This window comes from Crotalus tigris, unplaced genomic scaffold (genome assembly GCF_016545835.1).
Source record: "Crotalus tigris isolate CLP2741 ecotype Arizona unplaced genomic scaffold, ASM1654583v1 scf7180000017638.2057652, whole genome shotgun sequence".
Lineage (NCBI taxonomy): Eukaryota > Metazoa > Chordata > Lepidosauria > Squamata > Viperidae > Crotalus > Crotalus tigris.
In genome coordinates, this window is record NW_024096531.1 from 595,238 (window position 1) to 667,326 (window position 72,089).

The following is a 72,089-nucleotide window of genomic DNA, read 5'->3' on the forward strand; positions in this document are numbered from 1 at the left end:
TATTGCTGCCTGGTCTGGGCCAGAGTTTTAATTATTATTCTAATCAAGCTGAAGAAACATCTCAATATTTTTGACTGTGGGAACAGAGAAGCTTTTGCAACTCACTAAGCAAGGTTGTGAGCAGTCTAGTTTGACAGCTCATAGTTTCTATGTTGTAATAGCCTGAGGCTAAAGTTCACTTGCCAATTCAGACTTGGTGTATATTTAAAACTTTCTCATCCTATTGCCCAGGGCATCTAATCACTCTAAGTGTGACAGAGAAATGTTTGTAATGGACATTGGCGCTCTGACCAAAGTAGGACTGATGGTGGCCTATTTGTGTTTTCAGGCTGAACCAATTCTTTCTAGATTCTACCCTTCTCTCAAGCCAGGAAACCATCACGCAGCAGTTTCTGAAGTCTAGTACCCCAACGGCTTTCTAATGTCTCCTCCATATTCCTCACATGCCTCAACATGCAAGTTAAATAGAAGCATGGGATTTTCATTTAATTTTTTTACTTAATGAATTTGAACCCTGGTTTTCTATCTATATAAACATGTGTGGCAAACAAATGGAAAAGCCCAGAATATAACCCATAACAATAAAAATAATACAATTAAATTCAGTGAGCGAGTTTGGAGTAGTGGTCAAGCACAAGTAGAGGTTAAAAACCAGGAGAGCACGAGTTTTAATCCTTTATTAGGCACAACACCAACTGGGTCACATTGGGCCAGTCAGTCTCTTTCCGACCCCAGGAAGGTGGCAAGGGTAAGCCACTTCGGAAAATGTGGCCAAGAAATATTCTGCAGGCAATTGCCAGGAGTCAAAAATTTACCCAAAGGCATACATAAATACATAAACAAACTAATAAAAGAAAAGAAAAACACAGATTTAATAATGACATCATTACATTAATTCATCACAAAAAGCTGGGTGAAAGAGGAGAATTTTGTCATTTTCCAAAATAGATAGTGGAGGCCAAACATATATATCAATTTGTTTGTTTGCTTATTAGATTTATATTCCACGTTTTGTGCAGAAACTGTCCTGGAGGTCTTCAAGGGCTGCCCCAAGAAGGTAGAAGGCATTTCTTATTCTAGGGAAGGTCACAATTGACACAATTGGTTGGTCATGGCTAATTCTCTAATGGACAAGTCTCTGCCTATTTTTTTTTCCAGAAAGACTTGAAAAGTACTGTTGTCCTTGAAGAGCACTGCCATATGAAGATTCACTGAGTTTCTGAATGAATCTGAGTCTGAACATGTTTCTCCCTAATAGCTTCAAGACATGAGGTTAATACTTCTACTGTTTTTCTCATTCAGCTCAAAATAGAAAGATAAAGATGAATATCATCAGCCTATTGATTGTTTGGTGAGATGACTTCTGTAAGTGGCTTTAGATAGTTATTAAACAATGCAAATTCCTAACTCTTTATCTATTTGTATCCATTTTTATAATTCTATTTCTTATTGATAAATCAATACCGATAAACTATACATAGAGTCCTATAGATTATTCCCAAAAACTTACTTTTATTAGCTATACTTAAGAACTAAATTTATGCTTATTGGTGACTATTCTTATCAATCCTTTGGGACTGGGCGGCATATAAATATTTGTAAATAAATAAATAAATTAGTTCCTTATTTTCTATTCCTTTTTCCAGTGTATCTTTGCATTGCCCTTTGCTGAAACCCTCTAAATTTTAGACATAAGGAGTAACCGAGTTAAAAGGGCATTTTCTGACTATTTTAACTGCTGGATTTACTCTTGTCATTCACTTCAACCACAACTTCCATGCCAACTTTTTCATTGGTAGCAGCTGTGCTCTTAATAGACCCAAGTATCTACTTTACAAAATGCCTTCCTTCCTTCCTTCCACATTAACCCCACACATAAAATGATTTTGCAGTAGATAAGACAAGATGTAACTAAGGAAGAAATAATTATTGGCTCAGGAAATATTGTTCATTTGTTCTTTGCTACTATCACCACCTCTGAATACAACATTACTTTGAGGAGCATTCTTAAATTGAAAAGGTGTGATGGGTCTGGGAGAGTAGAAACTTTGTTCATTCAACTGTTTCCTTACCATCAGCATTTAATTTCAGCTTCTTCTCCCTCATAATCCCATGAATGAGATTAAGCAGTATTCAAGAGCACAATATCTTCCTTGGGATTAGATGGTAAGGAGTGGTAGAGATGGATGTCATCAGTATACACTGTATATCTAAACCTCCAAATCTCCCCCAGGAGTTTCATCAAATTTGAAACCACATAGGAGACATCACAAGTCAACAATATAGGAGTTGAACAGTGTCCACCAACACTACATTCTAAGTGTGTTCTCACAGAAAGGACTGAAACCATTATGTAATAGCAGGGCTTTTTTTTCTCATAGAACACCCAGAACGGAGTTCCGGCACCTTTTTTGGATGGAACCTTATAGGGTAAGCAAGGCGGGTTGTATGACGTGTGTGAGTTCTGGCACCTTTTTTTTTTTTTTTTAACAAAAAAAGCATTGTGTAGTAGTATCAACAACAGAGTGTCAATGGAATTTCTGATCAATGAGATGAATTTTTTATAGACTAATGCTACAAGACACTGGGAGATATTTGCCACTGTTACAAGTTTTTTGTTTTTTTTCCTGGCCTCTTCAGACCTAAAAGACAAATCAAGTTAAATCTACCATAGGTATGTGCTAAAAATTGTAATATGTGAAAAATTTGTCTCACTTCAGTGGATTGGATTCAGACTTACTTATTCTTCACGAACCAAGAAGAGACCTTAAAATAGTCCTGTTTAACCTATCTCATTGATTTCAGTTGGTTTCACTAACTCTTAGTGCCAATTTATTAAACAGATTTGTTTTTAGAATACTACTATGCTTATTTATTTTAAACTAATTGAGAAACAATCTAATCAGGGAGCTAGCTTGGTGTAGTGGTTAAGATGCCAGGAGACTGTGAGTACTAGACCTGCCCTGGCTACAAATCCAACTAGGTGACTTTGAGCCAGTCATTCTCTCTCATCCCAAGGAAGAGGCAAGAGCAAACCACTTCTGAAATCTTGCCAAGAAAACTGCAGGGACTTGTCCAGGCAGTCATTATGAGTCAGCACTGACTTGAAGGCACACCCATAGATACACCCAAAAGCAGTTATACTAATTCCAGCCTTAGTCTTAGATTCTGTTACCTGGTGGGCAGAACTGGAGGAGGTTGACTCTCCCGTTTTCTTAGCCAGCTCTCCATTATATATGCCAGGACAGCACTTTACATTCTGGATTAGTAGCAACTTATCTGACAAAAAACAAAAGCCAGATCTTTAGATTATAGCTAAGCTATCATCTATGTTTCTTTGATTAAACTGCAACTGAAAGAAAAAAAGACCAGCCACTATTGTGTCATCTCTTCACAGCACCCCCAATTTGATCATGTTTCTAAACTGCACATTAATATGGAAAATGGGACAATTTGTAGCTTGACTACCCCTTTCTGCATGTTTGATGAAACAAGATTACTGGTGGGTCAATATTGAAAGAAGGATACTCTGCCTTCTTTAGAAGAATGGGTATTTAAGGTTTCTAATTTAGCAGAAATGGCTAAAATTTCTGTTTATTTAAAGGACCATTCACAAGAGAGATATTTTAATGTATGGAGAAGATGGACAGAATATGTTCAGAAGAAATATGGAACTACAAAGTTTCACTTATTCTATGAGTAATGATTTTGTTTATAAACTTATGATGTTAAAGTTTGAAGAGAGTTAAGGGTTTTTATGATTTTGTTTATTGTATAATTAGTAAACTTAAATAGATTATATTTAATATGTTTGCATAATCCTGTATTTTGCTCTGGGAAGTCGGGGGGAGGGGGTGGGGGGAGGGGTGGGGGGTACATGGGTCAAAGTTTAAGTAGTTCAGATAAAGTAGAAATAGTCTTATTGTATATAATATTAATGTTTTAATTTTGAGAGAGGAACTGCTCGGGCATTTCCCCTGGACCGCATCAAGAGGGAGGAGAAGAAGGTGAGAAGTAAGTAGGAAGGTTGAGGTGAAGGAGGAGAGGGGGTGAGTGAAGAAAAAGAGGGAAAGAAGTAAGTTGGTTTGAGGTGGGATGCGGTTTGGGGGGAAATGGGCGGGCAAGACCGAATGTGATGTGTATCAATTTGTTTTATTTTTTATCTGAAGTATTTGTAAGATTGTTATGTATTGTAAAGTTGAAAATAAAAATTTTTACAAAAAAAAAAAAAGAAACATGTGTTGAGCATAAAACCTTCTCCTTACATTCTTGAATGAGGTAAAAAAGTGGAGCTTGCTTTGTGACATCATAATACACTTTTTAATATTGATTCAGAGGTTAAATATAGGCATTTACCACAATAATTTGCTGAATCAGATCAGTCCAAGATTCTTTTCTTACATTGACCACCCAGCTGTTTGTAAATATGCAAAACCACTGTCCTACTTATGTCCCCAGAAACTTGCCCCACAAGATACATTGCTTCTTTTGGCTGGCACTTAAGTCACTTGGTGAGCTAACTGAATACAGTTTCTTTCCATACAGGCAGTGGTGGGATTCAAATATGTGAACAACCAGTTATCTATGTGGATGCCACTTCTGGAAGTCCATTCTGGGCCTGGGCAGCAAAAAATTAGCTACCAGTTCTGCCGAAGTGGTGCGACCTGGCTGAATCCCACCACTGCCTACAGGCCAGGCAACAAAATCATTTCTACTTAAAAGGGCAGAATGGACAATTGATTCACCAAGTTTATTTTTGGAAATAAATATTTGATGACCCAATGCACCTTTTCACTTGAGTCTTCTCATGGTTAAGAAATGGAAGGAAATTGATTAGTATCAGGCCTTGTTATGGAGTTTGTTAGTTCTCCTAACTGGCCATATTTCAATCATTTCTCCATTTCCGCTACTTGTACCTGGCCTCTTTTTCCATGAACTCAAAACAGCATAAACAGAACTTTTTCCTGATGCATTTCCTCACAACAACCCATGTCTAAGGAGATTGGGCTGAAAATGTAACTGGCCCAAAATCACCCAGCAAACATGGAAAAGGAGCATAATGATTTTGTGATCAGTAGCCACAAAGATGATTGTATTCTGAGGTGATACTGTAGAAGAATAAAGTTTAAGGCTTATTTCAAATATATAAATATTTGTTCCTTTTTCAAAAGTCCTTCTCTCATTCCCCATTTGCCTTCATAACAGCTGTGCACTGAATTTTGTCCTGCTAGATTTTTTTGTGGTTTCTTAAGTCTGGATGAGGCAACAAGGCTTTTCACTCCAATTGTACAGCAAAGGACTTTGGCAATCCTGCTTTTGGACAATAACCTTGCCCAACCCGCTATTGCTATCCTGTTATTCTTTGGCTCTTTAAAGGTCTATTTACCCATTTGTGCATTTGTTTTCTAAATTACTTAACTGCACATCTGTTTCTGTTACTTGGATTGCATAGAAGAATTATAGTCTATAGCTCACTTATTTTTTGTGAAAGAAAGCTCAAGTAATTAAAACATCTAGAAGTAGCTATAGACTTCACAATTTACATTTATCTGCAATGAAATACATTTTGCTATACATTTTAGCTTCAATTGACTGGCGTTAAGACTTCAGGTGAGGCGATAGGTGTTTGAGTGTTTTCCCAGGTGATGCAGAAGGAATTGGTGCATGGCCCAAATTACATGTGGAAGATGGAGGATTCACTTTTACATATAGATAGTGCCAGTTCATTTTCAATCAAGGAAAAGCAATTGGATATCACTGGATATTGGCATGCCACTGCTATAAAGAATAAATAATAAATAAAGAAAGAAATGAGTCATCCCTGAGCCTTCTATATTAGGTGAGAAAATGATTGTCCCGAGAAATGATCCATTCCCATTCCAATGGAGTTGATGGGGCAGGTTGGACAAGGCTTAGGAGGACAGTATTCACATTTAGCAACACAATAATGTCATTGCCTTAAAAAGGTTAAAAAACCCAACAAACTATTTCAGGCCCAGTATTAGAAGAGATACTGAAATTTACAGAAATATTGGGCAAGGCTACCTACAAATAAAAATGGGGCCTCTGGTATTTATTTTGAGAAAATTTGTCCAGTATGATTAGTATTTTTCAGTCTGATTCTTATCATAAAGTTGTTGTTAGTCTACTATAAGGGAGAAGCCTTGAGCTCCTTCTGATAGAATTGTGAAACTAATGAAATTATTTGACCAACTAATAATTTTATTCCATGCTATAATTCCAAAGCTTTTCCCCAAAAGTAGGGAATGTATAATTATCTAGATTTCTTTGAATTCTATATCAACTTCAAAGAGGCCAGCCAGTTATTAGAGAGGCGGGAACTTGGAGTTAAACAATAACTGTAGAATCCACAGATGTTTTCCCCTTATTCTAAATATATCAATACACAAAAATGAAGAGTGTGAAGTCTATATGTGGAGCCTCACCCCCTCACCAACCAATATTTTCCTAGTTTTCACATGTGAATTCATTTGCTTGAATTTGTCTACAGGTGAACATGACTTCTGTGGGTCAAAATTTCCAAAAGTATGAATTCAATTTCTTTTACTTGGGTCAAGGTTTCCCTGATGATTTGGGGAAGAAAGAAATGGCGGTAGCTTGATTATTATAAAGATAAAGGGGGCTGGCACATACCTCTTAAGTTAAAAATCTTTACGTCCTCAAAGTCCCAAACATGCTGGAATCATTTGCCATAATTATGAAGCATACAACCAACCACTTCCACACTGCCAAGAAAATTACATGGCTGTGTCCAAAGTTCAAATTTGACTTGAAAAAAACTTTAAATTATCCATCTATTTAAGTTGATACTCAAAGTATATTACAAATTGATTGTTTACTCAAAGTTTTTTATGAGGGAGAACTTCCTTTTTTTAATGTGAGGGTGTATTTTCACATGTGGAAAGAACAAAGGGTATTAAAGTTAGAACCATATGTGTAAACTAAAACTAATCAGCAGCACTGATCAAATTGTGGCTTGCATCATGCAAAGTTCCTAATTGTAATAGAGAATATGTAGCTCAGAGCTGAACTTTGGAGTCCTTGGTGATCTCTGAGCTCAGTTGTTTTGCTTGCACTGATTATGTTACTTGGTTGTCTGCAAGCAAACAACCAAGCTCAGAGAGCACTAAAAATTCCCTAATATCAACAATGAAGTTTTAAAAAAAAAAAGTTGAAATCCGGAATTGCATGGAAGATTTTCAAAGCACAGGGAAGAAGTTCAAAATCTCAGATTCTTGCTAAAGTACTTGCTTATGATTACCATATAAGATATCACATCATCTTTCAGAAAGCTCACGTCTGCATATGCAATACCTTGTACCTGCTCAAGTGGCTTTTGACAACAGCCCCTATGACATTGCAAAAGCCTTTTGAATTATAAACTTTAAAAAGGTTTTTTTTCTTTTTAATCCAGATCTGGAGATGGCACACAATGAGAGAGCAGAAAGAAACCCAGTCTTGGATTGTCACTTACAGAGCCACATTCAATTGACAAAATTCAATTTTACTTGGCTTAAAATATGTATATACAAATCTAATTCCAAGTTATTGCAGTTGAGAAGAGAAGGATATGATTATCATCACGAAGTTTCAGGCTTCATTTTCAAAATATATCTAGAGCTGAAAAGTCATACGATCCCTTGAAATGCACAAAAGAGGCAATTGGCATCCTCTACCACAGTCAATGGCAAAACTGTTATCAAATGTGTGTAAGACAAGTAAGATGAAACGGCTGAGTTGTGTATCATCATGTCATAATGCATGGTCTGTCATTTTCCCCTCTTGCCTCCCCTCCCCTCTCCAGGCACCTAGGAGAAAGGTCAAATTGTAGGGATGTGTGGATTGTGAGCCTCAAATCAGAAATAGAGATAGATTTCTTAAATCCAGAGTTTATTCTACAGTATTTTTTTTTAAAAAAGAGTGCAATTTTAAAAAGAGCATTACAATTCAAAGATTCCTAATATGTAAAGAAAAACTAATGATTCTGCCAGTATACAGTATATGTACATGAATGGCTCTCTGATTCTATCCAAACATATTCCTTGACAAAACTATATAGAAGCAAAATCCTATTGTTAGAACCTTACAAAAAATTGACCATTCATCCCATTGGACTTGAGAACATAAAAATAGTTTAGGCTTTTGAGCTCTAGCTATTGTTTTAGAAATGAATATGAAAGTATAGTTTAAGGGTTTGCAAGACAGAATATAGAAAAACAAAATGGAAGCCAACCTGAGGATTATTTAGATTAAGAGTGCTCAATGTCTTCATTTTCTGCAGCTAAAGTCCAAATAAATCATAGAACCCACTGAAAAAAATAATTTATGGAAGAAACTATTCACTGGAACAGAGCAGGGTTATATACATAAGATGTAAGGCACTGACACTAGCTAAGAAGTTCCATCAGAAGATGCAGGAAAGCTGTTCCTTTGAGAATGAGGACAATTTTTGTCCAGTGAAGTAGAAGGCATTGGGCAAAACAGTTTAATGGGTGAGCTTAGCATATGACACCCAGTTCTCTTCTTGATAGCACCTACAAATACTAGAGGATTGGGGGTTTTTTTGCTTAAGCTCATCTGACCTAAATAATTTTGGAATAGATGTTCCCTAAATTATCAGCTACTATTCAGGACAAAGTAACCTTATTAAGTGATGGGTGTATCTGGCTGTGTCTGGCAATATGGCTTTTCTTTTCTTTTCTTTTTATTTTACTTCAAAAAGAAGATAACCTCTGTATTAAGATAAATTCCACCTACATGATGGTGTTTGGTTCTGTTTAAATTTAGGCTTTGCTTTCCACACTAAAAATCAACAGAATCCTTGATTGTGCTTGACCTGTAGATTTGCTGTCACTTTACTGTTTCATCCTGGCTAACAATCTGGAATACACAGGAGCTGAAAAAGAAAAAAAGAAAATAAACAGAACCAGCTTTAAAACACAAGTCATGTTATTTGATCTGTGCACAGAAATTTGCACTAAAATTAAAATCAGTATTCAGGTATTGCCTCTTTTTCAGCCAAATTGATACTCCAGATACAATAGACCAGAACTCCCATAATTCTCTAACCATAGACTATGTTGTTAAGAGCATGTAATGGGCTATGAGGATAACTTTGAGGGAGAGAAGAGGAATTGCCCTAAGCCTAGACAACAGCCTGATAAACAAAATCTGAGTGAAAAGGGAAGGCTGCTGTCCAATCCATTTTCTGTGTCCTTGCAGGCAGGGGGAAGACATTGTGTGTGTGCGTGTTTGTGTAAGAGAGAGAGAGAGAGAGAGAGAGGGGGGGGGAGGGAGGGAGGGAGGGAGGGAGGGAGAGAGGGAGGGAGAGAGAGAGAGAGAGAAAGGCAGAGAGTGTTTTAAGAAGAGCACTATATTAGCTTAGCTAATATCATTTTATGGTTGTATTGTGTTTTCTGATTTAACAGAATTTTGAGGAGACTGAAGACTGCTAAACTCTTCCAAATAATAGTTTAAGAAAGGTGTCAAATAGCCATAATCTGAAGAAACATAATCCATTTTGCCATTGAACAATTCTACCCTTTCGTTCAGGAGCATCACTAAATCAAGTTTACTCTTAGGTTCTGGCAGACAAAAGAAACAAATTTGATAAGAGTGTGGATAGGGAGAATCTCATCACTGAATGACAATGAAGATTAAGACTAATGATTCATATAGGCAATTAATTTATAGATATGATATTCTGCCTGAGGCAGTCATTTTCATTCTTTCACTGAAGATCATGGATTCAAATTTTACTGGGAATCCTTTTATTCTTTCATCAGATGCTGTCTAACTAATCACAGCAGGATTTTGGAAATAGCAATGGATGAAAACCTGTCAGGTGATGCAACGTTGAGCTAATCGGTGGAGGTGAGAGAGAGAAAATAATACTTAAACCCATAAACAAGTCTATTTTTATAAATTATGTCAACTATTTTGAAACTTGGGTAATACACTCTACTGCATATCTGCTGGCTTGGCACACTACAATCATTTGCAAGTTGGCTCAGATATTCATGCCAGTGTGATGTAATCATGACAGATCTTTGCCTCATCTTCCCATGACCATATTTGCCAAATTGTATTTGACAAAAAAGAGAATTAATAGTATATTGGCTCCTTAAAGCAAAACTACATAACACAAGCTCATGTAGAGAGTCTTAACAATTTCACTTCTTGCTGACTGCACCAAAGGATATGTGTGTATCCTTTGTGTGCAAAGATTATGCAAGACTATAAAGAAGATCCATGTTGAACCAGACTGAAGGTGTATTTAGCTCAGCTTCTATCTTCACAATGGACAGGTGAATGCCTCTGGCAAGATCATAAGTTGGGTAAAATAGTACCCTCTTACTTATGTTTCCTAGCACATGAATTTGAGACCATTTAGCTCTGATAGAGTTATTATTTTGCTTAGGCACCATTCATTATCTTATTTTCCATCAACTTATAAACTGAAATATAAAGTCGTATCAATCAGTGGCCCTTCCTTCCTATATACACTTTATAAATACAGCTGAACTTTGGGCTACAATTTACCAATATGTCTTAGAAATTATTGTGTATCTCAATCTAATGAGGGTTCAGTGAGTGCCCTGATGATGTACAAAAGGATTTATGCTGTTGCAGAGATAGCAACCTAACATGGTGTTTCTCAGAGGCTTGTGAGCTAAGACCCATTCCACTCATTTTTTAGAAACATTCTGGCTTAATGATAGTTAGAATGCCTATAAGTATAGGTGATTGTACAAATTACTTTAGTACAAACTGTGATTATTTTAAAAAATGATAAAATGTGTGTTGACCCCCATTATATCCATATGTTTTTGTTTTATTTTATTTTTTCACTTCAAAAACATAGCGAGGGTTTTTTTTTCCATTCGCCTTCCTCTGGGGATACCTGTGCTTGTATTTCCAAGTAGAAAGTCCATAATCTTATCTCATATTATAAAGGTACATTTAAAGAAGCCAGAATATGTCACGTACCAAGCCGAGCATCCCTTAGCGAAATCTGTCAGGAACAAAAGAGAAAAACATCAGTGAGAAAAAAGTGATCCAAACCCACAGAATGTCAGGTGGAATCTGGGTGCCTTTCAAAGACATCATTTCTTCCTTTACCCTTCACTCAACTCCAAAGCAATTTTAGACTGTTAGCTCTGAGCTACACAGAGGTTCCAATGGAAAAGAAGCCTTGCAGAAGAACAGAGCATCCAGGGGGATATTTTGGATCATAGGCTCCGTAGCCCTTGAAAGTAGGGTTGGAAAATATTTAATTGAAATTTTAGCCTGCTATAATCCAGCAATTCTCAGAAGTGTACTAACATAAAACCTCCATGGCACAGTTCGTAATCAGTATATAATAAAGCAATTAAAAGCATTACAGGCTATCTCTAAAACCAGTTCCTGTAATATTCTTCAAGTAACAAAGCTCTCTGGAAGAATTTGGCTTATCTGGCTCCTGGAGGGCAGAAAGTGGCCCGGTCAATCTGATTGCCCAAGGAAGAGTTGGGCACTACAAAAGCTTGACTCGGCAGAAATCCTTCCTCTCTGCCTCAGCCCTCCAATGTTGCCGCGGGGGGGGGGGGGAAATAGAAGCTATCTCTCTCAGCCCAACTCACATCTCAGGTTTGTCATGGGGAAGACAGGAGGAGAAAGCGTTATGTAGCCTGTGAAAAGCGAGATATAAATCTAGCAAAAGAGACGAATGGGCTGGATGGTTACCTCAACAGCTAAAGTAACATTCTGATCTAAGGAAGCAGTTCACTTACAAGTGTGAGATTGTAGATAAAGACTAAAACAGATAGGTACCAGGCTATATCTTAAGCATGAAAGATGATTGGATGACTTAAGGCCAATCACTTCCTCTCAGCTCAGCCTACTTTACAGGGTTGTTGTGGTGGGGAAAACAAAAGGAGGCAGGAGCATTTAGATACTGTATGTTGAAGAAAAATAATAAGGGGGGGGGGAATAAATAAATAAATAAATAATCTTGTTGTGATTATAAATGTTGAGCCTGTTCAGGCAATCCTTTCCGGCCTAATTTTCTGTGTGCAGAAAGATTAAAACTTTATCTGGATTTTGCATAACTGTCTCTGATTCCTTCAAAATGCATATGTTTGTGTGGGTATGTGGATGAGTGAATGTGTGAACACACAGATGAGGGAATTGCATTTATTGGTTTTATTGAAAAAATATGCGTTGATCAATTAACCATAAATCAAATGACAATTTTATAAAAATGGCTATATGATGATTTAAGCATTATATGTACCTTGGATAACGCAGAAGCGTGCTTGAAGATTTCCAGAGAAGGATCTTCAGGTTGATCACTTCTTTCATTATGCCTAGAAGCTGAAGAGATAAGATTCAAATATATTTAGTGAAGAAAAACTATTCTCTAATTCACAGATCAAAACTCTGTTTTATTTTATTTTAACATTTTATTTGGAATTTGTGCAATGTGCAATGTGGACCTATACATATTTTTACAATAAAATTAATGGAATCCAGGCACAAAATTTTCAACAGTGCGGCTGGATCAGGGTAAGCAAACGCCCAAATTGTCCATAATAGATTACAGATTACATAATAGCTGCGCCCTGATGTCCGCCTTTTAATAGTATTTCTGAGTCAGTCACTAATCCACTCAGCAAGGCCTACCATAATAACAACTTGTTCCCAGGGTTTCAGCTGGAAGTCTTATCCAGATGTATCCTGCTGATTTGGGACAGATAGAAAAGGCAGATAACTATTTCCTAACCTGATGCCTATCCTTCAGAGGAAGCTACAATTCCTTTAGTGTCAGCCTGCTGGCTGCAGAAAGTTGTAATCCTAATATCATAGAGTTGATTTTCATTAGTGAACATAAATATGATCGCTCTGTTCAAGAATCTGGATTTTTTAGTCTACCTTTTCAACAAAATGAAAGGTTTGCAGCTGTACTCTCCAGCTTGAAAGAGTTTCAAAAGGTGCTGGCAGTTTTGAGAGCAGGAAAAGGGATTGTCACAAAGTTTGAATAGCAAATGATATTATTTAGAAGTTAAGCCCTGATCTTTTTGTTGCCCCTCTCCTCCATCAAACATGTACAGGACCCACAAATCAGCAGAGGTACATAACTAAAGCAATATTAGATCCAAATAGAATAAGCTACAAGTCAAGCAGAGAGCTTTCAAGAGAGAGTTTGCTAAAAGCCATTATGAAAACAGATAAAGTGTATAAAAAGGCTTTGGGTGGGAGGAAAATCACTGATAAGCTGCGTGGAATTGCTTTGTGTAAAAGTTCCTGCTCTCTTTTTTTTTCTAATCAACTAATTTCTGTCTGGCAAGATTCTTTGTTCCAAATAAGGTTACAGGAATGGATGCAGATGATGTGGTGTAACCAACTAGAGCAAATTACTTGCTTGCTTGTAAACTTTTGTGTACATCCTGTGATCATAGTTCCATTCAAATAGTTTTAGAGCACTCTTCAGCTGTTATTTTGCAGTTCATTGGGGTTAAGAAAAAGTTCCCCTATACTTAATTGTGCTTTTTGAAAAACCATGGATGTAGCCTCTGAGCAACTTCTGTGTGGGATTCTGGGCTCATGAGCTTCTTAAAGTTTGAAAGCCTTATACTAGTCTCAATCTTACCACTCAATGTGTGACAGCAGAGACAGAATTCCACGTGTAAGGATGTTATTGTGAATTGGCAGTCTGATTTTGGCATATTTTACTTTTGCCAGTGCCAAATGTTGAATGGAAAAAGTAAATGATTTCTGAACTATATGTAGAATCATTTTTTCCCTCCTAAATATGTTCTTCTGATCCACATGAAAGAGATTCCAAGAAGCAGATAGAACCTGTCCACATTCCACCATATCCACCCTCCACAGAGACCAATACAAAAAAGTAGGCATCCTCATCCAGTACTGACCTGGAGAATACCTCTGCGCATCCATGGAAGAATGTACAATTGTTGTCAGAGGAAATGATTCACCATATTTTATGAACCCGCTTTTCCCTTTTTTCCTCCCAAAGCACCAAGAAGTTATTTGTTATCTTGCTCTGAGAAAGCCAGCACACACTTTAAAATGCATATGCTTTGTTTGCATGACTTTTAAAAAAAAAAACAGAAGTGCTAATGTTTCTCTGGAAGATGAGGATCACCTGCTTGTTTCCTTCTGTGCAGGAAATGAACTTCCTTTCTGCATAGGAATTCACTGGTGTTTCGTAATAATTGCGTGACTTTAACTACCTAGGAAAGAGAAGCAAATCTAGGGCAAAATATGTTACGCTTGAACTCAAGCTGGCCTACCTGGGGATTGTAAGATACTATTTACTGCATAAATCACGCCATTGGTGGCCATAATATCAGCTTCGGCAACAGGCATCTTGTTGACGTTTATTATGTGGTTTCTCTGAAGCAGAAAAAGTAGAGATAAATGGTCAAAAAAGTATGAAGAATTGAGATGACAGATGACAGATTTACAAAAATCTAATATAATATATAAGAAAAATTCTAATATTCATATAGGCAGTTTTTTTAAAAAAAAATAAGTTTGCTTATGCTATTGACTGGTTTCAGGTATTTTAGTCTTACAAATAAAAGCTGGAGCAGGCTATGTTTCAAAGAAGTACAGTGTCGGTGATATACATGTTTTTCTTTGCACAGATGCTGGGTGGGGCTATGGAAACTTGGCCGGAAAGAGGCATTCAGTGACAGAGCTCTTTGGGTGATTCTGGACAAATCACAATCTACCAACAGAGGAGAATATTTGTAGCTCCGGGTTGAAATGAGGGGGTCTTTGGTGCTCTTTGAGCTTCGTTGTTTCCTAGCAGATGTTTCATTACCCAATCTACTGTACCTGTCAGTGTACTGGTGATGTTACCTAGTTTGGGTAATGAAATGTCTGCAAGAAAACAACCAAGTCAGAGAACACCAAGGACCTCTCAGTCACAATCTCTTAGCCTAACTTAAGAAAATGAGAGGAAAAATATCACTGATTTTGCCTTGAGCTCTAAAGGGAAAGGTGAGGTAAAATACAGTAATAATACTGTCTCAAGAAAAGTTCTGCTTTGTCACACCAGTATAAACCCATTCTGAAGCCCTCGCCTGAAGTGAGAAATGGAATAATTAGTGTTTGTATAGTGTGCCTGCACACACGCACACACACACATTGATTGGGCTGTGGTACATGCCAGCCATAACTCATTGGTCTTTCTCTGTAAGGCAGATTCTGGCTTCCTAGCCTCTGTTTCTGGTTAGTGTGATTATCTAATTAAATTTTCAAGTAACACTATATCTTGATGTGCTTTCAGGAAAGGTTTTTATTGTTGAACTACTCTTTCTCAAACACAGAATTTACAAAAACATTAAAAAGTACAGAGCTGTTTAAGGTCTTTAGATTAGTAGCACTAAAACTCAATTATCTGAAACTATGTGGGAGAATCTCATTTTAGTGCCATTCTCCGTAACACACAAATAAAATTTTGTCTAAACCTTGTTAAGTAACATATAAAAAATAGTTGTCATTCCCAACCAGCCAGCAGGACTTGCTTTGAGACTACATGACAGGAAAACTGAGAACAGTGGAAGGGAAAATCAAGGCTAATCTTCAATAATAAAGACAACGTTCACTGGGAAAGAAAACAGATTTTCCCCCAACATTAGACTTTAATAGTTTTATTTCCTGAGGCTCCATCTGGCAACCTCCAATCTGCTAAATCCTGATGGCCTTTTTTTTAAAAAAAAATTAAAAGTGATATAAATTTAGTAGCTGTTCTTCAAACTGCATTAGGGCAGATTGAGCTACCATAAAAAAATCTTTTTTTAAAAAAAGGGAGGGAGAGACCGTAAACTTACAGAGCTGACTTCCAGTTTATCACCCTGCAGAGACTTGATTCTTATAACAGTGCCAACTGCTCCACTCACTAAAATTTCATCCCCAATGTGGTACTTCAGGATGTTGGCAAGTTGTTTTGCATTACCTAGGACAGGAAAGGAAGGGAAGAGGAGACCAATAATATTTCAGGGTTATAGCTTATTTCCCATGTTCCATGGTAACTAAGGAAAAAAAACCCACAATGTCCTGCTGGCAGGGTACATCAGGAGAAAGAAAAATATGAAAACTGTTCCCTTTACATTAAACTAAGCAGCTGTTTCCTCGTCTAGTACTCCTATCAAGATTCCCCTAGACAATCATAGCAACTCCTTCAGCCTAATAAACTGTTTCACACTGCAGCTGGAGCAGTTTGTGCAACAGCAGGAGGGATACAGTGCCCCAAACAGAAAGAAACACATTTCTTCAGGTTAGCTGCAAAAAGTACAAAAAGACTTGAATTTGGGGAAACCTATAAAAGAGGCCAAATGGTGGTCTCTTTTTAGATCAAATGCTGGCTTGGCGAAACACCTGCCTTGCCATTTTGTTTCTGTCACATTGACATAACCAGCTGCTATTTCCTGTTCCTTCCATATTTCTTAAATAAAAGAGTGTATAAAATAGCTTTCTGGCAAAAGTTTCTAAATATGGCCAAAAACAGCTGGAAGATTGAGAGCAACCACTTTTTTTTTTTTAAGGTAAAACTGAATCTCAAATAGAAGCTGATAAAGTCTAAAAAATATATAATTCATTTCCCCTGACCCAAAGACTGGTAGACATGGAACGATATTTAGCATGAAAGAGCAGTATTCATCTTTGATCTCTGGCAAAATGTTGGGCTCAGAAGTAATGATTGAAAATGTATAATTACTGAATTATCTGGACATTGTGAATTTGAGGAAGATAATGATGGTTTAGCTTTCCTGAAGATAAAATGTTGAGATCTTGAGGTACAGAAGTAATAAGAGGTAGTTATTTTACAAAACCATCTATATCACATTTACATTGCTAATATGTTTAGTTATGATTACCAGATTGTTTGATTCAGCCATACAAGCCAATCAAAATCCAATGGCCCCAGCTCCACTCAAAGTACCACATGGACAATCAGAAATCTGCAAGTCTTGTTTCACAGAACTTTGCTGTCCACAGCTGAGAATGAAGTCTAATTGAATGTACAGTTAATTTGATCACTGCTCTTATCTAGAATTATATAGGTAATCCTCACAATCGCAATTGAGTCCAAAATTTCTGTTGCTAGGTGAGACAGTTGTTAAGTGAAATTTGCCCTATTTTACAACCTTTCTTGCCACAGTTGTTAAGTGAATCACTGCAATTGTTAAGATATAAACTGGTTGTCAAGTGACTCTGGCTTCCCACGTTGACTTTGCTTGTCAGAAGGTCGCAAAGCGTGAAGACATGGCCTTGGGACACTGCAACCGTCATAAATATGAGTCAGTTGCCAAGCATCTGAATTTTGATCATGTGATAACGGGGGATGTTGCAATGGTAGTGAGTGTGAAAAATATCATAAGTCACTTTTTTCAGTGCCGTTATTACTTCAAACGGTCACTGTTACTTTTCCTCCTCTTACATAAGTCTGTTTTCTGTATTTTCCTATCTATGACTAATCACTTTCAGAAAGAGTAAACTAAACATTTGCTTAGAAAACACAAGAACATTTTGACTGTTCTGGGATGTTTCAGCATCGCAACTGCTTATAGTAGCTACAAATCAATTATAAAGTATTTTTAAACAATAGAACAAATGTGCAGAATTCTGCTGTAAGAACTTATAAGGGATAGTCAGCACTCATAAGTAGATGTCTGCTTTACTACGATGTCTCAAAACTAGTTTCAATAAATACAATTTAAATTAATATTACTTCAAAGCCGTAATTAGATTTCACTGCACCAGCCTGAATGTTCATTATTTGCACAAAAAATGACTGAAATATTCATATGTCATTTCCTAATATGGCTTCATATTGATTATTTTCAAGTGACCATTTCAGCTAATATGTATGTTACTATAATGAACTTATATGTTTTTGATCATATTATTGTTGCTAGAAAATATATGAATAGTGACTGGAATTTAAGATGACTTCACAATCAGCTATATGCACATATAGTCTATGCTTCAGTAGGTGAATCAATTCTATTAATGGATCTGGCTCTGTTGCAGGAAAACGTTACTAGATATATTCATGAGTAATAGTAAAAATATAACTTTAGTTGAGTTAGATAGTGCACTCTATTCTTAAAAGAAGAAGGAAAAATACATCAGATTTTAGAATTTTAAATAAATACTAATGCAACAAAGAGTAATAGAGTACCTTAACTTGTAAAAGCCTCAGTCCATGTTTTAGTCTAATAATATTTCTGAACACTATTTTTTTACTAGTATATCAAATAGAAGCTACGCATTTTTGAGGCTGAAACAAAATCAAATATTGGAAGTTTACTGGAAGGCTAAGAATAGGTAGTATAAATATAATTGCTCAATAAGAACTTGGAAGTTACCCATAAGTCTGTTCAGCTCCCTCTGAGGCATGGCTTGAAAAGCTTCATTTGTCGGTGCAAACACTGTGAAGGATCTTGGCCTATTCAGTGTTTCAGTTAGGCCTGCAGATTGGATGGCAGCCACTAGGGTACTGTAAAAAAAATCACAAATGAACAGAAATCCTTGGTTAAGAATTATAAGTTTCCAAAGGCAGTAGAAAATATCACAGCTACAATGCAGTAGCCCCAATTGCTACTTGAATTTTTCTTCATTCATTTTATTGTCAGAGTTCACATACCTATAATAAATTGTTGAACTGGAGCAAAGTGCTTAAGGAGAATTAACAATGACCTTCAAGCTAAGACTTCCCTGCAGATTGGTTGTTTTATTTTTTGAGAATCCTGATTTACAGAGACTTTTACTTTTTCAGTTCACAAACTGCTAGAACAAAAGCATCTAAGTGGCCTATCTGGCAAATTTGCTGGAAGTGTCAGAGATTCAAAAAGGATTCAATGAGCATTCTTGGTTAACTCCAGGGAAGTCTGCATAAGGTTTCAAATATATTTGAAAACCTCAGAAAACACACACACACACACACACACACACACACACGTGTGTGTATGTGTATGTGTGTGTGTATGTGTGTAGATAGATAGATAGATAGATAGATAGATAGATAGATAGATAGATAGATAGATATAGATATATTTGTTTTCTGAAGTTTTCGCAGATGTTTGTATGTAGGTCTTTGGTTATTCGGGTTTTCTCCCACGTAAAATTGGAAGTGTCTTGGCGACGTTTCAACAAAGTCCCATTTGTCATCTTTAGGCTGGTGTTTTTGGCTTCGTGCTCCTAGAAGCACGAAGCCGAAAACACCAGCCTGAAGATGATGAATGGGACTTTGTCAAAACGTCGCCAAGACACTTCCAATTTTACGCGGGAGAAAACCCAAATAACCAAAGACTACATATATATATATATATATATATATGGATTTGGATTTGTAAATGTTTCATAGTTGCGACTTGAGCCTGCTTAACGCCCCTAGCTGGGGGGCTGCAAGGCAAAAGAGATTGTAAAAAGTATAATTGCAGTATAGCAGTTAAAAAATGTCAAGGTGTAATCAATCAGACCGGTCTGTCTGAAAATATATATATATACATCAAAGTTCTGTCTTTTTTATGTATGTTGATATATATATAAAAAAATGATGGGTCTTAGACCATGTGGTTGTGACCACTCTCTTGACTTCTTGACTGCTTGCAAAGATGTCACTGGTTGACTTCCTGTCTAAACACTGTGAAAATAGGTTTTTTTAAGGCTGAATGTAAATCTGAAAAACCAAACCAAACAAAACCAATATTTTACAAAGCAAAGTTTAAAAAAAGCAAAAAAAGGAACCCCTAAGAAGCCCATCTTCTATGGATCTTCCCTTAGCGTAGGTCTATGGACAGCTGATAGCACAACAGGGAGAAAGGGAGGGGGGAGTTATAGTATTTTTCATATTTCTATCCAGATGTTTCCCTCCCTTGCACACACACTTGTGAAAGCTAACTCAAGGGTCAAAGCTTCTTTGTGTTAATCAGTTTGAAGAAGTGAGCCATAGGAAGATGTAGGAACCATACACAGATATCTTATTTTCCTTTGCTGTCATAGGACACAGCCTTGTATGCAAGTTTAACAGGTAGCAATAGGTTTGGTAAGCTTACTGTTATCTTTCTGCAAATATCCATCCTCAAATAGAGAAGGATTACAACTTTTGGTTATAAGAATGTGCCAATGTTTTAAGACAACAAATGTCATGTAGGACTTCATTAAGTGCATTAGAAGAGATGAAACTGATTCCTCTCAGAAACTTTGGAGCATCGCTACCAGTCAATAGAGACAACAATGAATCAGGTGAGCCTGTAATCTTACACAGTTAAAAATAACTTATGTGGCCTGCTTATTTTTTTTTTTTTAATATGTAAGAGGAACAAATACAGGTAGTCCTTAACTTACGACCATAATTGAGCCCAAATTTCTATTGCTAAGTGAGACATTTATTGAATGAATTTTGCCCCATTTTACGACCTTTCTTGCCACATTTGTTAAGCAAATCACTGCAGCTGTTAAATTAGTAACATGGTTGTAAAATGAATCTGGCTTCCCTATTGACTTTGCTTGTTAGAAGGTTGCAAAAGGTGATCACGTGGCCCTGGGACTCTGTATTTGTCATACATATGAGTCAGTTGCCACGTGTCTGGATTTTGATCACGTGACCATGGGGATGCCGCAACAGTCATCAAGTGTGGAAAATGGTCATGAAGTCACTTTTTCCAGTGCTGTGGTACTTTTGAATGATCACTAAATTGACTGTTGTTAAGTCGAGGACTACCTATATTTAAAACAGAAGTCTATGTTTTAAAATATGGAAACAATTAGCTTCTCCAAACAATCCTTATGAAAGCAAAAGGATTTTTCCTACTCTACTGCTTGTACAATATTAGTAAGAAGTAAAACCATTACCTGAACCGATCATCTGCTTTGAGCACATCCATAACAGTCCCCATAGGGGGGCTTAGCATCTTGTCCATAGCAAACAAGGTACCAAATCTTCCTCTCTTGTCGTGAGCAGCAATGCAGGCATTTTCTATGCAGAGATTCTACAAGAGGGATTGCGTCATAACACATTTGGAATTTGCGATGTTTTACTTTGTTTGGTCCCAAATCAGGACCAAACACAACTGCGCCACCCCTCCCCATTACTTATCTAAATCACATGAATACATGGAGATAAATATCACACCCCCCCCGCTGTACTTGCACTTCCCTATGGGCTTTCAAAATATGCTGTGAAGAAGCCACAAACTTCTAGAAGAAAATGGCGACGTGAGAAACAATACAAAGGGAAATCTATTTTGTCTCCCAGTTGCATTCCGCTGAACAATTCTACATTGTTTGAAAAGGTTTTCCAGTGAAAAAGAAAGACCAAAACAAGTTGCTCTAATCAGGAACAGAATATGTCTTCTACAACAGATAAATTATTGGAGGTGGAATAGAAAAGTTGATATCCAAATCCTTGCTCGGCTACAAAATCCTTAGATTTTTTGTAAAGAAAATCTTAAAGAACTATTGAGAAGATAGACCTGGGGGAAAGCTGTAATCTGCAGCCTGTAGGCATACTATAGCATGAAACATAATAGTGATATCTTAGTTGGCTACTGTATATGTTTACAAACTATCATAAGATATTATGACTTAAATATCAAACTAGCAGTAATTATTAAAGAGAAACATACATTGCGGTATACAAATACTCTCAGTTCTTTGCCACCCAAAGTTTCTAGCTTCTGTCCATGGAAAAGGTATTTAGAAGAAAGCTGCTCTTTAATTATATGATTTTGAAGCAAATTTCTGTTTGCTGAAGGACTGTGATCTGCAGAAAAAAAAACACCATTATTCATGTATTCAGATCAGCAGAAAGTCAATTACTTTCATTTTAAAATACATTCAGACAGAAGCATCCCTAGGAGATAACAAAGGAGGCAAATTTTAAAAGCAGTGCTACAATGCAAGCTCTGCCCTTGTGCACATGCATTGTGACTTTGCACACACATACCAAAGGGCATATATTGTGACATTGCAATAGTGCTTTCGTCATTTTGACCAACCCTGTGGATGCCTCTGCAGGAATAGGTCATAGAAACAACATCAGCATTTCCTCCATCTTTCTCTCTCTCTCCTTTTCTGAGATATTCTAAGCAATGAACAACATTGCATTTTTCAGACTATTCACAACAGAAATCTCACAATTTTCTATTTACTCCTCTCCACCCAATTTCAGTTCCTCCTATATTGTTACCAAGTAAATATTCTTAAAAAAAATCACTCTGAGTTTTGGCGAGCATGATGATGGTAGTATGAAAACCCAAATACATGGGGGACTTCACAGATCAGTCTTTCCATTGTGAAGGCCTCCAGATATGTTGAACTGATATTCTCCAATCTCCCAGCCAATTTATTTTATTTATTGCTTACTTTTAGTACTTTTATGCTACACAATTTGGTCAGAGTTTATGCCAATAGCTTAGAACATATCCATTCCATCTGCAAGCGTTTACTGGCATGCACTAAACCCCACTGATATGATATAATTATATGCTGAGGATATTTAGGATGCTGTATACACTATTTTATCTTCTTTCTCCCAGTTTTCTGCCCACTGCTCTGACAATTGATCAACAATCTGTTTTAGCATGATAGATGTGCGCTGGGTCACTTTTAAAACTTTAACAATTTAAATTTAACACTTTGACTGTCTTATGACATTGTTTTAGCTAGCTAAGAATCAGCTTTAGGGAAAAAAGTGTGTGTGCGTGCGTGTGTGTGTGTAATTTAGAACCTTTATAAATCTTGAATTCCAGCAAAGAAGAGTAGGATTGGATATGGTTTTGTAATGCAATCCTACTAATTAAAAAATATTCTTAGCAGCTAATTCAAGCAGAAGGCACATCCAGAGGCACAATTCCAGGCATAGGAAGGGGGATGGGCTTTCCTTCTCTCCCTTCATTTCAGCTTGTTGATTGGACATGAGGCACTAATGACAAACAGATTCCACTGTATAAGAGTTCAAGTATACAAACCTTTGTAGAAAGAATTGATGGGAGCCAGGACTGTCAAACGCTCATTCCCAGTAAGATGTGAACCGAGACCAACTTGTCTAAAAAGGTCAATAGATGTCGAAACATCAGATTCCTCACCCAGCTCCAGCAGAGTTTTTGCTTCAATTAAAATAACAACAACAGATTTCAAAATGGATTTCATAATTATTATACATAGTAAAACAGTACCTGACGAAGAAGCAGGTACTTGTACCTATTAAAACTAAAAAGTTTAATCGTATTTGAGTATGCTTAGTGAATTCAACAGAGCATTGCTTTCTGATTATTCAATTTTTATAGTTGCCCTTTCAGTCATGACTCTGGACATCTTATAATTCAGAAAATACTACATTACAATTAAAGATTCTAAAAACATTTTAAAATAATAAAAAATATCCTGATATATGGGAGCAAGATACTTGGCCAGTTAGCAGTACAGCCAGGAAATGGGGCCCTTCACACATTCAGCGCCCCAGGCACAGGAACATAGCCAGGTTTTTAGGGCCTTATGAAAGACTAACAAGGTTGGGCCCACTCTAAGGAAGATATTCCATAGAGCAGGGCTCACTGTGGAAAAAGCTTGGTTTTTGGTCCCTATCAGCTGACATTCTTTGGCTGCCGTGATCTGCAGCATGCCCATTCTACTTGATCTGGTTGGATGGGTAGAGATTCTTGGAAAAAGGCAATCCCTCAAGGAATCCCATGACTAATTTGTCATGACTAATTCCACTGATTTCAATGAGTGTAATCTAGGCTTAATTAAATTTGTATCAAAACAGTTTCAAAATTATTCAAAAACAAATTCTTTACTTTTTTAGTTTTTTCCATGTTTCATTTAAAGCGAAAGAATTAGCATTGCCTTTCCGTATTTTCCCAATTTTTAACTTAATTTTAGAAGTTGAAAATTACACACACACACACACACACACTCCTAATCATCTTCCTAATCATACCCAACCCTTGCCAGTGTGAAAATGTCTAGTTTTAGCCCGATTGTCTCTTGCCCGTTTTCATAGTTGTCTCTGCCTAAAAAGTAATTAGCAATTTTTTTTAACAATTCCAACCACTTCTCAAAAGTGTAGGCAACATGCAAGGATTAGAATCTTTATGAATAAGGAAGCATACATTATAGCAAGGGCTATGTGCAATTTCCATTTTCCCATTTCACGCATTCATTTTAAATGGGCAAAGATGACTAGTTCCATAAACCATGTTGGAGGAGCAGGAGGAGGAAGTTTACCAGCGTCTGGGATGAGAAGTTCATTGACAATGTGTATTACTCCATTTGTGGCCATTATATCCTTGTCAGCAATGATGGGCTTTCCATTGAGAGTCAGCTGATTGCCAGTACAGCTTACTTCCAACATATTACCCTCTAGGGTTTCCATGGATAAACCGGCAATAATAGCTTCAGCACACATAGCCGTTTTTAAAATGTGGTTGTTCAGCAGTGCTATGGGGAAACAGAACAGAGTAAGCGAAATATTTTAGCTTGTACATCTCTTGTAGTGATTGGTAAGCCACGGAGTGAAAATTAAATAGTATTTTGAAATAACAGCAAGCTGACATGCTTAACATTTTTGCCTATGAATAGGCAAAATACAGTAGTCAAGCTAAATCAAATCTTGCAGATTGCTCACTGCAGCTTTCTCTGATCTGATGCCCTCCTGATAAGTTGAGTCTACAGCTCTTACAATTATATCTGGAGGATGGGCTGAAGAAGGTGGGCTCATAGTTTTAATTCATTGCATTTCAATAAAGAGATGCTTGTAGCCTCCAGCTTGCCTGGTCATACAGGCAAATGAACTGCAAATACAATACTTAATGGCAAGGAAGGAGTTCTACTCGTCTGAGCCAGTCAAGGAGGAATCAGTTGCTTGTTCCAAGTCCAACCATCTTATCATCATCATCATCATCATCATCATCATCATCATCATCATCATCATGTGCAAATGAGGGATGACTATTTGCAGAAAATAGGCACATTCTGTAGCCATATCTCTAAGATGGCAGTTCCCAACCTTTTCTATGCCCTGCACCCCTAGAATGCTTCTGATATATTCTTGCTCCCCTTACAAAAATTTGAAATAACAACAATGAATTATGCATATACACTATAATTTTGAAACTTCTAAACCCAAGTTTTCGCACCTCCTGGAGTATTGTCTCGTACCCCCCGCCCCCGGTTGGGAACCCCTGCTCTAAGAGAACCCTGCCCAGTAGAGGTGAAATTCCTTTGTGGTCAAGGGATTGGAACAAGAATAGTGAGGGATAGAAACTTGTATCTTGTAATAATATCATTATGTAGTCAGAGACTCCAATACAGGCAATCTCCAGGCTAAGAAAAATCTGACTTATGGACAACCCATACTTACTAATGGATTGCCTATTACTAAAAATGGCAGACATTGGCTACTTTGAGGCAATGAACTACTGATGCTGCACAATGTTTTTATAAACCACTGAAGCTGTGTGTTTTTTAATATATTGCCTGTTTTCAGGAGTTTTCAGCAGTTCATGTAAATACTGCATAGCATCAGCAGTTTGTCGGCTGAGGGAAGAAAACCGCCATCTGTCATTTTTATTAATAGGCAGTCTATTCATAAATATGAGTTCCAACTTACATACAATTTCAAATTAAAGATAGAATTAGAAACAGAACCCATTCTTAACCCAGGAACTGCTTGTAGTCTTCAAATCCATCCTAAGCCTCCCTTGCTATTTACAAAAATATTTCTTTGCTAAAAAGTGCTTCTATAATATAATATAATTTACATGTACAAAATCAGGTACATTTATTTCCTAAAGATAAGATGCTTCTCGACTCTTACTGGATACATTTATTCAGATCCTTGGCAAAACTGAGGATTGTTTCCCATTTTAAAGAAAACTGGTCTAATTATACTATACTTTGGCTTTAGAAATGAATGAGTGTTGCTTATTTTAATATATATATTAACAATAACACACACACACACACACATATATATGTATGGATGTATGTTTGTATGTATATACGTATGTATAAAACATAGCTTGCTATCACAGAGGTTTCTGAGGCCCATCTGGTGTCATCAAACACATCATTTTAACATGCTGATTGCTATTGTTCATCTTTTTCCCCATAGAAAGTGCTGACCAGATTGATTGCCCAGTTCCCCTGCATCTGCCTTCTTGGTAATGAGTCAATGCTGACACAGCTTTCTCATGGTTTCCTCTCTCCACTCCTGTCTTAAAATCAGCAGAAGAGTTGAAAAAGATCATCACCAAAGCAGTGACTCATGTAAACACAATAAACCAAAAGACAAAATAGAGTTAGGAAGAACTACCACCATAGCAGAGAGGCATGCAAACTATTACTCCAGTCAGGTTCCCTTCCATTCATATATATAACTTGTTGATATAACAATCGAATAGAGAGAAAAAGAGGCAACACTATCAAAGCTTTTGCCTCTTTTAGCTCTAGATGGTGAGAACAGATATCCTGATTAGAGTTTTACCAGATTTCAAAATAGGTGGCCCAATTCTTTATTTAGAACCTCTAGTTAAACCCAAAGGCATTTTCATTTGTCCCAGTGAGTGAAAAGCCTAGAGATGAGGTTCAGCCCATTTTTAAATAGAGAATGTTGCCTTAGGTTATAGATGACATGCACACATGTGTATTTACACTCACATACACTATCTATACCCAAACATACATTACTTTCACTAAGTAGAAATAAAATGCAATTTTGTTAGAGGTTTAAACAAGGTTTTCACCACAAAAAAAATCTATTGAATTTCATAACTGAGAAAGACCAACGTTCCCATGAATGATACATCAGATAAATTGACCTCATACTATACATGCCTTTATAAGTTAATATTAATGCTTGTAACATTTAAAAACTTGATTAGTTCTCCCATACAAATATTTATTTCTAATGAAAACAAAGACATCTTAAAAGAACGTGATTCAAAGGAAGATTCAGTTTTGCGAAGAGAATGTTGAAACATGATTTTATCTTTCTGAAAAGATGAATTATAATGAAAGCTAAATGGCCATTCCTAATCCTCAGAATACTATGTTATATCTCAATACAGTTCCTATCACTTGTAACCATCATTTACTGTCTCACTGTAACTCAAGAGAATAAAGAGGAATTAATAGTAATAAATTTCAGAAATACATATGGCTTCCATACAGACTCGAATCTCTGGTGAAAGCAACAGACTTTCTATCAATAAAAAAATATTATGGATAGACTGTGGTTATTTACCTTTTAGAGCTTCTGGGTCTCCCAGGATCCTGTTAAATGTTTCTTTAGGAATCTTCTCAAAAGCTTCATTGGTTGGTGCTAATAATGTAAGCTGCCCTTCACTGTCTAAAAGATTATTGAGACCGGCAGCTGCCACAGCAGCCTTTAAATAAATGGAAAAGAAAGAGAATCGATTATGTTAGAATAAATCTAATAAAGTTACCAATTACACAAGAAAGTGATCGCACTTTCCATTGGTGTAAGGAAATAAGACTGAGATCATTTGAGATGGGCTTACCCTAAGAGTTTCAAGACTTTCTTCAATCTCTACAAGTTGCAGGATACTGTTGGAAGTTGTAGAAATGACTTTGTCTATCAAATGGACTACTCCATTGGTAGCATGATGGTCAGCTTTCAGTAATCTAGCACAGTTCACAGTCACAATCTGGGATTGGCAGGACAGGAATAAATGGAAATGAATATAAATATCTATGTTGATTTGAAGGATGACACAACATAGAAAAGGTTATCATTAAAAGAGAATGAATCTAGAGATTGCTCGTGTAGATCTGACAGAATATTTTGAAGAATCTGATAGATTTTACAAATAGCTATTTATAAATGAATAATTTCACTTTAATAAAAATTCATAAAGTTAAAGACCAATAATTCAAAGAATTTCTTTTTATTCAAACTTTTTTTACTCGAACACAAACATCTAAACACAAAACACTGAACTTATAAAAACTGATGCATACATAATTCACTGCTTTTCCTTCATATAATTTATATTATATTCACTCTACATTTTGAAATAATAGAAACCTACCTATGTACAGTAGAGGTCTTCACCCTTCTCTCTCACTATAATTTAGCAGTCTTCTTTTAAATTATATATTATAATGAAAATATTACATGGCTGCAGGGAGATGTGAATAAAGGCAGCTATGCTCAGTTTCTTTTAATCTTTGCATTCCAAAAAACATGAGGAGTGCTATATGTATTCACCATAATGGGTATAAAAAAATCTCTTTAAAGGGTTTCTTCATGGTAGAAACTCCAGGTAAAGACAATAACAAAAAGTCAGCCCTTCTGTATTCTACCTGTTTTGGTTATCATACTATAGAAAGCTAATTTATATTAATATAACTGGCTCCGTTATTAAGCCATCCAAAGTGGGAACAAAATAATCTTATCTTCATCCAGTCTAAGTTAAGTCCGTGCCCAGCTGTATTTGTAAATTTACCAGATACTTACTCCGTTTGGGTAATGATGAATCTTGAGATCAATATTCTGGTACATTGAAGGGAGAGAAAGCCCGTGTTTTAGCTCATCAGTTAGGACTCGTTTATTCACCATATGATATCGCAGAGCATTTAGCAGTTCAATATTGACATTGCTCACCAATGAATCCAATACTTCCTAAGATCAAGAAATCATATTAAAGAGTTGGCTGTTCTGAGCATCCTATTCCAGATCTGGGCCTATGTATCTTATGTGACTATTTCTATCTGCTTTCTGCCTGCAGGAGGTGGGGAACTGTACTAGCTTCCCTAGAGTGAGAATTGAGGGCTTTGCCAACAAAACAGCAGTTGCTATCTCAACATTTTTCTTAACAGAAAATGTCCTTATATCTGCTTCCTTTTCCAACCTGATGTGTTAAAGTAAAACTACCCTAATTCTCAGTTATCATGGCTAGTGACAGAATAATTTGGAAGCACTATATTGAGGTGGCTTACCCTTGAGAAAAGGAATTCTGCCTTTCCAAGTAGGAAGGGATACAGTAATAACTATATATTCAGCTCAGAGCAACAATATCCACAGAATTTTGTTGCTTTCATTAGAACGATGAAAGCACTGATAGCAGCATTATGTCACAAGCTCTTCCATTTTGAACCAGATTTGCAACACTGCAGCAGGTGTACAAAAGGGGGAAAGCTTGTGAAGTGATACCACAACACTGCTTTAGTTAATCTGATGTCTCTGTCCCCTTGCAGAAGACACTGGCTCAAAATAAAGAAAAGGAACTGATTTTTTGATTGCCGATCTGACATTCATCTTCTACATTTTTTTGCAGTCTAACTTGTTCTTAGCTTTCATGAGCCTGGAGTGGATATAGTTACAACCGCATATTTGCTGCACATAAATTACATAATTCTACCTAATCTCATATTTTTTTAAAATGCGTCAAGAATATTTAAATAATATTTCTTATAAAGACAAAGCAAATGTTTCATTATACAGCCATGACTCTGGATCTAACCTCTTCACATTCTATTTATTCTTAATTGTATTCATAATGATTGGTTATGATCCTGATATATCACATCAGGAATTCCATTCATGTTGAGCAAAATGCAGCTGCCCTAGACTTACAGCAGGCAATGATGCCCAGGCCTCATTGGTGGGGGCAAAGATTGTGTAGCTGCCAGGCCCTGTGATTTCAGCACTCAGGTTAGAGCTGGTAGAATAGAGCTGAGTGGTAGAGGCTCCAACAATTCCAAGTGTCTCAAAGAGATTGGCAAGTGGCAAAGCTGTTAAAAATAAAGCAGAATTTTTTCTTTAACAAAGTCATAGTAGATTCAGAACAAAATCTATTTTCTCTCTCTCCCTCCCACTCTCTCTCTATTTCTTTTTCTCTTTCTCTTTCTTGTTCTCTTTTTGTGATATCTTCAGGTCATCATAATTAATAACCATTGACAGACACAGAAAGCATAATCTATGGAAATGCTGAAGAAAGAAAATTCACTATAATCTCTCATTTGCCTGTGTAAAACAAAAGCCAAAATATGTGGCAGAAAATAGGGATGAAATAAATTTAGAACTGAAAGGTTTTACTTTGAGAAGCCAAAGGAGTACCTGCTTGCTCTGTTAACTAATTAAATTCCACAAATATTGTATGCAATACTGTACTTGTCTTACTAGCTTTTTAATATTGTTTATACTTTGCAAACAGAAAGCATAATGACAGGTTTTAAAGGTTAAAAAAAAGCTGCCACTTTTTATATCACTCTGTTTGGAACGGGTACTACAGAAATTCTGTCTGAATTCTTCTTCTGTCAAGAAGAGACTGGACAGTCTCTTGTTGAAAATGGTATACCTATAAATCTCAGTTAATAATCTTATTTACCAGCTGGGCAGCCTTTTTCTCCAGGCACTTCTTCATATCCAGGACAACATTCATAAGCAACCATTCTGTAGTAAGAAACATACACAGCATAATAAGATTAATCAACCACAACTTCAGTTACCATCTGGCATAATTGGTACAGTGAAAGTTGACTGAAATTAAGTCTAGTTGGATCTGTCCGTATTGACCTATCATTCTGAAAAGTCATATAAAACATTTGGAAAGATGACTGGCAAGTTGAGAAATATCTCCATAGTGAAGCTAATTGAAAAATTGTACACTACTTGGGGGTGGGGGCATTCTAAAAATAAACTGGAAAATCAATGTATTTCACTATAAAAGAAGAAGAGGAAAAACCTGGGGGCAGAGTGAAAAGAGGAATCAGCCTAGAGTCTCTGTGTAGCCACAAACCACTAAATCCAACCCCTCTTGAATCCTTATCTAACACCAAGATAGTGCTAACTGTTAATTGAATAGATTTCTGTGCACATGCATTATTAGCAATAAATCAATTTAATTAGATCTTCATGCGTAATCCTGATCTTTTGCATCTGACATTCACTTACCACATTGGGGTGCAAGATCTACTAAGGGGGTATCACTTAAGCAAAATGTGCATAAAATATGTGCACTGAAGCCAACATCTTTTGCTGTTTTCTAACTGTCAAATATACACTTATTCACTGCATCTTTCTAAAGCTTAAAAAGTTTTACTTCATATATGTATATCAGGGTGATCGACTGCAAACTACATTAAAAGTAATGAAGTGATTTTTTTAGCAGAGTAAGCTACTTTGGTATCTGCTGGGCTCCCACAATATATTTAATCATTGTTTGGATATTGTAATTCCATTATGTTTATTATCTTCACAAACTATGTAATGTTTTCTTTCATCAAGTCCCCAGTATTAGAATAATAGTTCTCTCCTTGAGAGACAATTTTTGCTTTCTTTGACCAGCCTACTTGACTAGGAATTGATTTTAAAAAAAAATTCATTCTCTTGTATCAACTTGAATGAACTCATGACTATCCCAACTGTATTATGACCAATCAGGTAAATAAATAAGCCAATGAATGTACCTCTGTGTTGTAAATAAGCAGCCAGGTCAATTAGTTATGTTTTAAGGTTTAATTTTGGAAAAATTGATCTGGGATCAAACTAATAAGTTCCCTCTGACATATTTAACAGCTGCTGGTGATTAGTCTTTTCTCTGCCTTCTAGCGAAAGACAATATATAGAAATAGAAGTCAATATATACTTTTTTTAAAAAACTCCATTTTATTATTTATTTAAGCAAAATAAAACTATGCTTTCTTTTTTCTTAAGGACAAAAAGCTTCATCTTTCCCAATATTAACTTCTAATTCTGCAACTTTTAGAAAAGTAGATAGTGTAATCTTAGTGACAAAACTGCCTGTAGATTTAACCTATAGAATTGATTCAAAAGCAAGTAAGCTGTATTGGGTTAAAATGTTATGGAAAATATAGGAATGTATCTGTACATGAAATAGGGGAGAGTCATTGGATGGCAGCATTTTATGATTTGACCTTTAGCATGCTGGAGGATGAAAAAAATTCTTTAAAATGATTAAATATTTAAATAAATAAATAAAATAATGACATTTTAAACATGCATTACATTTATAGAAACAAATTCTGTTCTGCAACCTTCCAAAAAAAGTTACCTAGGAAAATCCTGACTCATTGTCTAGACTTTATATATATTCCATATGGGAAATGTTTTGCTTAAAATAATTTGCTTTCTTTGATGCTTGGAGCTCTCAACATCCCACTGGTACACTTTTCAGCCTCGCACTAACTTTTTTTTTTTTTGGGGATATACAGATATATGCATTTATATGCGTAATTTGGCAACCAAATAAACACACCCTTAATGGTCTAGACAGATTTTTAGTTCAAACCAGAATTAAACATAAAGAAATGATTAACAGAGAATTCAGCCACAGTTCAGCATCAAGAATTCCCAAGATAGGATGTTGTTTCTCAAAGGCTTATTTATAGAGAAATGGGTGTTAATGAGCTGCTACTAACTGGCTAGAAACCTAATGTATACAAACTTAGGAGGGCAGTCTGAACTCTTCAGTAGAAGTGTTTGCTTGATTTGGTGGATCAACTGCAAAACGAGCACAGAGCCTAAGGGAATAAATGACTAAAAATAAATTGCTTATCTTTAAGTTGATATTAGCAGGGTTTCACATATTATGGAGAAATAAATCTGAGGCAAACATACACAAAATAGACAGTTGTAGCTCAACATTATTATTCTATTCCATCTTTATGGGTCACTACTTAGCCTAGATAAATATATCAATGAAAAACAGAGGTAATAGAAAGGAAAATGTTGACACTGAAGAGCCCCATATGTGTGAAATAGTCCTCAAAGCATAGCAGATTTATTTATGACATCTAATTATTTGTTCCACCACTGCTCACTCAGTTTGAACCAGTATCCTAGTTATATCACTGGCTGGATGAATAGATAACCAGAAGCCCTTCGCAGATTTGTTTCTCAAAGCAGTATTATCTAGAGGTCAACATTTTTATTAACTTTGTTTCTAGGAAATAAAAAACATGTCCTTTTAAACAGTAAGAACTCTCAGATGAGAGAGCTGTAAAGCACTGTGAAACAGTATATAAGTCTAAATGCTATTGCTATTATTGTTCAGGTGCAGAACAAGCAGCCTGCAAAAAATAAGACACTGCCTATCTCTATGCTAAGCTGTAATTAAAAACTAAGAAGGCTTTTGGATTCCTAGTTCTAGTTATGTTACAGAGAGATAGAAGAGAAATTTTTATGGGCTGAATTCTTATCTTAGCTTTTATGGTAAATTCCTCATGTCAAATCAAAACTGAGTTTCACCTAGTTTGTTCCTGAAGAAGGATGTGATGGCATACAGACTACATATTTGGGTCAGAATCAATTGGCTCCCTGCCCCATTTTCCTGTTTGGTTTTCCTGTTGGAATGGTAGGTGGGAATGACCTTGAGGGAAGAGGGGAAGTGATGTCTCTGAGGGAACAATCAGACAAGAGAGGGAGGAGCCCACAGTTGCTTAATGGTCAGAGAAAGAAACCTAAGAAGGTCCCACCCTAATTGATCAGACTAAGAGACAGCAGGAAATCTGTACTTTCAGACTTGCAAGATTCTGTTAACGTAGTCTTACAATAAAATACAATTAGCTTAACTGATCATGTTTCCTTTCTGGTTTACTTTGGAGGGTTGACTTCTGCTTTCTTTCTCAGTTTGCTACTAAGCAATGACCTTCTGAATTCTGACTCTCCTGGCTTCCAATGTCCTGTATGCCCTGTATAGCTCAGACCCAAGTCTTGTCTTTGATTATCCTTATTAATGCTTTAGTTATTGGCCAGCCCTGCCTTGCCAAACACAAACCGGAGAAATGTATGAAATTAGATTAAACTGGATGAAATAGCATACAGATAGTCATGGCAACTATCCTGTACACGGGAAATATAGAATATTGTGTCCAATAATTGTTTTGGACTTCAAGCCAATAGTCTCTTGCCAGTGGGCATGCTGGCTGAAGCTGACACAAGTTGACATTCAAAACTTCTAGAAGTGTCTTAATTGCTTACCTGCTACTTTATTTTTTTAAAGTCTCTTTTATAGTGATCTAGGAGCAAAGGCAGTGATGGGATTCAGCCGGTTCGCACTGGTTCAGGAGAACTGGTAGCTGAATTTACCTGAATTTGGAGAACCGGCTGACTTCCAGAAGTCCAGTCTAGGCCTCAGAGGTCTGGAGGAGTGCTCCCAGGCCTAGAACAGCCGACCAGAAGTGTGTGGATGCCACTTCTGGAAGTCTGTTCTAGGCATCGGAGGCCTGGAGGAGGCCTCCCAGGCCTAGAACAGCCTACCGGAAGTGCATGATGCCACTTCTGGAAGTCCATTCTAAGCATTGGAGGAGCAGGCCTGCATCAAATATGAGAACCGGTTGTTCAGGTATTTGAATCCCACCACTGAGCAAAGGTATTCTTGTTTGCATTTATGTGGGATGGAATTCTTACAGACTTATGTCATTCCTGGTAAACTAAATGTTACAGCCAGAAGTAAAAGAATATGAGGATGCTATCAGGGAAAATAATTCTTTCTTTGCTCCTTCAACATCGAGCTTTGAAAAACTACACAAATAACTACATATTCTTCTTTCACTATACAGTTAATAAAATATTGTGATATCATTTTAGTTGCCATTGCTCTTAAACCAACATCTTATTCAAACATATACTGAGAGTTATGCAAGCCTACTTCTCCACGCAGTCTAATTCCAAACACAACATATTCTAAATCTGGGAATATCCCAGGAATACCCTGTTCTTTGTAAAAGTAACAAGGCTACACTAATCCTCACTATTTATGTATATTTTCACATCAGAGTCTGATGCTGCCCTGCTCCATCCCCATAGGCCTTGGAAACTGGCTTAAAAAAAAAACCAGTCCCTGAGTAAAAAATAGTTGCCTGTGTCCCCCCTCCCATCTCAGTCTACTCCACTGAATTAATTAAATTCAAGGATTCCTTTTCAAACTGATTTAGCATAACTCTTCAGGCATAATAACAACCAGTGCAAGGAAAGGGTTGTTCAGACAAGAATGAAGGAATGTGGAACAAAGGAAAGCTCAAGTATTTTCCATTACTGATGGCATTTAGACAAGCACAAGAGTACAGCAACAAGTGGACTTTTATCAGAGAAAGACAAATGATGGTTGAGCATCAAAGAACTTAGAGACAAGTTTCAAATAGCAAAATGATTGCTCATTTTACGAAATCAAAACACACCAGAGATAACTCTGAACTGCCAAGTTAATCAGAGGACACATACGTTTGTGGGAAGTTTTATAATCAGATAGTATCATGAAATTTGCCCCTCAGGTTTTCTCAGGTCTATGGGCTAAAGAGAGAGCACAACGTGGTGACAGAAGGGAGAAATGCAATGATATTATCATCCAGCAAATCAGGGGTTTGGAAGAAGAACAAAATCAGCTCATCTTCCTCTGATGCTATGAACAAACATTATAGTTCTATTTTTGTCTGGAAAAACAACATTTTGGGAAATGGCCGAAAAGCATTCAGTATTAAAGAATTGGACATTTAGCTTTTCTATCACAGTAATAATAACATCTCTTATTTTATTATCATGGCAGCTCTTCAAGATAGCTTAACTAATGGTAGTTAAAGTGCTTTGTGGCAGAAGATATTTGAACCCATATTCCCTATATGTAACTTATTTTATGGCCTGTGCTTTAATCATCGCTATAAATAAAAATTCTCCTTTACAGATGTTTAAAACTGCTTCTTTGTTAACATTTTATAATCAGATTTGCTTTTTCTCAAATGCAAAACTGGGAAGGTAGCTTCATGGTGGCAAACATTTTTATTTATATCACTTGTATTTGTGCCAATGAACCAGCACTAGACTCAATGGGGACTTAAACAGAAGACCACATTTATTAATCTCTGGATACAGAAGTCAGCTTTATGTATTAGAGGAAAAGGAGGATAGTGAAAGACTATATTTCACTATGTTTCATCAAGGGACTTAATGGGAGAGGATGTGAATATTATGCTGCTGGAATTGTTTTGATTTTCTTCTTAGTGTTGCAATTTTTAGGTAAAAACAAATACATCTCCTACCAAATAATTAATTACATTCTAATATTTGAGATAAGGTTTCTTCCCTTTTGTTTTGAAGAATTAGTTAGCTAAAAACAAAGCAACTCTAATTTTTAAATCCAAAGTGCTCTACTTTTTTCAAAGAGTGACCTTGGATTTTCAATACTTCCTGAGGGACCCATTCCAAACATTGATAGAGCCAAGGCAAAATAATACATGATTTATGCCTTTTCAAGAACCAAGTGAGTTAAATTCTATTTGAATCAAGCTGAGAGAATTCAATCATTGCAAATACAGCAAGGAAGTGGGGATTTAGGGTTTAGATATCAGTAAATCAAATGTCAGAAACTTTGAAATTTCTAGAAATCTGATGCCAGGAGCTTGACAGGGCAGATATAGGATTAAAGATATATCTCCATCTGACACCCTAAAAACACTAAGAAGAAAACCAGAACAATTCCAGCAGTGTAATATTCATATCCTCTCCCATTAAGTCCCTTGATTCACTTTTGGCGGGAAGGGCCTCCCAATACTATCAGCAATTCCTATTATTAATTATTAATGTAATACTTTATAATATTGTGTTCCATTTTAGCTGAAAAGGACATCGAGATGGAACAAATTACCACTGTTAAAATTCAGGAAGAGAGGAACCATTCTATTTTGAGACTGGAAATCCACAATCAGAATTTTTTTTACAATCAGGAAATAATCTTTTATGTGCATTAGTAAGTTCAAATGATGGCATAATTAGAATACTTAAAGGGATCATGAGAAGAGTTAGTTTGTTGTAGTGGTTAAGGCATCGAGCTAGTAATCCAAGAAGACAGTGAGTTCTAGCATTGCCTTAGGCACAAAGGCAGCTGAGTGATCTTGGTCCAGTCAGTCTCCTCAGCCCCAGGGAGAAGGAAATGGCAAACCACTTCCAAAAATCCTTCCTAAATTTGTGACCAATTTAAAAAAGGAATTATAGTAGTCTGAAAAATAGTTGATGACATAATATAGAAATGAGTTAGAAATGCTTCTTTTGCCTTTTCTATTGACTATTTCTACTTGTTCCTTCCAGATGTTGAATTAAATCTCCTTTTTGGGAGATGTTAAGGACTTTCAGAGACTTTCATACAATGTCTTTTTGTTTTTGAAATCAGAGAGTGTTTGTGCTTGTCATACAAATGTGGTTTTCTAGTAAAGATAAGCACAAGGAAGTAAGAAAAACCTACATCCACATTTAAAACAGAACAATGATCCAATACCTTCTATATACTGTTTACATGTCTTATCATATGTGTATTCTTTTCAACACACATATTTTAATTATAGATATCATGAATGTAGAGTATGAAAAGCTATCTTGAAACACTTGCTTTAATCTGAAATTTACCAGCATGCTATTCATGTTTGGATTAGCTTTAGGTAGGATTCAAGGTTGTGAATCTTACAAACATTTTGTCTTTTGATAACTTGGCATGAGTATTTTTACCAATTTCTCAGAACTTTATTATCTTTATTGTTACATTGTCCATGAGTGTTGCAAGATTTATTTGATCTCTATGGTACATGCATAGGACAGAAAGACCTCAGGATAGGAGCAATTGCACATAGTCAACATGGAAGACTACAAAATAAAACATCCTTAATAGATGGTAGTCCAGGTCCATCTTAAAAGAAAAGATGAACCCATCATTCTTCTGAATAATTGATTCTGTTTAAGTTATCTCCCATTTCAGTGCCCAAAGCTTTTAGCTGTCTATCATCTCTGTCTGTATGTCTAAACTTAGTATATTGCTACTACTGAAGTCTCCCAATGGTTTACAGTAGTGTTTCTCAACCTTCACAGTTTGAAGATGGGTGGACTTCAGTTCCCAGGATTCCTCAACCAGCACGCTGCCTGGGAATTCTGGGAGTTGAAGTCCACATGTCTTCAGGCTGCCAAGGTTGAGAAACACTAGTTTACAGCCATCTTCATCTTCAGTTTAAAAGTTTTGTGCTATTAATGAACCATATACTGTATAATGAGCTGTGATGGCACTGTGGTTAGACTGCAGTATTGCAAGCTAATTCTGCCAACTGCCAGGAGTTCAGTCCTGACCGTCTCAAGGTTGACTCAGCCTTCCATCCTTCCGAGGTCGATAAAATGAGGACCCAGATTGTTGGGGACAATATACTGACTCTATAAACCGCTTAGAGAGGGCTGTAAAGCACTATGAAGCGGTATATAAGCCTAAGTGCTATTGCTATTGCTATACATTACTTGTGTACCAATTCTTAATACTTAATTAAAACCATAACTACAGTTTTAAAAACAAACCTCACATTTTTGTTCTGTAAGAGAAAGACCTCTTGTCTAGGGCTGTGGTGGCGAACCTATGGCACGTGTGCCACAGATGGCACGGAGAGCCCTCTGTGGGCACGTGCACAGTCGCCCCAGTCCCAGGCCTTCACCTGGGTTTTATAAAACCTTCTCGCTTTAGGCCTCCACTGCTGTGTGCAAAAAAAAAAAAAAAAAAAGTTCAATCAATTAATCAATTTCAACTTCTAGCAGGAAAAAAAAAGATCTCGCAAAGTTGGAATTGATTGATTGAATTTTTTAGTCCCACCCAGTCTGCCGTTACCACCACAGCCATGCCCACCCAACGGGCCACATCCACCAATGGGCCACGCCCACCCAACGGGCCACACCCACCCAGCACCCAATGATACATAAGTGGGTTTTGGGTTGCAATTTGGGCACTCGGTCTCTAAAAGATTTGCCATCACTGGTCTAGGGGATCAGTATATATAAGTGGAAACTAAAAATCTGCTAGAGGGTAGAAATTTTGATTTAACAACTGCTTAAAAATTGTGGTGGAACAAGAAATAAGTAGTCCAGAAATGTTTTTCATATATTGGTGATTAAGTGCTTTAATAAATTTATTGTTATTAACTGTTATGGCCCAAGTAAGGATTTTCCAGATATGTTATATAGATTTTTGAATATCTTTTTACATTGGCTGTGGATCATATTGAATTGGTTAATAATTGGAAAAGAGATGATGCTGCAGAATTTGATCATGTTCCAGTAACATTATCAATTACAAGAGTTATTCCATTGTGTTTCATAGGAAAAAAACCTATCAAAACATGAAACAAGAAAATGGGAGGGAGGGGAGTAAGGAATGAATGCAAAGAGATTGACACTAGAATTTCATAAATCTCTGCCATCCAGAGCATCAAGTTCCATCTTTTGCATAAAATATACAAGCCACCCCTTATTAATCTTTTTTTCAGGCTAAAGATACCCAAGTTCCTTCAGTCACTTCTTACAGCAATTCCTCTGAACACTTACCAGTTTTTCATTGCCCTTTTTCAAACGTAACATCCAGGATCAGTTAAGCACTCAGGATAAGGTTTGACACATATAGCATAAAAGAATCTACTTCTCATGATCTCACCAGTCTTACTTTGTTCCTATAGTCTATGACTGCATTCGCTTCTTTTTAACCATGCTGGCTCACATTCAAGCTACAACAAGGTACTTAAATCCTTTTCACATAGACTTTTGCCAAGTTTGCTCTCACCCATCCCACCTGCTTTTTATTCTTTTGTTGCTGAATGTTGGACTTAAAATTTATTTCTGTTAAATTTCATCTTGTTAATTTAGACCTGTCAAGATCATTTGAATTTTGATTATGTATTCCCCAGTACTGATAACCCTTGCCAACTTTCTGTCACCTACCAATTTGATAAGCCAACCACCCCTCTTTCTTTCAAATTCTGTGCTCAAATAATGGAAAGGCAGGACCTAAGTTAAGTCCATGGGACATCTTTTCAAAATCTCCCTGCAGGCTGGTACAAAGCCATAAATGAGCACTTGTTGGGTCCTTTCCAATCCACATCTGGACATTTTGTCAATCCTCACTTTACATTTTTGGCAAACTATTTCTGAGTGACAGCCTCACCATGTAGACCAGACCATGGCTAGGAAGGCTAAGACTATTTTTATTGAGAGTAGCTATAATAACAGAATTTGGCAAATCTGACTGTGTTTATACGTCCTTCTTTTCTAATACCCATGTGAATTAGGGAGGTGTCAGTATCTGAAACTTTTCTGCATACTTCCTACTTGTTTTGAACTCGGGTTTTTTTTCCCCTCGTTGCTTAGGTAATGGATCTCATCTCTCTATTATACATCAAGATTATGTCCCCTGCTCTCTACACTGAACATTAACAACAACAACATAGGAATAGTGTCTCTATTTCTTTCCAGAGAAGAGCACTATATTTTGGAATTCAAAACCACCATAATGCCATGGTGCTGAAGCTTCCTTATAAAAGTGCATCCCTTGTGGTCAACATCGGAACCTCAAATGCAGAAGGGAACAATTAAAAGCTTCAAATCTTCAAAGATGGTCAGTATAGTCCAGGGGTAGGCAACCTTGGCTCTTTTATGACTCGTGGACTTCAATTCCCAGAATTCCTGAGCCAGCATGGCTCAGCTTGGAAACCTCTCCCTTTCCCCTCAGCATGGCTGGCTCAGGAATTCTGGGAGTTGAAGTCCACGAGTCATAAAAGAGCCAAGATTGCCTACCCCTGGTACAGTCTATACAACTCTCCAAACACTGCCAGAAAACTGTAAATGTTAATGTGATTATTAGAGGAAATTATTAAATCAGTGCAGAATTGGTTTCACTAAACTGACTTGATTGATCTGTAATTAATTTTTCATATACATTTTTTCGTATAAATTAAATTAAGCAAAATTTTATCCTGGACCCACCACTTTGCCAACCCTACTTACTTGCAACCATTGAGGTAAAAACACTTACATGCTTTTGCTCTAAGACACTGGTTCCTTTAAGACATAGTTTCCCTTTTCTAACTTCTGTTGATTTCATCTCACTAGAAACTTATTTATCATCGCAGATGATCAACCTATAAATTACTCAGGCCAAGTTAGCTCTCTGGATCTTTCATGATACTTATAGTTATCTCATCCCTCAAATTCCAAATTTATCTGACCTTGGGGAGGATACACCTTTCTTAGAAGACTAGAAGACTTTAGCAGAAGACTGGCAGTCAGCCAGCCTGTATAAATTCCTAACTGAGTGCAGATTGCTTCTTCCTTCCAAGCGCATGCATCAAGGCCATTTTTTTTTTTCAGGAAGCTTTAGGCAATGCTTGTTGGATTTGCCAGGACAGACCTCAGATTGATTTGCAGATATCCCTCATGGGGCTGACGAAGCCAGGAAGAAAACCTTATTTCATTATTCATTTGCATGCCTGTTGAGCACAAAAAGAAAAACTTTCTCCTTTTCTTAAACCTTACTTACGTTGATTTTCCACATATTTTCTTCTGGTACCACAGTTTGCAACTTGGCAAGTATTTCTTGTTGGTTCCGATGAGTTTCAGTACGGCACAAACATTGGGGCTACAAATCAAAGGAGAAACATTATTTTTCATTTCTCCATTTATAGATTGGTATTCAAACATGTCTTTGACAATACATCAGCAGTAAACACTCCAAAGGTTAAGAAATGTATTATTGTTGTTGTTGACTTTGCAGGAGATAGAATATAAAATAATATAATACTGTAAACGCAACTGGAATTTGACATTAAAGCAAGAGTGAGGTTTGTCTTCCTTTGAATTAATACTAAAATATATTTTCCCCTCTGACAATCATAATAATTTTAAATGCTTAAGTTGGAATAATATATTTTCTATCAAGGCAGCTAGTCAGTGGACCATTAAGTCTTGTTAGTTATACACTACCTGAGCATTCCTAAAAATATGATTCAAGATGTCTCATGTGTGCATGGTTGGGAAAGCTATTTTAAGCAATTTCCAGTCAAGAGACTATATAGCTTAATGGTTTGATGATAAGGCTGGTTGTTTGATTTATGGTATATAACCTGTTATCTTAAATTCATGACTCCGAACAGCTTACAGCAGTTAAAAGCAGTACACAAGAACACAATATATATATTTAAAACATATAAAAATAGATAAACCGGTGTAACAAATGATATAGTATAATCTGCAGCTAAGGTATAAAAAACTATTAATACTCAGCACAACAACTATGCAGATTTTATTGTACACCTGGTCCCCAATTCTGGGTGCCAATGTCATGTCTCTAAAATCTTGGAAAAGGCTTTAGATTTGAAGCCAATCTGATCTTTAGGAGAATGATGTTGCAAGGGCCGGATGTAACAATAAAAAATGTTTTCTTCTTTGACCCCACCAGTTGACATTTCCTAACTGACAGGATTTTCCTGTCAGACTTAATATGGTGTCAAAGTCATCACCCATACTTTTTCACACATCTTATAATACTGTAACAGCACAATGCACACTGATATGCTACTCCTCCAATATTCCTTGAAATGTTTTGTGTATAAATATAAAAGTATATAAAGCTGAATTCATATGTGATTTCCGTACAGGGTTATAAGCTTGGTATAGTGAGCTCCCATCATAGTAGCACCAAGAGAAAACAATATATTAAATAATATAGAAGAAGAAACAAAGAAAATTTTGAGATGGTGATAAGTTGTGGCCAACAGCATCTATTTTTGAAAGAAAAGCAATAATATATTTCTCACAGTCTTTTTCAGCTTACAAATAAGAACTGTTGATAATAGGACAGGTAGACATAGAGAAAACTATAAAGAAGTGATTTGAAAGAAAGCCACCTATCAATTATCTTCCAGCTCCAACATTATCTTCTTATCTAGTTCTACCATTAAACAGTGAAAATGACCTCATGAGAAACTCAACTAACTCAATATTTAATAATAAGTAAATCACATAATATAAAGAGCTGCAAATAGAAGTAGAATAATAATTCTGGCAAAAGAAAGCAAAAATTATCAATAGTAACAGGTCCCTTGACTGTAATTCCATCTGAACACCATTGGCATTGACAAAATCAGCATCAGTCAATTGTAAAAGGCAGCTTTACTTGGAATAATGTACGTCCTGAAATGGTTAAACAACAATATCTGCCTATCCTAGGTCCTTGGGAAGCACTTGATGTCAAATCCAGTCTAAAAATGTGGTTAACTGTGAAATAGGAATGTAAATCAAATGCTGCTGGAAGTGTACAGTATTTTGTGTGATCTCCCAATGAAGATCAAATGACTGTATGGATACTCCTTAAAGTTGGATTTGGATGTGGGAGTCCCCAATTAAATAATTACTTAGCAACAAAGCTCTGCCTTGGACCATCATTTTTCCCAACATGCCTTCCATCAAAAGGTAAGGTTGAGGAAAGATAACAGGCTACCAGTAACTTCTTAAAAAAAACTTCAAGAAATTAACAATACCCAGGAACAAACCAATTAACTATAGTCTGTGCAAATGATGTTCCAGTTACTAATACAAGACCTATTGTCATTATATTAATCTTGCTTTTAAAAAAATACTAGTGGACATCCCACATCTTGTAGTAGTCCATCCAGGTTAACTAAACAGCATAGGAATTGGTATATTCATTTCTTATGAATCTGATCCTATATTTAACTAGAAATGCTACTGAGATTGAAGTGAGCCACCATTTGCAAGGAGATAATATCACAACAGTAGACCAATAAAATAGTTGGGTGGCCTTCCCCAATCCAATACACTCTGGGAGATTGGAATATAACTCACATCATCTCAACACTTCCATTGTTTGGAAGAGTGAGAATTATGATCCATCAACTCTGTCTACAGTTCTCTAGATAAAAAATCTCAATGCAATTCCTAGATAAACAGGCCATTGAAAGGCTTAACATAATTTACTTGCCTTACATTCAAAGCCTTCTAAAAGCCTTTTATCTTTGGCATATATCAACTTGATTTGTTTCATCTTTGAGTTCAACATGTATCTTGAAATTTAATGCTATCTGTTTCATTTGATTCATGAGAACACACATTTCAGAAGGGGAAAAAATGAAACCAGAATTTTTTTTTTGTATGTAGAGTAGGCCAGCTGATAAAATTAGATAGAATAGCTGTTTCAAACAGCTGATTCTGGATGGCAAGAAGAGCAACCCAGAATTATTGTTGTTGTGCAGTATTGTTACACTGTGATGGGTGACCAGTTGCTTTGAGACTTTGTCTCTCAGATGCCAAAATAAGTTAGTTGACTAAGATATCTGGATTTCATTTATTGCTTAGACACAAGAAGCAAAAATATCTTTTGTGAGGCTTGATTAAAAGCTAAGTATCGTAATACAGATACACATGTATAGGTTGACAGTATCTGGACCTTTGGTTTGTTTGATTCATTTTCTCCATGGCATTAAATAAAAGGTTAATATCTATTACTTTAATGTATAAAATCAACTCTTCAAGCTCTATCTCTGAATAGCAACTCTCAGCAATAAGCAGAAACTCACATAATTTGGGCAGACAATACAAGCATATAAATGGACAAAAAAATCACTATGCTTTCCAAAGTTGAGAGGAGTGCAATGGAAGGGCAATAGGGAGGATGGATGAATAAAAAATATCTCTGAATTATCCTTGGAAGAGCCACAAGCTTTTCAAAAGGCCTGTCAAAACTGTTGACATAGTTACCAGAAGACAAACTCAATTGGATGGTATATTCCACCTATATGATATATCTTGAATGACTGAGAATAATTTAATACCATGTGGCCAATTATACAGAGACAGGAAGCAATTCATTCTAAAATAGGAAACTTGGCAAAATTAATGGTAAAAATGACAGTGAGGATTATATGTACACATACAAATGCATACATACATGATGTTTGTGTTAAATATCTGGTCTGACAAGCAAGTGCCTGTTTAAGTTGAAGAAAGGTTACTAAATTCTGAAATCTCATTGAAAGGGAACACCCTTCTGGGAAAGCCAAGTCAGTGGTTTGGCCAGACTTGCAAATTTGGATAATAATAATTGGGAAAACCCAAGAAATGCTATACAATTCCGACACACAACTGACAAAATAGATTAGCTGGATCCATCTGATTTCCTAGAAAGAAAATATGGTAGCCCAAATAGTTGAACACTGGCAAGTCAAAGAACGCATTCTCTAGCTAGAGGCTACTGTCACATAGGCACTGAAGATCTGCCCAGATTTTTATTATTATACTGGTAGAATCTTTGGAGAAAAACTACAAATATTTGTGACAATGGTCTACCTTAGCAAATACTTTTTGCTTCTGTAATGTACTAAGAGTTTAGAAATGAATGAATTAGGGTAGTGATGCCTAATGGTTAGGGACTACTTAAAACCATCCTTTTAAAAAAATGGTGGGTGACATTGGCAAAGGAGGAAGATCATCAATAATTTTTTTAGCCATAATCCAAATATCTGGAAAGTAAGGCAAGAGAGTTTACTCCTTGTGAAATGTTAACTGATGTCTTCCAGACTGTGAGTTTTCCATCTTAAGGAATTTTCCATCCCATGGACTCAAAGGTGATTATCATCATGATATAAATGAATATGGGGATTTTGAATCAATAGACAGGAAATAGACTGGAAAATGTAGGGGGAAGCCATACAAAGTACAAGAACTCCTAATTATTACCAGAGGTTAAATGTAGAGATTCACTACACTCCATGATGGGTTCAGAATGTAGAGGTTGCCAGTCATCCAGTTCCCAAAGGTGCTTTTTCAAGAGGCAACTGGACTTTCTTTGTTTTTCCTTGAAGACATTTTGCTTCTCATCCAAGAAGCTTCTTCAATTATGAGGAAGAGTCTTGGATGAGGAGTGAAACATCTTCAAGGAAAAAAACTAAGAAAGTCCAGTTGTCTCTTGAAAAAGCACCTTTGGGACAACCATGACCTGGATGACTGAGAATCTCCATAGACATCAAGAAATTTAAGACAGTTAAACTGGGAAGCAATGTCATTTATATGAAGATTGAAGTCCCCCAACACCAATACATCATCATCTGCTCCATCATCTGCTGAGCAATCAGATCTATTAGCCAAGGGATGACCCTGATGTGTGAGGTAAGTATACCAGTAGGAGCCCTAGCTTACCTCTTTAGCCCCGCTTAAAACATAGACAGTCAACTCTTGCCACAAACCTTGATTCTAGTAAGGGTCAAGAACTTGGCTTTCAGGAACCTGAATTCTCTCATTATAATGGGAAGACATATGTTAGACCTTGTCTTTGCTATTGAAAATTTGTTATATGATCGTAATATAGGTAGTATTACCATCACCCCATTGCCTTAATCATATCATTTGCTAGTTCAAAGACAGTTGACAACATCCATGACCTCTGCAGTGTTGTAGTTATTTGAATGATGCAAGCATCTTGTGGATCTGCAAGGAATTTCTCCATCTGTTGGGTAAATCAGCTGAGAGCCCAGTTCACTGCTAGCCATGGCAACTGATTAAAAAATCACCCATGAGTGCCCTCTTTTTATTGATTAATCCCAAGTAGCTCCTTGATTTGACCATGGGCCTCCAGGAGATGAAGCAGCAGCATCTAGAGGAGAGTTTCAAAATCTTGGCAACTTTAAGATGTATGAACTTCAACTCACATGATTGCTGGGAAATTCTGGGAATTTAATTCATCTTAAAGTTGCCAAGATTGGGAACCCCAAACCTAAAGCATTGATAGTGAAAGACAAAAAGCGAATAGGCCCAAGCATGGGTAAATGCCCATGTTTGGGCCTTTTTCAAGGCAATAAGGGAGGCAGAACTCTTTAACTTCTTATTTTTCAGCAGGCTGTGCCTAACTGTTATGTTTAGGGTGTTTACCTTCCCATTAAGGAAGAACCAGCATCAAGAGCTCTGCCTGACTGTTTGATGAGTGAGTTTCCCATTTTGCTGATAAAATGAGGGGCTCCAAGGTTCAGGAGAGGTGAAAGGGGTCCAAAGTCATTGGAATGCTTTCTCCCAGTGTAAATCATGTTATTCCCAACTACCTTATAAAAGTAGCTTAAAATGGAGCTAGTCTGGAAGGAATTAAGGTTGTAATCTTATCTTGGTTGAGCTTCATAGGTTGCTGCTTGTTGGAGTTTTATAGGTGCACATGCTATGCTTTAATTTATTAATCTGACCATGTCTATTTTGACTATATTGCATATCTGTAAACCACGAAAAGCTCTTTGGCATTGTGGCAGAATATACAATAAATGCAGACAGACAGATAGCAGACATACGTGCATTCATTCATATATGCTGTACCAATGAAGGAGAATACATGTTGTTTGCCTTTTGGGCAAGAGCAGTATTGGGTAGGGGTTTTATGAAGAAGCTGTAATCTGTCCAATGGCATTCTTTGTACCATGAACCAAACAGTGTAAATCATTGTCTTCTCATCTCCAATTTTTTCCCCATTGCTCAAATAAAGATAAGGGAGGCAATTAAACCCACTTGAACCACAAAAATGTTTGGCCTTTAATTTAAGGAATCCCATGTCCTCTCTAAAAGGCCAAGGCCAAGAGTCTCTTTTTTTGAGACTGCTCCTTCTTTTTACTGTACTTGTTTCTGCCTTTTGGAGCAGACATGGTTCTTTAACAAGAAGAAAAGGGGAGAAAAAAATGATTTACTTTATTGTGGGGCAAAAGACACCTTCTGTTGTGGGGCAAAAGACACCTTCTTCTCACTCAGCAATACAGATTCTCTTAAAGCTTTCTCAAGGCTTTGTTTTAAACGTTAAAACTGCAGAAATTAGAAAAAGGCCAGTTAGTACAGGAGCAATTAATATACTCTGTGGATCATGGAAAAACATCGAGCCAAGTCACCTCTGAAACTGTTCTTAAATTCAGTTATCCGTTCGGAAAGAATAAACAGAGACTTTCCATCCTATACTGCTGGAAGATGAGCTGCAACCACAGGGCGCTTCAATCTAGTCATGAGTCACCTCCAGGAAATCCTTTCACACCTTTGTGCAGATGTCCTAACACTCTGTGCCGCCGTCCATCGCCTCCTATTCACTGTGTTAGGGCTTCCTCCAGCTAGTCAATGGAAGGGCACAAACATTGGTAGCCAGGTAGAAAACTGTACCTTTATCCAATTTTTTTCCAGTGTGTGATTTTTGCAATGATAAATAAAATGGGAAGGAATCCCAACTTGGAGGGGTGGAGGGAGGGGGTGTAGAGAGATATTGCCAAAGCACAGCAAAACAAAGTACTCCATTAGTCTGACTGGGGAAGAATGGTGGTAGAGTATTAGAGGAAGAAAAAGAAAATTGTAGCATTTGGGAAGAAATGGCAAGTATGCTATGGTAACACCAATAGGAAATACCCATCTCACAGTTCCAGAGGCTACACTACAAATATTGGCAGCATTGTCCCTGGAGCAGAAGCCAAGATAGTAGTTATTTGGCTCCATTTCCCAAAATCTATCCATGTCCCATGGCATCATATTTCTCCAGGTCTTCCAGAAAGGAACCCTGCAGGCATGATAAATTTACAGTTACCAGCATCTGCAGTCAATACATCCAGGTTATATGAATTGCAATCAAATAGTTCTCAAGGCCATCCGACAGTTCTCTATTTATGGTAGAGAGATGAGGGCTTCAAAAAAGCAAGTTAGCAATTGGAAAACAGACTGCAAATGCATACATGTTACACAAACACTACTATTCTTAGTGGGATCAGTTTGTAGAGGGTTGGATGAAGTTACAGCAGAAATATTTAAATGAATAGAAATGTTTTCTATTATTGCAAATCCGTAATCAGGATATTGCCATCCCGCTATCATTTTTCTGGCAGGACAGCCGATCTGTCAGACAAGTTCAGTTGGTGAATCTTTTCTCATCCCTACACCAATTATCGAACCATGCAACAAAAAGAAAAGATCCTTGGGCAAAATAGTGCCCTGCTGAAATTCAAGCAGGTTTTGACACTAGATCGTCACACTGGGGGGGGGGGATCCATGTTGTGGATCTGGCCGTGATTTCTCTTACTAACATTTTGAGTGTTTGAATTGGGAAGAAAAGGAAAGGATAATGTAGAAAACATTATCTTTATTCTTACCTATCCAAGTGTATGCATTGGGAGATGTGTGAAGAGATCCTTTCCTCAGGACCAAACCGTTTGACATATTTTATACTAAGAATTGCATTTTCATATAAATCAGAGATGGATAACCTGCTACTCTTTTTTGAATTACAAGTTTCATATGCCTTTGCTGCTAACTCACAGTCTTCAAAAACATCTGAAGGACTTCAAGTTGACCAGGATATCTATCCCTGATATAAGCTTTTGTGATTCACAGTGCATAGATTTGAACAAAGATCCATTCATCGCATCTGGGGAGAACAAAACCAGTGCTGTATTCTGAGAAAAGTTTTAAAAAGTGTCAGGAATAGGAAAAGCCCTGGAATCATTGTGTTAAGCAACCTTTGGTGCAAGACACAAATGTTACTTAAAAGTCTGACCGGTTGTGTTACTTAGAACACAAGAATCTCCTTTAAAAAAAAAAAAAAAAGACCACAGGCTCAGACAGTGTGACCTCCATGGGGACAGCATTTCCTTTCCTACTGTTAACTCTCAAAATCCGTAAACTTTCAAGCCACACTGGACTTTCATCTGGGTGGGATCAGCTCTTGGACTCGAATTTTTTTCCATTCTACTCATCTTACCCGATTGGTTCAATAAAGGATATCATTTGATTGATTTTTGTGCATGTCTGCTGGGGAGGGACACAGCAATTGGCAAAGGAAACTGGCCTTAGGTTTTCCAGCAACTCTTCGTTTCCTCAGTGGCCTTTGACTTCTCTGTACCAGGACCCAAAGAAATCACCCCAGGACCCAAACAAATTGCCCCAGCTTTTCTCTCATTAGGGAGAGAGAGAGAGAGAGAGAGAAAGAGAGAGAGAGAGAGAGAGAGAGAGAGAGAGAGAGAGAGATCCAGCATTTTTGAACCAGAGAGAGAGAGAGGTCCAGCATTTTTGAACTCCTGAAGGATTTAGCTGCTTGAACTGGAACAAGGCGATCGGGGCTGCTCTGTACTCCCCACCCCACCCCCAAGAAAAGCTTCCTCTTTCCCGTAGGAAATCAATGGCAATTAAACCAAGAAAACCACCCTCTCTCTCTCACTCCCACAGAATCGCACTCTGCCTTGTGACCACCTCGTCCGTCCCATCCATTTCAAAGAGCTGTACTGAGCCTCTTTCCAAGCGCCCCCCCCCCCAAAAAAAAGCAAGAGGCATGGGGTGGGCTGAATGGCTCGCCCACAGCCAAAAGCACTCCCGGTCCCTTGGCTGTCTCCCTCCTCGGTAGCCTTACCCTTGATGCCTGCCCCGGATTCGGCTGTGCTGCAAGATCTGTTGGTAAGGCGCTTGGCTGGCTGCCCAGGCATTGGTGACCCACAGAGCCAGCGCCAAGGAGAAAAGCAGCCCGATGCGCATCGCGAAGGAGCCCCCGGAGCTGAGCGGTCTCGGCGACTGACTCTACAATCCCAGGCGAGCAACAGGGGGGCAACACCGAACGGGGAACGGCGAGCTCTAAGAAAGGAAAAGAGCCGCCGTTAAATAAGCGCGTGAGCGAGGAGGCTGGACGGGGGGCAGAGACAGGCCCTATTTGGGCGGCACGGGGCTGGACGGGGCGCGGCTGACTTTCCGACTGAACTGAGCAACCTGGCCCGCAAGGCAAAGCCAGGAATGAAGAGGGAGACGGAGAATGCAGGACGTGCAGTCACCTGAAGGTTTCAGGGGAGGCTGAAGCTGAACAGGGACTTGGGAAACTAGGACAGGAAGATTGGGGAGAGGTGAGTCGGGGGGGGGGGTGGAATCCGTACTTGGATACCATCCGCTTTCTATCACTTATCTGGCAGGAGAGTTGATCTGTCCGGGAAGTTCTGCTGGTGACTCTTGCCCCCTCCCTACACCAGGCATTAAAAGAACATGAGTCTGCAACCCAAAAAAAGATGGTGACTGCAAAAAAAAAAAAAAAGTATATTGTTCATCCATAAGGAAGTCACTATTTCCATCTTAGGAAAGGAGAGCTGAAGACACAATAGTGACTCATTCAATACATTCATGAGATCATTAATTCAGTCTGGATCTTCCTAATACAGTTCTGTGATTTTACATCCTACTCAATGCCTTTGTTAATGGCTCTACAGTTCCATGGGACTGTACATGAAATTACATACAACTGGTGGGGGGAAAAAATGTTAAAATCAATATGCTTTAAAATGCAAGCCAAACAGAATAACCACCAGGGAAAAGTTGGGATGGCTAGATAATAAGAGAATGAAAAGCTGTATTAAAAGAATCTAAGGAAAAAGCAGAAGGTAATGAATGAAATCACTGCAGGCATCTTTAAAGAAGAAAAAGTTTCCACTTGTGTAAACTAAGCTCAGCTCTTGATGACTTCATTGATATGCCCATGTTGTCTTATTGACAACAATATGGAAGCAGTTTACCACGGATCTTCTTCTGGCCAATCTCTGTTACATATTATCAACTACATAAAAGAACAAATTTTTGCTGTAAAAGTTTATGTATTGCACCTTAATAAGCCTGAACTGGTAGTGACTGATCCAGGAAGCAGTTTTGCAATATGTGTGAATTACTCAGGACAAAGATCAACCTGGGAGAAAGATTAATGCCATATTATCCAATGTTAGGAAAGGAACGGAAAATAAAGCCCTCTGGAGCAATTTTTCAAAGAGCTGCAGGATGAGAAAAGGATAGTTTCCCTTCCTTTCCTCTTACAGGAGAAACCCATGAGTGGAATTCAGTTCAGAAACTCCAGAGCAAGGCTATGATTATTGTCCCACAATCCCACAGTTAAAGTCCCATGATTTTAACATGGAAAGTTAAAAAGAAAAATAGCTGCAATTCAGATAAGGACAGATGCAACATGGGGTAAGAATATAGTTTAGTGTTTATGCTAGATGATGACACAAAGCCACAACCCAGGACTGAGATTCACAGACCGCAAATGTCTAACCCCATAAACCGGCCAGTTCCTCACTGAGTTGGGTTTGTTTGTTTGTTTGTTAAAAAAATGTAAAACTACAAAGGATCTCACGGCATTTAAAAGCTGACATTTATTATTTCATGGATGTATGAGATAATGTGTTAGTCTTTAGGTGCAGTAAGACTCTTGTTTTTGCTACAAAAGATTTAAAACATTCTTTTTATTGTTCTGTTAAATAATAATTTGTTAAAATGATTTGCAGAAATATACCTTGTTCAATGTTTTGTGTCTACAAACATGCTGGAAATCTTGACTCTAACACGTCAACACAAAAATGCTTTTATACTTATTTTCAAACTAAGCAGCCAAAAAATGACAGCTGTTGTACGATAAATCAGGAAGTGAATTTCTCCCAAAGGTATCACAGAACCTAACAGAAGAAGCCTTCAGCTTGACAGAGATGTGAGTTTGTGAAATGTAACCACAGGCTTCTCATGCATAACCCATATTTCCTGCTGATGAAATAATTATGGTTCACAGTATTATTGCAAACTTTATCTACTGAGAACTCACTGCAACCAATAAATAATATAGCAGAGGGTTTGTAAACAGATAAATGTCCTTGTTGTAAAAAGGGAACTTTTCATTTGCAACTTGAGAAGACCCAGGTTCTTTGATAGAGGGATTGATAGATTTTGTGAAATAAGAACCATTATGTCAACCTATGTCTGGACAATATAAGATAACTTACAGACTGGGTAAGTTGTTTGCTTATTTAAATAGAACATTTCCCTAGATTTTGAAATGGGGATTTATCATTTTTCTATGGCAATCCCACCCTACACAACTTAATAAATGTCATGTGGGTCAACCAGTATGATAAACTAGATTAACTAATAGTTAATTTCATTTTAGAATAATCACTTTTTAAGGTATATTCTCAAAACTGAATGAAAATTCTTTGTATGAGACAAATTCTTTCTATGTCCAATCACACTTGGCCAATAAAAAATAAAGAATCAAGAATAAACACAAAAGTTTTAACTGGATATAAGTATTTTTTACCATAGCTAATGTTCAGATAAACGCAGTGAGAATGTAAGTATGCCTATTTTATTAAATGACTGCCTTTTATGTTTAAAATTAGTTTACTTAATCCATTAAATTATTGGTTTCATTAAAAGTTTTTTTAAAATGTTTCTGGTTCCGTGCTCATTTTTTTCACCTACTGTTGAATGTTACTATCTTCTTCTGAGTGGAGGATATACTTACCCATATGTATCCGAGTAATTTTATTCCATTTACAACCCTAGAAAGAATACATTCAGATGGGAAACATTATCCTGTGGTTTTATGATCAAGCAACTGTTGTTAGATTATAATATTTCATGTGACAGTTTATCCTAAGAAAACTGTTTTTATTCTAAGAAATCGTAGTTTGTGAAAGACATGCACACACATATGCTACATAATAATGACTGTCTGCACATATCTTATAGATGTTTACACCCAAATGTGAAGACTGACTGCTTTCATGTGGCTGGTCTGCCTTGGATGCCTCTTAGCAGACTATCATAGTTGATGGCCCTAGACAACATTAACTGATCTGGGAAAAAGTTTAAGCAGGATTGGACTTGGGTGGGAGACCACTAGGAAATCCCAGGATTGTAGGCTTGACTACAATCACTTGAGAGAAAAGAGTGCATCATCTACCCAGAACTTGTTCCTGACCAGTTTATTATTCAGGTTCTTTTAAATAGGTGTCTCCTACTGACCTCAATAATCTTTTATTTTCAACCAATACCTTTTAAGGCAAACAAAAGAAAAGGAGATAAACTTTTAGCTGCCACTGGTTGAAATTGTACTGCAAGTTTTTTGGGGTTTGCTTTGCTGATGTCATTGTTTTACAAATGCCTATAAATAGCATGATAGCAACCTACAGTCATTGGCTACAAGCCATTTTGTCATACAACAAAAGATTATTGTTGAGATGGTATATGTTCAATCCATTTATTCTACTGAACATCCCTCAGTTAAACTTCCGTGGCAGAATTCTCAGCCATGTCCATGTTGTTGTGTGACAATTCTGGAAGTAATTGGTTCACACATCTGAATAGTGTCCAACATGAAGAAGAGTGTTGTGCTGTGATAAATGATCGGAATATTCAATGAAAAATAATGACTATACTCTAGAAATCACATTATAACACCCATTACACTGCAAGGAGGAGCAACATTAGCTTCATGCAGTCTCCTGTTGTTTGAAAGACTTTTCAGGGTCTCCTCATTGTCCATCTTCCAAACATGGAAACCAGGCTGCCCAATAGCTGTTTACGAAGTGTGGTAGTATTACTTTGATAGGCTTTTGTGAGAAGCCTATCAAAGCCAGACAATATAGAAACTTTTAATATGCTTACATTAGTATTCTTTGTGATGTTACTAAGGAATGTGTAGACCAAATATACTATATGGCAGTGATGGCGAACCTTTTAGAGACCGACTGCAACCCTAAACCCACTTATGTATCGTTGGGTGCTGGGTGGGTGTGGCCCATTGGGTGGGTGTGGTCAATTGAGTGGGCGTGGCTGCAGCAGTAACGGCAGACTGGGTGGGACTAAAAAGTTCAATCAATCAATTCCAACTTTGCGATATCTTTTTTTTTCCCATGAGAAGTTGAAATTGATTGATTGATTGAACCCTCTTTTTTTTGCACACTGCGGCAGAGGCCTAAAGCGAAAAGGTTTTATAAACCCAGCTGAAGGCCTAGGACTGGGGCGATGGGCTCTGCATGCCACAGGTTTGCCACCACGGCTATATGGTATTATTAAAAACTGATCAGGGCAGATAATGGGTAAGAAATTAATTCGGATCTTTGGTTCAGAATTCTTTTTTCAGCATTTTAAAAAAGTTGATTAACAAAGAGTCTGTAACAAGGAAATTAGACATCAGAGTGGGGATTAAACTACCATCATTTCAGGTAGCATATGGACGGGAGGTATTGCCATGAACTCTGTCCCAGTCATGGGGAAAGAGTCCATCTCAAGCTTCAGCCTCCACATTTAATATCTCAGGGAAGAATTTGCTGAGTTCTGAATAACTTTCATTCCTGAGGTGTCGATGATGTATGTTTTTTCAACCTCACTGTTTGAGTTTGGGGAGCCAAATGGCTCTTTATTTATTTAATTTACATTTGGGAAGCTGAGACTAATAGAGTTCTTTCCTTGTCTCCATTACATCATGATTTTAGATTTTTCTAAGGCTAGTCCAGGCACAGAGAATGGAAAAATGGCAAGTAGCCATCGCTTTCTCTTCACTGTTGGGCCTTACGGAGAGAACACTTAAGCTGGCCAAGGAACCTAGCCTACATATGTCACACATACATTCTTTTATGAAATGCATATGGTTTACTTTAACTAGAGTGATTTTATAGATTACAGTTAAGCAGATAATTGGGAAAAGATGCTGTTTATAGAAAAAAGAAATAAAGAAAGAGCCAGTTTGGGGGGGGAGAGGGGGTTGTAAACATTTCTTGATATAGAATTTTAAGATAAAAGAACATTTGATCCGCTCCTTCGCAGCCCACTTAAATAAGCTATGTTTTAATAAATCATGTTAAATTTGATATAACTTACACATAAAGAAGGTTTAGCTGTCAAGCAAGTTTATCTTCAAGTCAGCAGTAAGTGATGTTTATAAAAGTTTCTTGCCACATGTTTTCAGTGTCTCCATATCATTATTATACTGCCTGCAGGCTAAATAGCAAGTGAACTTGTCATTGGTGGTAATTGGTTAGCAAGCAAAGCAAAACAAACTCAAGAAAATGAGGTTCAAGAAGCTGCAATTTGCACCGAACCACAGTAGTGGGGAAACTCCTTAGCTCTTTCTCCTACTATGATGACTTTTCTGCTTGAATTAAAATGACAGAAGTGGATTCTTGTCTTTTGGACCTGGAAAAGAATGTGACAAGTGCCTATTTTTTAAAATTTCTATAAAGAAAATAAAGAGACATTCTTTAGTGGAAATGCATGTCCTATCCTGAGATCATGGATTTCTTTGTCTGAAACAGGTAGGAACCAATTTTAGAATATGGACAATGGAGCAGCTAATACTCTAATTTGAAAACAGCACAACATCCCACATTATACTATACCTGAGGCTGCAGACTTCCCGATGGAAAACTCTTGTCATCAAACATGCCCCTGTTAATTCTCCTATCTCTAGCACAGTGGTTCTCAACCTTTCTAATGTCACGACCCCATAATACAGTTCCCCATGTTGTGGTGACCCCCAACCACTTATATATCACTGGGTGCCACTGGCCAAAGAAAAGGGGGAAAAAATGGCAGACAGCCTTGTTTGGCGACCCCCGTGAAATGGTCGTTCCACCCCAAATGGGGTCCCGACCCACAGGTTGAGAGACCTACAGAGAGAGAAAGTTTAAGAAACTTATTTCCATGATTTTTTTTCTGCTATAAGTTGCTGTCCCACATAATTGTGGTTTGTTTAAAATTAAAGCAAACAAGCTAAAGAAGAACTATGTGCAGTTAAAATCATATGCATTTTAAATAGAGATAATGCACAATGGATTATCGTTTGAGGCTATTTCTTTGAGAAACAATTCCAATTTAAAACAGTATTGTTTGAAAAATCCACGACTTTTGACAGAGCAGTGGTAAACCTAAATCCCTATACTGCCAATTGATTTTGATTGTAGCCCAGCCACTGGCTCCATACTATAACTTTGTCATATTAATGTATTGGCTACATGTAAAGAACAGTATCCAAATCTATTTATCATCAGGTTATCTTTCAAGAAAAAATATCAGAAATAATGGTCACAGGCTTGTTCTGTTAAAGCAAGACAAATTTAGGAGTCTTCCTATTCACTTATATTCACCTATACAATTAGGCAAGAAAAAGCAACTGTATAGGGTACAGAGTAGGTGAAACTTGGTTTAACGCCAGTAACTGTGAGAGGCATCTTGGGGTCTTTGTGGACAATCACTTAAATATGAGCTAACAGTGTGACAGCAGCCACAAATGTCAATGCAATCCTAGGCTGCATTAATAAAGAGATAGAATCAAGATCACATGAAGCCTTAGTAAGACCACATTTAGGATACTGCATCCAGTTCTGGTCACTACAATATATAAAACAAATGTTGAGATTCTGGAAAGAGTGCAGAGAAGAGCAACACAAATGATTGAGGGGCTGGAGGCTAAAACATACAAAGAACATTTGCAGGAATTGGGTATGTCTAGTCTAATGAAAAGAAGGACTAAGGGAAACATGATAGCAGTGTTCCAATATTTGAGGGGCTCCTACAAAGATGAGGGGATCAATCTATTTTCTAAAGGACCAAAAGGCAAGACAAGAAACAATTGATGGAAACTAATCAAGGAGAGAAGCAACCTAGAACTAAGGAGAAATTTCCAAATGGTGAGAGCAATTAACCAATGGAATAGCTTGCCTTCAGAAGTTGTGGGTGCTCCATCACTGATGGATAACCATTTGTCTGAAATGGTATAGGGTGTACTGCTCGAGTAGTGAATTGGACTAGGAGACCTCCATGGTCCCTTCTATTATTCTATGTTCTGTGTTCTATCCTACTTCAATAATTTGAATTTATATGTCAATCAAAAAGACTCATTTCGCCAGTAATTTTCTTTTATTAAGTATTATGCTGGTCCATAACTATATTACAGCAGTTGTTTTGATTAAGAACTTTTAACTTGGGATAACCCCTCCCCTTTGATAAAAAAATTAAGTATTTACCATACATAGCCTGTTATATTAGATAATGGTTCTCTTTCTTGCAAATGTATCCGGTGATACATTTTCCATAAATGTGTTATCATGTCTACTAGCAATGAGAAGCTGTATATTTAATGTGGAATCTATGAAACATATTTGGCTGATCTTTCTAGCTAACTGAAGTCCCGAAACAATAATATAGCAGGCTATTATATTGATTTCCAAGAAAAACAATTACTTTTTAACATAATCATTAGTGTTATAGTTAACATGATTTCATCTGTATAAAATTCCAGGAGGATTTCTCTACATTCTGTAGTATGATCAAGATGGACAGTTTTGGTATTTATTAATTTTATCCATCAGAGTTTGCAGGTTAGATGTCTTGGGCATGTTCCACAAATTTATCTTTGAATCATAAGTAAAGCATTCTTTTTTTGTGATCCTATGGGTTATTATTCCTCTAGAATGTCCTAATTAAAACTCTTTGTGTCTGTTAAATTGTAAAATAAACAAGAGTCTGTTTTTCTTGTCTGACAGTGTACCAGGAGACTATGGAGTTCAAAGTCATATGGTTTTAATCCTTCAGGTTGTATGGGCAGTTTAAGTCATTCTTGGCTGCTTCCTCCTTTGCAGTACTTTCCTAGACAGTTAAAAAAGAAAAGAAAAAAGAAGGTAGAGCCACCTCAGCCAATGTGCTTTGATCTTTTTAGTACTTTTGTCTCTGTTGAAAGAATCTCATAAACAGCTTAGTGTAACTCTAAATATAATGGCTTGAGATACAACGTGTAATGGCTTGCGATACAAACACATAGTCACCTCCCAGGAGGCATTGCATCTTCATTTAAACATGCTAAAACACAAGAGCGATTGGATGCCTAAAGTACACTTAAAAGATCCACTTGAATAGGCTTAAATGGACCAACTCAATCACAAGAGCATCAATCCAAGTATAATGATGTTAGCAGACTTAGGTCACGTGATCCTAAGCATCTAAAGTTTATTGCGTCACACATGAGTCTGAAAGTAAAAAATAAAAACACTTTCAACTCGTTCTTGATAAACACAGCTGTTGAAGAAAAGATACTATTACTGGTCAACTTTGGTTGATACTATTACTGGTCAACTTTGGATTTCAGTCTTCTAGAGTAAAAATTTCTGGTGCAGCGTGTAGTGTATGGAAGTGAACCGGCATGTCTCTGTCTGCCTATACTACTATAAATTCTAATAAACAAAATGGAAGTCCAGCGTTCTGATCTTTCATGATAAAATAAATGTCTAGCATACAAAAATTACTCTGAAATATGATCCAAAAGAATCAGCCAGGTGTTCCCTGCTGTCTGACCAATCAAACGGCTTGTGTGCAATAAACTGGCTGCTGTTTACATAAATTGCAACAGGCAGACCTATAGCCAGACTTAATGCATCTGAAATGAAAGTGCAAATGCTTCCTGGTCTCTTTCCATTCTCATATGATGGCATGACAAATGTCTGTGCTGCTTTATATATGCAAGCTGAGCTATGCTGGTGACAAGAAAAAATAACCTGTTCCCAAATGCAGAAAAGAAACATGGACCCCAGGTTCCGGAACATTTCTTTGCATTACTGTTCTCATGGAAAAATTAATTATGTACTTCTGGGTATGGCCAGGGTATTTCAGAAATTTGTATTGTAAATCATTGTCATAAAAAGACAGGAAGGAATCTCTGGTAAAACATTTGGATAATTTATTTCGGCCACTAGGAAACTGTTTCTTTTCCTCATTAAATTTTGTGTTTCCTATTCTCATTCTAAGTGGAACATTTTTAATTAAAATAAGTAGGACATATAGCTCCTCGCTCATAAATCTGTGTCAGACCAAGCCTTATTCTGGTTTCCCCCGATTTCCTCACCAACTTCTGTTAAAATTCTTGTCTTTTCTTGCATTGGGCAAAATCACAGCAGCTATGGTTGTGGAATCAATGTGTGTCTAAGTGTGTGTGTGTGTGTGTATGTGAGAGAGAGAAAGAGAGAGAGAGAGAGAGAGATGCACATAATTTTTTATTACACTTTGTGGTTTAAATGTGCTATCTTTGCTTAAGGTGCATATTCTGCTGCCACTGAATTCAAATGTTCTTTCCTTCCTTGCATCAAATGTAAGATATTTAGAAGAACTCCAGGGACAGTGGCTTTCTCTTGAAACACTCTTTTTTTCATTACGGCTGCTGCTCCTTTTTGACAGCAATGGAGTTGCACCAAGAAAGAAGAAAAGAAACAGATCTTCTGGATTCCTTTCACTGGAATCACATTTATATTTATATTTATGTATATGTCCAACCAAAACAAATTGTGTTTACAATGGTGACATGCAAATTAGAAAAATCACTAGATTTGTATTTCATAAATTGTTAAACTTCATGCTAACATCTATACTACTGTGGGAAGAATCCAGAGAAAGAAATGTTTTGGGAAATATTTAAAAGGCTGATTATATTTCTCCAAAGGCATAATGGAGGAGATCTTTAAAAGGCAGAAACTTCTTCCTCCTCCCCCCCAGCCAGACAACTCAGCAGAAACCAGCTTTTAGAAATTCAGATGTAATAATCCATTCAGGAATGTTGGGACCAGGAAGCTAGAAGCTATGAGATTAGGAAGACAAAGACCTCTAAAATCTACATAACCCACCAAACTCTAAAAGCCATGACCTTTGGGGACATAATAGGATTAACCCACCAATACCAAAAGGGCACACTCAGACTCAGGTCAAAGTACATGACACAGGAAATACAAGCCTCAAACAGGAACAGGAAACAATCTCAAAAGCCCAGAAGGTATAAAAACCCACCACTCCCAGCAATATGTGGTCAGCTTTTCCAGAGCCTTCTTTCTGTAGGGCTGTCCTCTTCAATAAACTACAACCTTCTTTCTAAAGCAGTCTCCATTTTGTTTATTCCTGGCTCGGACTGGACCCTGATGAAGATTTTTCTTTCAACACAAGAAATCTCAGTTAGAACAGATTTGGTCCAAAAATGTTCTACATTTTTTCTCAAGTGTAGCAGCAGTTCCTTTTATGAGCCATTCTATTCTTTCTGACAAATCATCTGATATTTTTCCACCTATCCCACTTTCTTAATCTGTTTACTTTCCTTGCAATTTCTTGATTAACTGCTGCACTGTGTTTTTTTCATGCATCTGCATCTCAGGTAGAACTGATATTGATGTGCTGTTCTTTTTCACACCACTAGCACCAGCATCTGGTGAAAAGTCTGGAAATTGGGGAGAAATGAAGGAGATAAGCTTCATCACAGGGAACAAGGACTTGATGAGACTTTTTCTCAGAAACAATTTCCAGATGTTTACAGCCAGAGGTCTGCCACACACAGACATGACATCATGACAAGTTGCTCCTTCTCTGCTAATGACAGCTACTGATTCTCAAGAGGACAGTAGGACATCTCTCTGCTTTTCCACTGCAGGCTGCAAAGTGATTTTGCAGAAGCTTTTATTTTTCCTGTTACAAGCAAAGATCGCTGCAAAGCTACTATCATGTTCAAAAGAAAGAAAGAAAGAAAGAAAGAAAGAAAGAAAGAAAGAAAGAAAGAAAGAAAGAAAGAAAGAAAGAAATGTAATAGTGAGTGAATACCACTATAATCCACATCATTCATCAAGCTATATATTCTCAATGCTACTACTTCCCCAGTAGAAATACTATAAATGTATGCTGATTTTTCCTGCCTCCCTCTATCATTTCGATTCTCTTCAGAGGCTGTTCATCTTATTAAAGCAGGTGATGGAATCTACTCAGAGATGTAGTACAGTGGCCCTTCTTTGGACTCAGAATTACTTATTTATTTATCAACATTTATATAGCTACCCATCTCATAAATGCAACTCATTAATGGAATCTTGCATGTCTGAAAGTACAAATCTTCCACCATCTCCTTTATAACCTTAGAATCTAGGGAGAGTCCCTTCTGAGACTCTTTATCTGCCCATTATACAGCTGTGGACTATGCCTTCTCTTATCTGATGGTTCCCTAGGAAGTATCTCTTCACCCCATTTCTCAAGGTCTTTCCTGCAATATTTGAAAGAACTAAAAATTAAGTCTTAGAAGTAAAAAAGAAGGAATGTAAAGTTGGTCACCAGGTTAGAAGGCAGGAGACCATGAGTTCACATCCTGGTTTACCAGTAAAAGCTAGGTGGATGAATCTGGGCCAGTCATTCTCTCTGTCCAACCCCTCCCCTTACAGGGTTGTTGTTATGAAGAAAATAGGATGAAGAAAGTGTGTTGATTATGTTTGCCTCCTTGCGTTATTTGTAAAAATAAAGACAGGAAAGAAAGAAAGAAAGAAAGAAAGAAAGAAAGAAAGAAAGAAAGAAAGAAAGAAAGAAAGAAAGAAAGACATAAATAAATATCCATATTTGCAGAACAGATACCAAAGAATAAAAAAAAATGAATCAGCCACAGGACTGGGATAGAGTCATGTACCTTTACTTTTACCTGATTTTAAGAAAGCTTTGCACTATTTTCAACCTTACCTTTAAGACAGTGTCAGTTTGCTTCTGGTTGAGCTTCCACCACTTTATCTGAAAGCAGTCAGATGGACAGATGCTATTGATTCAAACTGGTATATCTAATTACTTAAAATAGAGTTCTCATCATTATTTCAATGTTTTGGATTTTCCCATAAATCCCTGCCTCTGGCAACTGACATCAACCAACAAAAAGAAATGGAAAACATACACAATATACATATAGGCACACTCTCAGATGACCATGGAGGACAACACTCAGCTGAACATTTCCTTCCCAGGTCTTTCTGAATCTTAAAAGGTCCCTAGCAGCTAAGAAAGAAAATTTGTTCCCCTCATTCAGAAACTATACTCCTTTCTTCTTTAAGAAATCTCAAAACTCTAAAACCTGGCAACTTTGCATCTCAGTCAAGTTCCAGGGAAGTATCAAAGGAAGGCCTGTTTAGTTGATTCAGTTAACTTCCATCCATATTTGACTCAATAAAATAGTGCCCAATAATTTATTTTCTCTTGGCAGTAATTGCAGTTTGAAAGGCCAAGGTCTTTCCTCCTATGATCTTTGACATTTTTCATTAAATTCCTGGTACTTAATCATTTGTAGCCAACATTTATTTGGGTCTTTCATTTTACTCTCTTGAGTTTCAACACCACTTGCGTCTTTGGGTCCTTGTACATTCAAACATTGTGTCAACTTTTTAAAATACAGTTTTGAGAAGTATGCTCAGACTGAATTCTTCACATTCTGCTCTATAAATTTTCTGAGTGTGGCTTCTCTGCACAGTATTTCCTTTTTTCATAAATATACTTTTTGCAATCCCCTCTGAAATATAGAAGTGAAAGTTGTAACCAAAAAAATAATAAAAAATAAAAAATCAGTCAGTCCCTCTACCTCATTCCTCTAATATAACTTTTTCTTATTTTGAATCTGTAAACAATTGCACATAAAAAGTAAGTATGTATCAACATGCTAATGAATAAATGTTTCAGCTTTGGTTCATTTTGAGAATAACTAAAATATGCAATTTAACCAGTTTTATAAGCTTTTGCATGCAACTGTATAAGTAATGTTATTTTTTTACAGATTTCTAGATAAAGGTATATAGCAAGCTTATTGTCTTTTTCCCTAGGTCTCTTTGATGAGTTGCTATTCTACTCATCTCACTTTTTATGTAGAAAATGTCCATATATTACAGGTGACATCAATTTATAAGCTGTCCAGATTAGTCTATTGATGCATAGTGGCTTCTACTAGTTTGGATGAAATCTCAGTTCATGACCCCACAGTACTTAGATAAATGAGTGATTCAGTCTGTTGCTACTCCACGATAAACATTTTAAGGAGTTGGCAACAGACAGTTATAGATGGTCCATCAAATAGGAAGTAACAACATTTGAGAGCCCTCCAGCTGCTACTGTGGTGGCTGAGAGGTTGTTGCTTCCTGACAACGCTTACAAAAAAACAAAGCACTAAGGAGAAGAATCTAAAAAAAAATATCAGTGATGTGAATTGGTGCCACTATGTACAGAATTGGAAGTGATTTAGTCATCTTGTCTTCTTCAGACTATCAAATTCCATGTTGCTGTGAGGGTTAAAAATTAAATATGATGGGTGATCCCATTTAGGGGGCGGATTGATCTAGAACATGTTTGTATAGCAGAATATAGGAAGACAGAGCTATAGGAACCCTCATCCATGACATGGGCTAAAATTATCTTTCTCTACCCATACTGCTGATTGAGTCAATATATTTGCCTGACACACCCATGCATCCAGGCTAAGCAGGATCACCTTCTGGGTATAGTCAACCAGATAAGACAACTACTGTAAAATATTCCAAAAAATAATAATGTAATACAGATTAAACACACTTTTGCTTATCCACATTATCTGTTATTACAGCATTCCCATCTTGTAACCTTAATGTCACTTTCTTTTCTTTTTCTTTTCGCAGCTTGCATACCAACCACCTCTCCAGTTTATTGGCAAATTCAAAATTTCTTTGTTTTGCCTAATTCATTTTATTTCCACTTCTCTCAAAGTTAACACAGATAATTGCTTCTGTAAATGCTTAATTTGATGGGTTATAGTTAGGGTGACAAATTCTTGTTTGTCTGCCACTCAACTCTAGCTGTGTGGCCTAGTTCCTAACAGACCATGGACCAGTACCAGTTTGTGGCTCAAGGGTTGGGGACCCTGGGCTAGGGCACTGAAAATATAGCTCTCTCACTGCAGTCAACAACTGTTAGTAAACCATATGAAGTATAAATATACTGTACAATTATACAATACACAGTTGTAAGTTGTAAGAATCATTTAGGTAAAATGGGTGGTATAGACATTTAATAAATAAATAAATAACATCTTCCTCTCTTATTATAGTTTTTAATGATTATTGTTTTTAAATATTTATTGTTTTTTTTTTAATTCACTGTTGTACACTGCCCAGAATCACATTTTTTGTGAGGTGGATGTCCATATAAAATTAATGCATAAATAAATACATTCATCCAGTGGAGCTTTCCAAGTTGGTCACTTTTTCCTGCAATTTCTAGAAGCAATGCCTTTCAGTTTCTCCTGGCTTTTCTCCATGCAATCAAGAGCCATTTTATCATGTCCATGACTGACAGGCTGAAATGTAGTCAGGCCACAGAGGAAGCTATCAGTCCTGTTAGTGAGGCCAACTATGAGCAACCAGGAGGCAACATTTCTGGACACTGCAGCAGTTTTACTGCTGCTTTCACCCAAGTAAATGCACAAGGAATTCTAAGGAGCCCCAAGCATATTTCAAGCAGAGATACGGTGCAGGGTTCCTTCTTTAGCACTTACCCTATCTTCACTCCGAGAACATTGAAATGGTAGCCACTTCCATTGGTGACCCTTAGCCCATTTCTGATCCTGCTGATCCTGCTACCATCTCACCCTTTGCCCACCTTTAGTTCTCCTGGGCATTTGCAATGAAGGGACTGCCATAGAGACAAGGTATGGGATGGAAGAACCATAGGCACCTGTCTGAAGATGCTTCAGTTGCTTCATTGTTTTAGTGGTGAAAATGCAGAAAAGAATTGGGCAGTTAAAAGAAGCAGCTGTGCCTCAGATACTGGTCTGTTACTTTTGGATGCAGGGTCTGAAGAACCTCCTTCTCTCAGATGCAAGCTCTACAGGACTATGGATGAATAATTCCATGGAAGAGCTACCATTTCTCTTCCAACCACCAGTGACCATTTTCTGTGCTTCAGAAAATTACATTCATCGGTAATCCTCAAACTGCCCTTTGCTGTAAAAATTGCTGGCCAGGTTTGTGTTTTCTAGTGAGAGAGATGATTGAGACCATGCTGGATCTTTCTCATGAGCACTAGGAGATTCCCCCCCATGGTTGTCTGTGTTGGCAAATGTTGGAAAATGAGTTGCCCCAGATCATGAAGCAAGTTTGGAGATACTTAAAAGACTCGTTTTGCCTGCATTGTGAAATATTTGCTTTCTGTTCATAGGCATCCAACCTAACTAGCCTTGGCTGATCTTCAAAAAGCCAAGCAGAGTCATACCTGGGAGGCCACTAGACAATATCCAGGACTGCCAAGAAACATCTACAGATGTGCGTATGGAACCGCCAGGAATCAAGTTCAATTTAAGTTTTTTTTATAATTTCCCAGGCCAACCAACAAATCCCAGATTTTCTTGGAAAGAAATGATGATAAATAAACTACTTGGAAAATATAAAGTAAGTCTGAATGATAGAGGTGACTTGGAACTGATAGGGATCTGCATTCTAATGTCTTCTTAGAAAGTTAATACATCATTAAACTGAATGAACGACATAACCTTAGCAATAACAATGGTCAAAATATGATGCCTGTTTGTTTTACATGCAAAAGCTTGACATGAAACATGTAATAAACCCACACAGCACAGATGGACAGTCATTAAACTCAGTAGGATTTTTTCCATCTTCTACTTTCTTTTGGAGCTTTTTCATTCTTATTGAGCAGATTGTGGGGGATCCTTGGGAGAATAGTGATATGAAGATCACCCTTTCTCAGTGCTACTTATGGAAACAGTTCCTTCCATAGAAAGTTGTCTTTGGATTTCACCCACAATTAGTTACAATTATCATAAATCAAGAAAAACAAACTCTACTGTAGATAGATGCAACTTGCCCTAGAATATCAAATACAGAGAATTCAGTTCAATTAGGTTTTGGTTCACATGAGGCTAGGACCAGTGGTGGGATTCAGCCAGTTTGCACCACTTCAGCAGAACTAGTAGCTAATTTTTTGTTGCCCAGGCCCAGAATGGACTTCCGGAAGCCGCATCCACACAGAGAATCGGTTGTTCACATATTTGAATTCCACCACTGGCTAGGACTGTAACCTTTATATAATTCATAACAAATGAAATGAAAATTGAGAGCAGATGTCACATAATGGAATAGTAACTGGGATTATCACACTTAGGATGTATTTTCATGGAAAATTCAGTAGGCTTTGAAACATGCTTTACATATACTGAACAAGAATGCTTTTTTATTACAGAGGTAAGTCATCTTGTTAGCTTCATTTTAGAAGAGTCAGCCTAAATTTACAGATGCTTTGGCAAGAAAAAGAGGAACACTTTCCAGTAACTGATCATTTGTAATTTGTCGATGTCTCCGCATTATGAACTTTGCACATAGACACACGCACATCACATTACTGATGCCACTCCCACTCCCACTCAGTTCACTGAAACTCTTAAATCTCTTTCACATATGAAAGAACCTTTTTTAAAACAAGGAAATAGTAATTCTCTGCATAGCTCTTACATTACCAATAAAGGAGAAATTTGTAGCTCAGGGTTGAAATAAAAGGTCCTTGGTGGTCTCTGAGCCTTGTTGTTTTGTTGCAGATATTTCATTACCCAAACTAGGTAGCATCATCAGTGCTAGTAGAGAGTCAGGTTTGCTCTCAGTTTATATTCTTATAGCTTGCCCTGTCAGTGTTGGTAGCAATAGCAATAGCACTTCAACTTACATACTGCTTCATAGTGCTTTACAGCCCTCTCTAAGCAGTCTACAGAGTCAGCATATTGCCCCCAACAATCTGGGTCCTCATTTTACCGACCTCAGAAGGATGGAAGGCTAAGCTGGTGAGAGTCAAACTGCCAAACTGCTGGCAGCCAGCAGTCAGCAGAAGTAGCCTGCAGTACTGCATTCTAACCACCATGCCACCATGGTTCTTTAAATGGGGGTGGTCATAGAGGTTCTTTGGTTGTACTGTTTATTGTTTGCTTGTTTGGCATTTCCTTGATTGGGGTATTGTTTACTTGATTGTTGATCTGTTTTCATCTTGGAGTTATTCTATACTGATTACTGTTGGGGAAGTGCTTGTTGATTGTCTCTTTTGCATAGTATATAGATATTGTTTATGATTATGTTTCTACTGATGGCTAACTTTGCTAAGCTTTTAGAAATTTCCTAGCTTGGTTTAGGATGGTCACATTTTCCCAACTAAAACTATGGTTAAGTCTGTCCACATGTTGTGAATTTAAAGAGTTTTCATCATGTCTTCCATCTGCTAGTTGGTGTTCACAGATCAATTTTTTTTTCTGATTGTTGGTTATATAATATTCACTACAATATTAGCTGAATCTCCAAGAAAGAACATAACCATAATAATATATAAGATCAAACGGGTTACTATATTCCCATGAGGAACATAAAGAACAACAACAAATTTATAATAAATGCATTAGAGTAAATCAACATTTATATAGTAATATAAAAATGTTTCATAATTTGGAGTGAACTTTTCAGTCAAGGTTTTGAACAAAATAAATCCAGGAATAACCTCTTAAATTTGGATAGAGAGTACCGGTATATATTGAATTCAAATAGCAAAGATTACAGCAAGTGGAATATTCTCCATAAACTTTTCAGTAAGTAAAAGAAGGCAAAGATATCTATTTTCTTCCATTGGGAATTACTTTGATATGTTGGCAGATAAGATCTAAACAGACAAACAAATATGCGGGATTGAAATTCAGTCAGAAAGGACAGGAGTATAAAATGAAATGCTACACAGATGGAGTAGCATTAATAATTAGGCAACCACAGTTCCATATGACAGTTGATAAAAACAATCAAAGGCTTCAGCCCATTCCTCGGATACAGAATTAATGAAAAGAAAACAAAGATAATAAGTTACATAATCTCTGAAGAAAAAGAAGAAGACTGAAAAAAAAGAGTACTTGTGGGAAAACCAAAAGAAAAAAAGAAAAAGTGAAATATCTGGATCACTATTTGGTAAGACGCAATAAAGACATATTTCATAAGAAATTGCAATAAATTATGAAAAGAAAACAAGACTTTTAATAGGTGGAAAAACCTAAACCTTTCTTGGTTAGGACTTATTGCAACAATAAAAGATGGATATATTCCTAAAATAAACTTCTCATGCCAAATGGCATTATTCCACTCTCAGACAAATGCTTGCAGGACTGGCAAAATAACAATCCATAGATATAGATGGAGTAGGAAAAACAATAAGAGGAAGGTCAACATTTTTCAACCTCAAAAGTAAGAGGTAAACTCGCATTTCCTAATCTTAAATTATATTATCGAGCTAGTTGTCTATCATGGATAACAGAATGGACAAAATCCCCAAATAGCAGGATATCAATTATAGAAGGAGCTGGCTCAGCCAAAGGACTTTATAAATCTCAACCCCACTAGATAGACCAGTCCACGGGAAGGTTAAAACCACTTTAACTGAAATGGATTATAATCATAGCAGAATCTTGCAAGAATATATTGTGTTGCATTTCTTCTTCCTCCTTATACTCCTGTAGAATCAGGGTTGCCTTTCTTTGAGCTATTTCCAAATGTTACCTCATTGCTCTGTACTTAAGGGGGAAAAAAATCACCCCTTTTGCCTAAGTAAAGAGTTTTTGCACATTTTTATTTATTTATTTATTTATTTATGAGACTTATATACCGCTTTAAGTGCAAGCACTCTCTAAGCGGTGTACACCAGTAAGCAATGTATGTGTATATGTATGTATACCAGCCTGAAGATGACGAATGGGACTTCGTCGAAACGTCGCCAAGACACTTCCAATTTTACGTGGGAGAAAACCCGAACAACCAAAGACCTACATATACATATACATACATACATACATACATACATACATATATATATATATATATATATATATTTACATTGCCCCCAACAATCTGAGTCCTCATTTCTGTCAAAATCATCTTCCTTATTCTCCCAAAATAGGCATGTGTAAAATAAAGAAATAAAAGAAAAAATAAAATAGTTTAAGGCAAAGTTTGTTAAAAAAAATATTGACGCATCCAAAAATGAGGATAGGTCTAGCAATCACAGCATTAATGCTATTAGTCAAATGCTTTTTATTTCAAGGACAACTATTATACAGTAAGAAGGGATTTAATTACATTTGCCAGTATGATATATCCAGACTCAGCAAACCAGCTAAAGCAGTGGTTCTCAACTGGTGGTCTGTGGATCCTGGGGCTCTGTGATGTCATCACAGGGAGATCTGCAAAGACCTGAAGAAATGTTATATTTAAAACTTGAGTTAAGTCTTGGGGGTCTGAGGTAATGGTCTGTGGCCATAAAATGTATTTAAAGGGGTCTGTGGTAAAGAAAAGGTTGAGAACCACTGGGATAAAGACACAGCTGTTTGTTGAAAGAAGGAATTTACCATGGTTGTTGTCTTTACAACTTGCTGGAAGAATTAAAAAGTTATTTTAAGAAAAAAGGAGAGCCCTTAAGAATGCTAACAGAATTATGTCATACAACAGAGTATTGTCTTATACAAAACCCAGATCATCTATTAAAATGCATAATCTATTATTGTAATATGACATGGAGACAGAAGAAATTAAAAACTGCACTAAAAAGCAGATGTAAAGCTTCAAAACAGCAGTCATGGTAGAACAATGAGAAAAGCTATGGAAAAAAAATCAATAACATTTATTCTGAGCTATAATTTGAAGGACAAATCAGTATAGGATATTTTACAGGTGATATATATTTCCATCAATGATTAACAACTTATATAACAATATAACAATTAGAAAGCTACAACAAAGATAGAACATTTTAATACATGTAATGGAAGGGAAGGGGAATCAAAAGTATTGGAAGGATATACATCAAGATGTTCAAAAATATTAAAGATAAAATTTGAACGGAAACTACAATTATTTTTATGAAGAGTAATTCCAGAAAATATATTAAATGAAAAGTATTACAATTTACTGAAAAAAATTGTTGATGGCTGCAAAAACAGATTTGGGACAAAATTGGAATAATGAAACTTTGCTGACAATATAAGATTGGGAGACCAGAATTAGAGAATATGCAGCAATGACAAAACTGACAGTATTTATAAATTTAGTTAGGCATTTAAGCAGGAATGTATGTTCCCTCATGTATGACACATTACACAGCAAGGCAAACTGAGGCATTTAGAATATTTTTTTTAGAAAAAAACTTAAAAGCTAAGCATCTAGTCAAAAAGAATAGATGAAATGACTTAAGAAGGCACTAGCAACAATCTCCCTGTTTAATGGTCAAAGTACAATAAAAATATTTATGTTGTGATCAGCAGTTGAGAAAATAAATGGAAGAGAGAGGGAAATGTGCTACCAGTTGTTTAAATAATGTTTTTGCTTATGTTTTATTAGTACTTGTTTATCGTCTACTTTGCTTTTTGCATTTTCATCTTTTGGCAATTTCTGTTTATACAATCTGTTAAAAATTATGTAGTTACAAAAAAAGAGAGATGAAATGTGACATGTAATGAAATATCAGAACAGCAGTTACTAACTGAATCAGTGGGAAGATGTAAAGTTTAAAAAAATAATCAGAGGAAATCATTGGATTATCTACAGCTTGAATTTTTACCAAGCTAAATCCTATCCTCTCGCTGTTACCATATACTGTAGAGGTAGTCCTTATTTAAAGTCCACTTGTGCTGAGTGACAGTTTGAAATTCTAACAGTGCTAAATGAAGGCTACTTAACAATGTGTTCTTGTAGTTGTCACCATCAGAGCATCCGTGGGGTCACATGATCATGGATTTGGGCGCTCAGTGACTAGCTCTCAATTACGATGTCATAGCATCCTGCATTCATAAGTTCACTCTTTGTGATCTTCACTGCTGGCTTCTGACAAGCAAAGTCAATGAGAAAAGCTGGCAAAGCATCACAAGGGGCAACCACATGGCCACAGGATTCTGCATCTGTGAGGGTTCACCTAACAACTGCAACCAGGTCTGCTAGAATTGCCATCATAAGTCAGTGTGACATTGAACTTTACAACCGCATGGCATAGTGGCAGAGTTCTTATCCCAATTGCCATCAGTAAGCAAGGATTACTTGCACAGTAACAGCTCATTGATATAATAAAGGAGAAGAAAAAGTAAAGTTTTGTTTCTCTGCCACAGTGTAGGCTCAGATTTGAGTTCATGTCTGTGGTCAGTCAGATTCACTCTTTGTCTTTGTGTTCCAGGTGTCTTTCTTACCCCTTCAATCCCCAGAGATCCTCAGTAGACTCTTGAGTCATTCAAGAACAGCCAATATACAAAGTCTGCTTGAGGGCTCAATTACATCAAATGCCTGCACCACCTCCTGTTACTAGTGGCTGACCAGGCACTTAATAGAATGCCTGAAAGGTTGCTGGGAAAGCCACAAAACACACACTGGAGTTCATCAGAATCCATCAGTGTCTGGAGCATCAACCTCCTCTGAACCAGAAAGGGAATCTTACCATCGTAAAGGGCAGATCAACATGCTTTCCTTATCTAGATTGCTACATCTGCTCCTAGGCAAAAATAAGGTCCAATGTCTGGCTATCTGTATGAATTGGGTCCAAGATTACAGAGCTCTGTCTGAATTGGTTTCTGGAACATGGAAACCAAAGTTACAGGACACCAAGA

General features: G+C 36.9%; 1 protein-coding gene across 1 annotated transcript; it reads right to left on the bottom strand.

Moving 5' to 3' along the window:
- Positions 1 to 7,507: 7,507 nt before the first annotated feature.
- TGFBI (transforming growth factor beta induced) lies at positions 7,508 to 50,464 on the bottom strand. Its single transcript, XM_039334855.1, has 17 exons — positions 50,232 to 50,464; positions 41,352 to 41,450; positions 30,396 to 30,460; positions 29,642 to 29,799; positions 28,523 to 28,687; positions 27,564 to 27,710; positions 27,287 to 27,428; positions 24,268 to 24,480; positions 23,010 to 23,147; positions 21,666 to 21,802; positions 20,893 to 21,029; positions 18,405 to 18,535; positions 15,864 to 15,988; positions 14,316 to 14,418; positions 12,296 to 12,375; positions 11,011 to 11,035; positions 7,508 to 8,917 (listed from the first exon to the last, which is right to left on the bottom strand). The coding sequence occupies exons 1-17, from the start codon at positions 50,351 to 50,353 to the stop codon at positions 8,877 to 8,879; spliced, it is 2,028 nt and encodes a 675-aa protein (XP_039190789.1). The 5' UTR covers positions 50,354 to 50,464; the 3' UTR covers positions 7,508 to 8,876.
- Positions 50,465 to 72,089: the final 21,625 nt, after the last annotated feature.

Bases quoted from the DNA above. Each gene is read 5' to 3' on its own strand.
- TGFBI (XM_039334855.1), bottom strand. From the start codon at position 50,353: ATGCGCATCGGGCTGCTTTTCTCCTTGGCGCTGGCTCTGTGGGTCACC. The intron at 15,989-18,404 runs GTAACTTCCAAG...TTCCTGTCCTAG, and splicing joins GGAGCTGAACAGACTTATGG to GTAATGCAAAACAACTTGCC. The intron at 14,419-15,863 runs GTAAGTTTACGG...TTTCTGCTTCAG, and splicing joins ATAAACTGGAAGTCAGCTCT to AGAAACCACATAATAAACGT.